The sequence below is a fragment of the Culex pipiens genome, chromosome 1, assembly GCF_016801865.2.
Source record: "Culex pipiens pallens isolate TS chromosome 1, TS_CPP_V2, whole genome shotgun sequence".
NCBI lineage: Eukaryota > Metazoa > Arthropoda > Insecta > Diptera > Culicidae > Culex > Culex pipiens.
The window spans coordinates 128,876,640-128,937,587 of record NC_068937.1 but is presented as its reverse complement, the minus strand read 5'-3'; the positions used below and the strand labels follow the sequence as shown (position 1 = coordinate 128,937,587).

At 38.7% G+C, this 60,948-nt stretch overlaps 2 protein-coding genes across 4 annotated transcripts; one reads left to right on the top strand and one right to left on the bottom strand.

Moving 5' to 3' along the window:
- Positions 1-498: 498 nt before the first annotated feature.
- On the top strand, positions 499-32,103 carry LOC120425364 (proline-rich protein 36-like). Of its 3 annotated transcripts, none has more exons than XM_039589869.2 (6): positions 499-650; positions 21,458-23,974; positions 28,008-28,900; positions 28,967-29,928; positions 29,992-30,075; positions 31,324-32,103. In XM_039589869.2, the coding sequence occupies exons 2-6, from the start codon at positions 21,563-21,565 to the stop codon at positions 31,581-31,583; spliced, it is 4,611 nt and encodes a 1,536-aa protein (XP_039445803.1). In that variant the 5' UTR covers positions 499-650; positions 21,458-21,562; the 3' UTR covers positions 31,584-32,103. The 3 variants fall into 3 exon arrangements, with proteins under 3 accessions (XP_039445803.1, XP_039445804.1, XP_039445802.1); XM_039589870.2 differs by lacking the exon at positions 499-650 and adding an exon at positions 5,247-5,649 and having other exon boundaries at positions 28,011-28,900; XM_039589868.2 differs by lacking the exon at positions 499-650 and adding an exon at positions 5,247-5,649.
- A 7,794-nt stretch (positions 32,104-39,897) lies between these two features.
- LOC120425386 (cellular tumor antigen p53-like) lies at positions 39,898-59,577 on the bottom strand. The gene is made up of 5 exons (XM_039589903.2): positions 59,274-59,577; positions 53,963-54,124; positions 46,083-46,119; positions 44,809-46,015; positions 39,898-40,227 (listed from the first exon to the last, which is right to left on the bottom strand). The coding sequence occupies exons 2-5, from the start codon at positions 54,031-54,033 to the stop codon at positions 40,166-40,168; spliced, it is 1,377 nt and encodes a 458-aa protein (XP_039445837.1). The 5' UTR covers positions 54,034-54,124; positions 59,274-59,577; the 3' UTR covers positions 39,898-40,165.
- Positions 59,578-60,948: the final 1,371 nt, after the last annotated feature.

Sequence of the window (60,948 nt, the reverse complement as noted above, 5' to 3'; positions counted from 1 at the left end):
TCACTCATTGCACTGTCAAAATAACTGATTGAGAAAGGGCTATTATTTACTGTTTTTAAGCGCGGTATATGAACGCACTTCGGAAGAAACGGGTCAAGAAAAAATTCAAATCCCGAGCTTTTTTTTAAAAAAAAGAACCATTAAACTATTGTCTTTCATATGTTTATAGGACCTAATAAAAAAAACTCTAGAAATGGGCAGCAGCGGCAACGAAAGGAAGCCAGAGAGGGTGAAGAAAAGCCCCAAGAAATCGGTCTCCCTCTGTCTCCCTCCTCTTGCAGTCCTCTTATAAAATAAACATATCTGTGGGTTTTAAAAAAAGGTCCAATTTGCCAAGTTTTAATTTCTTGCTGTTTTGTGTTTTTGAAACCGCTTTTAAAAAGCCCAAACTCCAAAAAGCAAAAAAAAAAAAATTCATGATAATAATATTGTATTTTACCCAATTCGGTATAGTTTTATGCGAATCGTGCATAACCTTCACTCACCTAGCTGTCAAAAAAGAGTGCCCCGTGTTGGTGCTGTGCGGCAGCTGCTGTTGAACCGAAAGTTTTTTCGCGAAATTTGGTGCAAAATCGTCTGGATTTTCCGGGAACAGAACACATTTGGCGGCCGGAACCAAATCTCCAGCGGGACCGCACGTGGAAGTTCATGTACGTATCGATAAATAGCGATGAAAGCACTTGTTTTTCCCGTTCTGAAGAGCTGCGCGAGTGACCGATTTTGCCATGTGAGTGGTTCGTTTGTTGAGTGAGTGACTTTGTTGACAAAGGCACCGAAAAAAAAAGTTGTTATGAAAAATTTTAATTAAAAAAAAAAAATGATAATTTTCATTTCAAAGATTTAGTATCGTTTTGAACTTGACAGAACATACAGTGTAATCCTGTAATTCAATGATATTTTGTACTGTGCCAACTGAGTGCCGCGTGCAAATTCGCGTCCATCGTCGCGTGTATACTTTTACGACCTCGGTCGCGTAAGCCGATTTTATGTTCTTACACCACGGTTTCGGCGATTTCCATGATCTCGCTCCGAGCGGCAGTAAATGTTCGCTTTTCTAGCCTGGCCGAATGGAGGCAGCAAGCAAAAAAAAAACCCTCGTGGCATAGGTGAATGGCCATCAAGCTGAAAAGAAACTTATTTTACAGTGTGATGAGATTCTTGCGCTGTTTGGGGGGAGATTGTCTACCAGACTGGATAAATTCTAACTGGTAGTGGATAATATTATGAAGGCTCGTGATTTCTCATATGTATTCAGATCGGATTTGTCTCTAGATATGACAACGCGACCTTCCTCAATGACATGCTTGCGTGCGTGCGTTTTGGAAAATCTTGTTCTCATAATTACCATAAATGAGTAGTTTCCTTTAGTATAATGACTTAAAATGGTAAACATTTATTTACACACTACATCAAACTCAGGCCGACCGGGTGAGAGGCAACCACGCTTACCCCTACACCACGGGTCCCGGCATATCTCATAAATGCTGTTGACTAATAGAGAGCATTTCAATTCTGCCAAACGAAGTATGACTCAATCTCTTCAGTGTTCTGTTTCTGCGATAGCTTAAAAAAATATACAAATATACGGACCATCTTCCAGATTTCCTATTTTGTTCTTAACGAAAGTCTTTCTGATATCAAAATTCTAAAATCAATCGTGAGCGTCAGTATTTTCTTTCCTGTTGAGAACACTTTTCAGATCATCGTAAAGATCAAAAATAAAGACCGCAAGAAAAACTTATATTTCTCAACATTTACACAATCAACCAAACAAAAAAAAAGCTGTAGAAGGTTTGCTTGTAAAATCGTTTTCAATTGCAATCTCGATTTTGCATCTTAGGGCCAATACGCACCTCCCAAGAAAAGGGGTCAAGAAATGGCTTTACGAACAACAGAACAATGGAAAGGAAACGATTTCTTGGGGGTTTACTTTACCCTCTCTGGATTGCTTTTGCTACTGCAGCTGTCCATTTGAATTTTGGCCGGTTCCTTACCAAGTGCGTATACCGCATTAAACTTAACTTGTTTTTATTTTTTCGCCATATCTTTGATGTACATGCCTGTGTAAAGAAGAAAAATTGCTGATTTTAGTGATTTTGCAACAAATCGCAAAAAGCTTTCAACAAAGTGCACACCTCAAACTATAGCAGAAAAAAACTATCTAAGACACATTCCCTAGTTTGCAACTCTGGAGTTTTTTTTTTGGTTTTTTTGGTGGTTTATAGGTCCTTTTTTTTAAAATAAAAACTCCAGAACTGTTCTAAAGTGTTCGAAAGCACCAAAGCGCAGTCGAGACATGAACTACTCTAGACTAGCGGGGTGAGGAGGGGTATGATCTTCAGTGTACAAATTTTTAGTGTGCTGTTATTATTTGCATTGGCGGAGAATTTCAAAGTTTAAAATATATTTTTTATAAAACATATACTAAAAAAAACTTATCTGACCGAAGCTATTTTCTGGCATGATAAAAGGCATTAAATGGAGAGGAGTGTTTTTAATCTTCTTCTTTCGTTGTCGCGTCATCCAAGAAATGGCCGTCATCCAACCAATTTGTACACTTCAAGGAGGTTTGTTTTTAAATTTGTGGAAATCTCGGATGAGTTTTCAAAAAGCCGTAAGAGCCATCGTGACCTCTGACACTATTTTTTGTTTTTCTCGAATATGAAACAAAATTTCATTTATTTTAAGTTTGGGGCACTTGAAGGACGTGTAGATGAACAATCTCGAGCATTTTTGATATTAGTTTTTCGTAAGTAGGTCGAATACCGATGCAAAAAGGACTCTGTTTACCAATGGCTCTTACGGCTTTTTGAAAACTAATCCGAGTAAATGTGCAGAAGATCATAAGTGCGTTATAAGATTATTTTGGTTTGCTTTTAAAATGGCCAGTTTTACGATTTTCATTTCACTGTCTAATGGAGTGGAGAGCGGTACAATATTGCCCTTACAGAGATAAATGTCTCAAGCCAACCTTTGATTTCTTAGCAGAGTGCGTACATTTTTCGTTGAATCGGTTATATTGTTCAATCTACATGACAAATTTCTACAAATCATTTTTTTTCCTTGGTGGTTTACTACTCAATTGTGCCGCTACAGCCAAAAAGCGAAAAAACTTTTTTTCCTGAAAAAAAAAAACACCGGTGACCGATTTATCTCTGGCCCCAGATTTTGCACCATCTAAAGTGTTATAGCTGTTGGTCACTATCGCTAGTAGCAACCACTCACTAATGTCTTATTTTAACTATAATCTATTTCAAAGGTTATGTTACAACTTATTCCCTTCTCCTATGTACCAGTAAACTCTTACCCCGTTTGAGTTAGTTAGCTGTTTAAAGGTTTTTTTTTTCAAAATTTGCCCCCAGTGCGCAGCAGGCTTAGCCGAATGGTTAAGCAGTCCGCTTTGTAAGCGGATGATCATGGGTTCAATTCCCATCTGCTCCAACCTTCCATCGGATGGGGAAGTAAAACGTCGGCACCGGCCTTGGTTGTTGTTAGGCCGTTAGGTGTGGAATAGGTGTGGGAATCGTCTCCCTGCCCGAACCCTAGGGTGAAAGGTTCCTTGGAGTAGAAAGAGCTTTAGTTGCCCTACCCGTTAAAGCCTTCGGGCCCAGAGCAAAATCGAGATTTTTACGTGTTTAGGCCAGTATGGAGATCGGAAGGAAAGGGGTCAAGAAACAGCTTCACGAACAGCAGAACAAAAAAGAGGGAGCGTTTTCTTGGGGCTTTTCTTCACCCTCTCTGGATTGCTTCCACTGCCGCTGCTGCCCATTTGAAATTTTTCTTGACCGATTCCTTCCGAATTTTGAATCCAAAAATTAGTGGTGCTCTGGAGTAATCATGGGCGTTAGAGGGTGAAGGCCTTCGGGCTCCTAGGTTCGAGCAGAAACTTACAATAAGACCACAAAAGACCTGGGGATCGTTAATGTGGATAGCTTGATTGTTTTTAACCACCTTCTATAATTATTATTTGCCTTTTTAGTTGAAACGATTGTGAAAAATACAGCCAAATTTAATTCTAGAAAGAATGATTTTTTTTTCAAAACGTTGGAATAAGCACATAAAACAAGTAAAATTTCTAAAGTTTTACTCTACAATTCTCTAAAATTTAATAGAGCATAATTGGCAAAGGGAGCGCGTGGTCGTAAAAAATAATCGGAGTGAAAAGTGATTTTTTTTGTGTGAGCCTTTTGTTTCGCATTTTTGTCGTGAATTGTGTGCTGCGAGGAGAAGATAACCCTCTGAAAATGCAGCATCATCAGTGCATAATTGGAATAGGGAGCGCGTGGTCGTAAAAAATATTCGGAGTGAAAAGTGATTTTTTGTGATTTTCAAAGCCCTTCCTATATCATCTTTGATCGGAAGGCACAGCGTCGGGTGGATTGTGTTTAAATTTTTCGTATAAGGTTTTATTTTTTGCGGTGAAAAGCCATTTCTATATAATGATCGAAAGACGCACTGACAATTTGGATCGTTGAGTTAATAGTGGAGCAAAATAACTGTGTGTGAGTAATTTTGTGTGTTAACTAGAAAGACCTTCCCATAGCATCGTTGCTCGGAAGGCTTGCCGACGGGTCTGTTATGAAAGTCCTCCCCATAGCGTCGTAGCTCGGGAGGCATCGAAAAGCCAATACCTTATCCTACTAACCCAAAAAAAATATTAATCACGTGATGCTTGAAGGAGATGCTGTGGATTCAACGGTCTCAAGCGGTATCAACAAGTATATAGCGAAAAACTATGTGCTTGATGAGTATGCAATTTCAACTATCGGACTAATATTCCTCCCTTTCGTTGAACTGCAGGCTTCTTGGGAGGGCGCCGGTATTGACTAATAAAGTAGAGATCTTCAGAGGTTAAACAGTGAACGGATGTTTAGAACGGATCATTTTTGATTCATTGTTTAACTTCAGCTGATCTGTCAATAACAGAGTAGCAGCTCTTGGCAGTCAACCATGCTCATGCTACAATTCTCTAAAATATAAAGAGTCCTTCTTTTCAGTGTTTTTTTAATGATTAAAAATTAGTAGAAAAATTATTTTTGGAGAATTTTTCAATTCAAAATACAAAGAAAATTTAACTGCGAAAACGTTTAAAAAAAATCTCAACAACTGGTTTGAGACGTTCAACGCAAAACCATTTCTTACCGTGCCAGCGCTGTCACGCGCGTGAGCACCCTCGAGCTGTCAAAAGGAACGCGCCCGCGTGAGTGACCTCTGGCGCGCCGTCCGTCACCCGCGTCACTCACGTCACACACAGCCACAAAAGTTTTGACAGCTCGCGGAGGAGGAAAATTTTCCAAAATCGAACGTCGTCAACATTTTTGGCAAAATTTGCCCCCACGCGCGTCCCAAAATGGAGTGAATTCGCGACCGCCCGGTGCAGTACAGGTCCGCGCAGCGTTCTACAGTGGATTCCGGCCGCGTCGTGACCGCGCCCGTCCGTCGCGAGCGATTCTTGTTTGGCCCGAGCTAGCGCGGTGCTGGTGGAGTAGAGGGGGTGTGAAGAGGGGGGAAGGGAGTGGAAAGCAGGCAGGCAGGAGTGGTCCAGGGACGGAATCGTAACAGTGCCCGACAACAGACGGGGTTTGGCTGGGCGATAACAATCGGAACCGATCCGTGGTTGGTCTGGCCGTTGTCGACGGAACAGTTTTGGTGAGAATTCTTGGAATGCTGGTTTTGGCATTTGCATTTTATCGATTGTTTTTGTTTCGTGTGTTTGAGAAAGGGAAGTTTCTTCCAGGAGAGGGATTACGACTAGTCACTGTTACTTGGGTAATTGTTTCAATTACTCAATACCTTTGTTGTTGTTGCTGCAATTTTTGTAACATTCAAAGTTGTTGCGTTTGTACTCAAATTTTAACAATTGAATATAAAGGCAGCTTGTTACACCTATTTAAAAACTAAACTTCTCCGGTTACAACAAGTTACAACCTTTGTTCGGTACCACACAAACAAGCTTCAAAGAACAGAGCCTCAAATTGCGCTGATAATTGCACAGATTCATTGTTTTTTGCCCTTTACCTCACTGCTGTAGTACGTACAAGCCCACATTTTTGCTGACAATTCAGCTCGTTCTGGTGTGCTCACCAGGCCGTGATTGCGCGATTCTCCAGTTGCCGCTTGCCACTGGGAACTCTTGCGCGTAGAGCGCACTGCTGAATCAAGAGTAGCGTGTTTTTTTGCATTTATTTAAGTAGCTATTTCTGCTGTGCGCGTCGTCGTCCACACTCTCTAGGGTTTGTGTGGTCGGCGTTTGCTCGCACTCGCTGTTGATTCTGGGAAGGAAAAAGTTCTTTTAGATGATGTGGGAAAGGAGAAATTATAGTTACGCTCGATTGGGTGTTTGTAAGAGTGGTTCAATGTGGCTCAAACAATTAAAAACTCATGACCCTAGAGATCGTGTTCTAGAGAATAACTTAGCCAAAGAGCAAGAAGATATTTGTCCACTCTAAAGAATGGCACATGGTTTTTGATTTTTAGACTTAATTCCGTTGATTAAGTGATCTTGTGAAACTTTCTAAAGTTTCGTTTTACGAAAAACTGTGAATTCGAGAAAAACGGGATGTCCACATATCCTACCTTCGCTCTTGATTCTGTGAAATGTGATCCGTTCACAGAAACATTGTCTCTGCGGTTAAGGCAACGCAGTAGGCCTGGCCGCTTTATTGATTGTGTTACATTTTAAGGGATTCTTGGATGTACAGTTATTCCGAAAATTCATCGATTTTGTATTTTCCTTTGTCAAAAGAAGCAATTTTGCACTATTCGAAAATTTGTTTCTTCTGCTCGAATCGGCATTGGCAATGGTATGTCCACTCACATTTCCTCCCCTGTAGATTCTGTGAAATGTGATTCGTCCGCAGAGAGGAGTAAATGCAACGCAGCAGGTCTGGCCGCATTAAGGAGTGTAATACAGCTCGGGGATGCTCGAATGTACTGCAAACATTAATATTGACAAGAAAGAACATGGCGCGTAATCTAACCATATCTTCTTCCAGGATCCTTTGTTCGGACTGACTGTTCGAATTTTGGCTGATTTTAGCGTGACGTACTTTATGGATGAAGTCTTATGGATTTAAGCTCTCTTGGGCGCATTTGAAAGGGGATTTGCTGAACCTGAACCAGTTCCATACCAAATTTCAATTTATCCATTTTTTAGGGGACTCGGAATATGTTTTCACCTGATCAGGTTGTTTTCAAATAAAAATTCGGTGGAGAATTGAAATGTTAAATTCGTTAATTTATCCAAAAAAAAAATACATTTTTCGCCAAATTCCAAAACTATTTCTTTGGCATTTTATTTAGTTTTTTTTTTCTCCATATCATAATCCAGACCATAATCAAGCTTCTGAAAAAAATTTGACCTCAATTGGATTTACCGTTCAGGTTTTAGAACTAGGGCGTCCAATTTTCCCGGGTTTCGAAATTCCCGGGAAACGGGAAAAATATTTTCGGAATCCCGGGAAATGTTTGGACCAGTCATAAAATCTATGTTTTTACCATTTTGGTTATGTTCTTCAAGCTTAAAATCATAGAATTAACTCAATATTATTAATTGATGATAGTGTACAATTCAATCTCAACAAGGGCGAAAATTTTTAGATAGTTTACAAGAAATTAAACATTTTTTTCCGTGTTATGGTTTGATTTTTATATGAACCACAATTTTCAATTCAATGTGATTAAAATAAATATTTTATTTCTTTATGTATTTTAATTTCTTTTATGTATTTTTTATATAGAAAAGCTTATTTTCTTTAAATGTCCAAAAATAACAAGAAGCGACAACATTATTTGTGATACCAGTCAATGTATAATTTTAGATAAGTTTTAAATTATGTTTTATCATCTTTACGTTACTAGCACCAACTGGGGCAAATCGGGACTACAGTATGAAAAGGCACAAGAGATATTTGAGCAATAAATTTGGAAATCAGTGTACATACTGATTGTTCTGTTCTGTTCCTGTTTTAACCAAAGTCAATATGCAAAAATGGCTAAAATAGCTGTCTTAACTCGATACATGTGTCCTAATTTGCACCAAATGCCGGTGTTTGATAAAAAAAATATTTAATATGATATTTTTTTTTTAATTTAAAATCATACATTTACGTACATATAACACCCAGTCTTTGGAAAATAAATAAAATTAAATAGAAAATATTTCAAGCGCTAGGCATTTTGCGGATCTATAAATTCAATTTTAAAAAATTTCCCTAGCAGGCCAAGTGCGAATGATGCTGATGATACCTCTTCAGTTGACGCTCAGGCGAGGAACATCCTGGAAGGAGCGTCACTGACTACGTCCGTAGTCCTGTTAGATCATACTTGATCAAGACAGTATAGCTCTGGTTCCTTGCAAGTGTCCTATTTTCTTACCTCCACGTTGGCTTGGTTTTCATGATGACCTAGCTGGTGGCCTGTGGAAACGGATCGTAAACCTTTGACCACAGTGGGTCAAAGTCGAGACGGCTAAAAGAAAGGGGCGCGACAATGTGGGAAAGGGAAGTAATTTGTGATTGTAGACGGTATTGTTTTGATTCGCAGTATGTTGAGTCAACTGCTGTGGATGTACCTGAAACATCGCACAACGGGGTTTCTCTTCTCTTCATTCTCAGCTACCACCTATCTTCTGTTTATTTTGTTTCACTGATTTTCTAACGCGGCTCTGTTTACTATCCTCCATTTCGATTTTACTCATTTGATTCTCTTATTTCTCAACGCTTTTTCACTCTATTTTACCAATTGATGCTGCTGTAACATACTTTCTGCTTTCCCTGCTTTCCCCCTTCCCAACCAATCAATCAATCAATCAATCAATCAATCCTTAATTTGGCAGTAAATTTTGTTTATCATGTGCCTTTTCTTTATTTGTCTATTTGAATAATTCAATATTCATTTTGGGCCAATATTCAAATTTGGGCCTATAAATTGCCCTCAATACAATCTAAGCTTGTTTTTTTACCTCTATTTATTAATTATTGTTAATTTCTTTATCTACTTTATAAATTACTATCTTTCTTTTACTATTGATTCTTCAAATAGTATATTTCTTTCACTGTCCATTGTTTTCAATCTTTACCCTTTTCTTCAAACAAATGAGGTTCGAGCCCTTACTCATTTTTTGGAGTGATCAAAGAATTAACACAAATATTACTATTGTACTTTTGAAAAACTTTTATAAAATGCTTAGGACCAAAATTGTAACAAAACACCGCGACAAAAGAAATAGCAACAGATTAACACGACTCAACACTAGGAAAGATTTCAGGAGAAAACAAAACACAGTAAATAACAACTAGTTTTTGAATTCAAACTAAAAATAAAACAGTTTTTGCTTTAATGAAAGTTGTTAGGCACACTATAAATGGTTAGGCGCTTATACTTACATCAAACCCTACGTAATGTACCACCCCCGGCCGAGTTAAAATGCGTAACCGGAAAAGAAGGTGTGCATGCCTGGCACGAACACTCAAAGCGTGTTCTAGCGTGCTGCTCGTACTGACTCAGAGCAAGGGTGAGATGTAGGTGTAAGGGCAGTGCGTGTTCGTCGGGAACCTAGTGCATAAGATCGGTCAAGGCCCGTTCTTACACTGAAAATTGCGAATTGCGAATTGCGAATTTTAAAAAATTTCCCTTATAAGCCAAATTAATGCTGATATATGCCGAATACAAATTTTAATGCTTTAAAATTCTTATCGTACTCTGGTTCCTTGCGAGTGTCCTATTTTCTTACCTCCACGTTGGCTTGGTTTTCATGATGACCTAGCTGGTGGCCTGTGGAAACGGATCGTAAACCTTTGACCACCGCGGGTGAGAGTCGAGACGGCTAAAAGAAAGGGGCGCGACAATGTGGGAAAGGGAAGTAATTTGTGATTGTAGACGGTATTGTTTTGATTCGCAGTATGTTGAGTCAACTGCTGTGGATGTACCTGAAACATCGCACAACGGGGTTTCTCTTCTCTTCATTCACAGCTACCACCTATCTCCTATTTTTATTTTTGCTCTACTGATTCCCACTTTTTCACTGATTCTTCTATTTAATATCCAACATTTGATTTAAATTTTACTAACTTTTGATTCTCTTATCTCTCAAAGCTTTTCCACCCTTTTTTTACCAATTGATACTGCTGTAACAAACTGTTTTGTTTGTTTTTTTCCCCTAAAAATATACTTTTCCTTAATGTACTAGTAATATCAAGTCTATTTATCATTCGCCTAATCTTTTTTGATTTTATTGCGAATTTATTTATTTGAATAATTCTTTATCTGTGCTATAAATTATCATTACTTTAATCTAAGCTTGTTTTGTATCTCTATTTATTAACTATTGTCTAATTTTACATCTAATACATCTAGCTTCTCATTTTTATTCTTCAAAATACGCTTATCATTCTCTTACTATTGATACTTGATTTTTATAAAACAAATTCTCTTTTACTGTCAATTGTTTTCAATCTACACCCTTTTTTCAAACAAGTTAGGTTTGAGCCCACACTCAATTTATGGAATGGTTAAAGGATTAACACAAATATTACTATTGTATTTATTGGTAAACTTTTATAACATGCTTAGGACCAAAAATTGTAACAAAACACCGCGACAAAAGGAATAGCAACAGATAAACACGATTCAACATTAGGGAATATTTCAGGAGAAAACAATACACAGTAAATAACAATAAGTTTTTGAATTCAAACTAAAAATAAAACAGTTTTTGCTTTAATGAAAGTTGATAGGCACACTATAAATGGTTAGGCGCTTATACTTACATCAAACCCTACGTAATGTACCACCCCCGGCCGAGTTAAAATGCGTAACCGGAAAAGAAGGTGTGCATGCCTGGCATGAACACTCAAAGCGTGTTCTAGCGTGCTGCTCGTACTGACTCAGAGCAAGGGTGAGATGTAGGTGTAAGGGCAGTGCGTGTTCGTCGGGAACCTGGTGCATAAGATCGGTCAAGGCCCGTTCTTACACTGAAAATTGCGAATTGCGAATTGCGATTATCTCCGGACTGGCTGAACCGTTTTGGATCGCTTTGGTCTCATTCGATCCGTCTTGGGGTCCCACGTAATTCAAAAGTTATGCCAAAAAACGATTTTTGCTAAACTTCGGAAGATTGTAAAAAGGGTGGTTTTTGTAAGAAAACGTGTCATGCTGTAAATTGTTAGAAAGGTAATTAAAAGACCTTTCCAACGCGTTTAAAAAATTTAAAAGTTATGAACACTTAAGTGATATTTATACACTTTTTTGAGGCCGGATCTCAAATATTTTGATGAAAAAGTTGTCCAGGTCTATCATGCGTCCCATCGTTGGATATGTAATCAAAATACCTTTTCAACAAGCCCAAAAGAGTGAAGATCCGACAACCCTATCATAAGTTATAAGTACTTTAGTGTTTCTAATACACTTTTTTGAGGCCGGATCTCAGATATTTTGATAAAAAATAAGTGTTATTTATACTATTATACACTTTTTGAGGCTGTGTAGTGTGTTCACTGTATGAATGCGAGGAAGGCACCAAGACATGCGTCGGCTCGTCGGCTCGGTTTCGTGTCTGGCATGAACCCAACGTATGAGCCACGTTTGCGTTTGTCGTAGTGAAGACGCACCGAGCGCTCAGTATCAGTATGCTTCCCAATCCCAAAAACTCCCAAATGCATACTACATAATTTTCTGGCTTGCTTATCAAAAGCTCTCAATTTTGCCTAACGCCTAAATTTCTCTTCAGTGAAGCTTTCAAGAACTTTTAAGCTGCTTTCCCTTTACATCGTTACATTTTGAAACCACTTTAACGCTCTGGAGCAAGACGGAATTATTTTGTTTTCTCGTTAATTGTTGTTATTTTGAAAAGTGATAAAACACTCAGAGAATACGAACAATTTATCGACTGGCAGAAAACATTACGAACTTCGCAAATTGTGAGCGAATTCTCTGCCTCAAAAATAAGTTGTTCTGATTTTGAGAATCGAAAATGTGCTTGTGTGCGACTACAGCAAAAAACGATACTTAATCCACCTATAAGGTGGTTGGAGCCTTCCTCACACTGTTACTTGTGTTCTATGTTTATGCGTGCTACAATTTTTAGATATGCATTAGAATGTAACAAAATGAGTCAAATTAGCAGGCATTTGAGGACATGATCCCCTAGGTGTTCTGAGTCTGAATCCCAAATATGTGCTTGATTGGTTGCGACAGGACCTTGTGCTTTGACTTTGAAGTTTAAATGGAATTTAACCCGTAAAGTCGATGCGTTTTGTTTTTTACCAATTTTGAGCCCCTTAACAGTTTTTGCATTTTTCAAAAACCTTACGATTTCATAGTTCGTGTTCCAGGGAACATCTAAAAATGAACCTATAAACATATAAAAGACAACAGCTTATAGGACCTTTAAAAAAGAAGTCTGGAACTTTGCCGGAGAGTGCGAAACGATTTGTACACTATTAAGAATGTTTCAGAATTTATAACACCGCCGTTGAACAAGGTTCAGAGAAGGCGTCGCGACGCTCATGCAACCAAGAAAGCTGATGGTTGCCAGAATGGTTGGCTGATGGTTGATTGTGATAAATGTCTTATACACAGCTGAAAGAATCCCACAAAACTCTGTACTGCACTTACAAAACTACTGTTGGTCCATAAACTAAAGAAAAAACTGAATTGAATTGAAATTTTCTTACTCTTCGACAAAGGTGTACAACCTCCGTTAGATTAGTCCGTGCCCACCGGCAATTTAACCAGGTTGAGGTCGTTGTAGGCAAGCTTGGCGTTGGTGGCGGCCGCATCAGCAGCTTTGGCCTGCTCCTCCGTCCACTTTCGCTTCTCGGATTCCGCTTTTTGCGTTTGATTTACACTTCTTCCTCCCGCGCGCTTGGGCTTTTCCGCTTCGGCCGCCTCGTTGTGTTTTTGTCGTGGTTCTCCAGCAGAAGGGCGTTTACGTTGAGGTTGATCAGCTTCACGCCGTCGTACATGTAGGGCTTGCTCTCAAACAGTTTGGCGGACCTCAAGTCTTGCAGGTGCTTGATCAACAGTCCAGAATTTTTTTGCGGTCATCGAGTAGACCGGTAGGTTGCGGATGAAACCTGTGGCACCTGTGTTGTGCTTTTGTCCTGGTAAGCTGGCACTTTCCTTCGACGTCCTTGAGGGTGGCCTTTATGGTGCGAACCTGCTGATCGCAAGGAATCACTTAACCGGTTTGCCGGTCGCGCTAAACTGCTGTTTGATGTTGTTCACCAAACTCGGCAATTGCTTCCGGACGCTTACCTCCGCGACCGTCTTGAAGCTCGCGTAAACCGTATTTACCGCGGTCTGATTTTCGTCGTGCATCCGAGTCCGAGCGACCTCCGCGTTCCGCCAGCAGCCACCAGATTGACCTGCATCCGGCTGAGCTCTCCAATCAAAGCCAATCGGAGAAGTCCGTCTGCACTCACGCTGGAACCAGACCAGATAAATAAAAAGTTCAATTTTAAACAAAACCTTGGCGAGTTGGACCAACCAAAGGAAAAAACCCACTTTGTTTATTTTTGTCTGAAAAACACAGGGTGATTCTGAAAAAAATAAAGTTCAATGACAGACGTTGGTCGACCAATAGAGCTGTGCCCTGCTACACCATTCTGTTTTATCCCAGTCACGGCGTTCTGGCAGAATTCGGGCAAAATTCTAACCAAGTGAATGATGTACCGCAGTACCAGTACAGAACGGACTCGTTAATTGGGTCCTAAAATGAAGCTTAGATTGCTGATATTATTGTTTACAGCGATAAAGCTAATTTTTCTGAGTACAATGACCCTTTGTACGACCACAAAGAGTTTAAAATGGATTTTTAAATCAATTTTGAAAAATTAACCTCGCGGTCCTTCTTGACAGAAAAGCTCCTACTTGAATGCTCGTTCCAAGGGGACCATAGTTGATCCATCGAAAAAATGTTGTCTTGTTAAAAAAAATGCATTAGAATGAAAAAAAGTGATCAGAAATGGTTTTTTTTTCATAAAATTATTTTTATTAGGTCCTTTTCGGTACTTGGACCTGGTTAGGACCGAGTCGGCTTTTGTAATTACATTTGACTTAATAATTACAGAGGATCTTGTGTGTAAATGTTAGTGGGAGGGGAGCCGATTACCCGCGGCCTACTCGGGGTTAGTAGGGAAGGGATTGATGTTAACGACAAGGCGTGGGAAGGGAAGGGGGATTGTGTAGGGGTCTTGGTTGGCTCTGCTGGCCTTTGCGTTTTGTCCTCAGCCGCAACTCGGTGTCCAGCTGCTGGGGCGTTCTTGCTTTGCTTCCGGTGCAACCAGAAACGACGGCTTTGTGTGAAGGCGAGTTATACTAACTGAAGGAAAACTAACTGAAGGAAAACTAACTGGAAGAAAAACTAAATAGATATATTGGAATCTTAGGGGAACTGATAATCAGAAATGGTTATTAATCGTGTTTTTTTACCGTTGTACATAAAAATTTACATAGGGCTTTAGTACCCAATTGGGTCCTAAAATTAAGTTTAGATTGCTGATATTATTGTTCACAACGATAAAGCTTATTTTTTTGAGTACAATGACCCTTTGTACGACCACAAAGAGTTTAAAATGGATTTTTAAATCAATTTTGAAAAATTAACCTCGCGGTCCTTCTTGACAGAAAAGGTCCTACTTAACAGCTTGTTCCAAGAGGACCATAGTTGATCCAACGAAAAAATGTTGTCTAGTCAACAACTTTTTTTTTTGCATAAAAATAAAAAAAAGTGATCGGAAATCGTTTTTAATTCTCGATTAAATTTTCAAAAGGCCCTATCTGCATAGGAAACCCATGAGGGATAGTTTGTTTTGAAAATTTAATCTAGAATTGTGTTTTTTACCGTTGTACATAAAAATTTACACAGGGCTTTAATACCCAATTCGCCGCTTTCGGCAGGCATGTCAGATTTTGAAGATTTTCGGGCACATCACAAAAACGCAAATGAGTTTAACTTGATGGCAAAATAATATTTTACAAATCAGTTTTTGGCAAAAGAAGCAAAACATCTTTTTCAAAACATCTTTTTAGTGAGTAATTCATTTGATTGAAAATCATCGAATAACAATACAACAATACGAAACAATACGTTTGAGCATTGAGCCTGTGCTAGAAAATCTTCAAATGTGGCATCCCTGGCTTTCGGCCGACTCATCGGCCAACGAGTCGGCTGACCGGGCAATAGACTTCTGTGGAAACTTTACATAAAAATAGGAATTGTATTGTTAATTTGGTTTTGGTTAACCTTGGTGGATTTTCTTCAAATGATTCGAACTGTCAAAAATCCACCAAAGCATCTGCCACATTGATTACACAAAAAAACTGTGGTAGAAAAGTATCCACCGCGATCTACCACGATCAATGTTTGACTGCGGTAACCAAAATCAAATAAACAATAAAACTCGGTTGCCGAAATCAGTCGACGAAATCTGATGGAATCGGTTATTGAAACAATCGGTTCTTAACCAATTTAGTCTGTGAGCAAAAAAAAAAAATCTTACTCAACTCGATTTGATCGAGATTTAAAAATCTTCAGAATTTTGGAAAATTTTCGATGTTTAATATCGCAAAAAGTTTTTTTTTTTCGCTTAAATTTTTGTTTTTGTCAAATCTTACATTTTTTGAAAACTAATGGTTGCAAAACAACTAAACTACTGTAAAATGCATTTTAAAACACTTTTTGCGTCCAAATGTTGAGGCTATAACTTGTTATTTAAATTTTAATATTTTTATTTTTTTAAAAAACATGGGAAAACAGCTGCCTAAACCCCTACATACATTTTAATTTACAACGGTAATTCGCAATTCGCAATTTTCAGTGTAAGAACGGGCCTTGACCGATCTTATGCACTAGGTTCCCGACGAACACGCACTGCCCTTACACCTACATCTCACCCTTGCTCTGAGTCAATACGAGCAACACGCTAGAACACGCTTTGAGTGTTCGTGCCAGGCATGCACACCTTCTTTTCCGGTTACGCATTTTAACTCGGCCGGGGGTGGTACATTACGTAGGGTTTGATGTAAGTATAAGCGCCTAACCATCTATAGTGTGCCTATCAACTTTCATTAAAGCAAAAACTGTTTTATTTTTAGTTTTAATTCAAAAACAAGTTGTTATTTTACTGTGTATTGTTTTCTCCTGAAATCTTTCCTAGTGTTGTGTCGTGTTTATATGTTGCTATTTCTTTTGTCGCGATGTTTTGTTACAATTTTTGGTCCTAAGCATGTTATAAAAGTTTACCAAAAGTACAATTGTAATATTTGTGTTAATCCTTTAACCATTCCTTAAATTGAATAAGGGCTCAAACCTCACTTGTTTGAAAAAAGGGTGAAGATTGAAAACAATAGACAGTAAAAGAGAATTTATTTTATAAAAATCAAGAATCAATAGTAAGAGAATGATGATCGTATTTTAAAGAATAAAAATGAGAAGCTAGATGTATTAGATGTATAATTAGACAATAGGTAATAAATAGAGATACAAAAAAAGCTTAGATTACAGTAATGATAATTTATAGGACAGATAAAGAATTATTTAAATAAATAAATTCGAAATAAAATCAAATTAGGCAAATGATAAATAGACTTGATATTACTAGTACATTAAGGAAAAGTAAATTTTTAAGGAAAAAAAAACAAAACAAAGTTCGTTACAGCAGTATCAGTTGGTAAAAAGGAGTGGAAAAGCTTTGAGAGATAAGAGAATCAAAAGTTAGTAAAATCAAAATCAAATGATGGATATTAAATAGAACAATCAGTGAAGAATTGAGAATCAGTAGAGCAAAATAAAAATAGGAGATAGGTGGTAGCTGAGAATGAAGAGACGAGAAACCCCGTTGTGCGATGTTTCAGGTACATCCACAGCAGTTGACTCAACATACTGCGAATCAAAACAATACCGTCTACAATCACAAATTACTTTCCTTTCCCACATTGTCGCGCCCCTTTCTTTTAGCCGTCTCGACTCTGACCCGCGGTGGTCAAAGGTTTACGATCCGTTTCCACAGGCCACCAGCTAGGTCATCATGAAAACCAAGCCAACGTGGAGGTAAGAAAATAGGACACTCGCAAGGAACCAGAGCTATACTGTTCTGATCAAGATAATTCGGATGATCAAACAGAACTACGGATGTAGTTAGTTGCGCTCCTTCCAGGATGTTCCTTACGCCCACTGAGAATTTTGGCTCGAGCCTCGAGTCGATCTGGCTCGAGATCGAGCCTGAATCGAGTCGAGGCTCGAGCCAAAATTCTCAGTGGGCGTGGACGTCAACCGAAGAGCACGCAACAAGGTCAGTGCCATTGCATGCTCTTAGGTATCAATCCTTGGCCTGCAATTTACAACGGTAATAAAAACAAAATTTAAACCTATTTCTTATAACTTTTTGTCATTTCAAAACAAACAAATAAATTGAAAAGACAACATTATTTTGATGGATAAACTATGGTCCCCTTGCAACGAGCTGTCAAGTAGAACCTTTTCTGCCAAGAAGAGCCGCGAAGTAAATTTTTCAAAATTGATTTCAAAATCCTTTACAAAACCATTGTGGTCGTGCAAAGTGTCATTGTATTGTCCGTTTCTTTCAAAGGTACACGATGCGCAGCATTTCAGAATATGCCATAGGCATTGTTGCCAGCGATTTTCTGTACTTTTGATGCAATTAAAAACATACCTGCCAACAATGCCAGGCGATTCGAAGAAGAAGATCAACAAGAACAAAACGTGCAGTATGGGATTTGACAGCGCGCATTTGCCGAAAGTGCGGCACGTCGTTCCGAGGCTGGTTTGCCGCGTGTCTTTTTCGGGAATACGCGCAATACTCAGAAAAACAAGCTTTATCGTTGTGTACAGTAATATTACAAATTTGAGCTTAATTTTAGGACCCAATTCGCTCGCTGACGTAAGTTTGATTTACTCAGCATTTGTTTTTGATTAAAAACCAGTTTTCTTTGAGTTATCCTATGTTGAATCACAGACAAACAGACGTGACTCTTCATACAAATTATTTTTGAAATCCATCGTCCTTCATCAAACCACCATATAACGACGACGCCAGCGCTGCCTAGTGGGCTGATGCCGAAGCGCTGCCCAAACATACCAATACAAACCCATTACTGTCCTGTGTCATGTCAGTGTATGCTTGAGACAATCAAGCCTTGACGATTGTAAACATCAACAGCTGATTGAAATAATTTTGTTGTTGCTGATCGTCAGTACTCAATGAAATAAAAATTAAAATTAATACCGACGGCCGAATATGACGGTGGGTCGATTCCGTTTTCAATGGCAGAACCTCATGAGCCAAATCATGCGGCAGCACCAGCAACGACGCACCACAACCGCAACGGCAGAAACCAAACCACTGGCCCTCCCCGTTACTTCCAAGTTCTGTCCAACATCCCTTCTCCACCAAAACCTCGAACCATTACACCTGACACCATCATCAACCAGATACAAGAGGTCACGAAAACACCAGTAGAAAAAAACGTTACTTAATCCACCTTAAGGTGGTTGCTGCAGCCGGACCCTAAGATGACAGTTTTCGTGAGATGCGCGTATTCACCGGCACCTTAGGGAGGCGACCTATGGAAAGTTAACATTAACCTTAACATGTTAACATAAAGTTGAGAATGAAATTGCCCCAGATTTCTGTAGTTGTTTTAATTAGCATTTGATTTTGATTAAAAAGTAGTCTTCTTTGGGTTATCCAATTTTGAATACTACGGCACAGCTCTATTCGTCGATCATCGACTTCCATTTCACAAGTATTTTTTTTTTTTTGGATCACCCTGTGCATTTGAATTTGAAAACAAAAACAAATTAAGAAAGAAAAAACAGTGAGGTTAGAAAAATCAGCTGAATTCTTAAGTGCTCGTAACTTTGGATAGGTAAGTCCGATCACTTTTTTTTTTAATCCACCTAAAAGGTCTTCTCACATGCTTTCTAAAAATATATAACATGTGAGGGTTTCATGAAAAAAACACCCTTTTTACCATAATTTTAATTTAGTATGAAACAGTTTTTTTAGCATAACTTTTTAAATACATGATAACACTGTATGAATTTAAATAGCAAGGTAGGGGACGTAAAGACGGATCTATTAAAACCTTTCCGGCCAAAATCGGTTGAGCCTGTGACGAGATATTCCAGTGACATTGATTTGGTACACATGTCTACATACAGCCAAACACACAGACATTTGCTCAGCTGGTGATTCTGAGTCGATATGTACAAATGAAGGTAGGTCTAGGAGGTCTAATTAAAAAGTTCATTTTCCGAGTGATTTTATAGCCTTTCCTCAGTAAAGTGAGGAAGGCAAAACAGCGCTTTTCAGTTATGTGAAAAAATCGGGTTGGTTTTTGAATTGGTTCAATTTTTTGAAAAAAAAAAAAAAAGATCAGCCGCCGTTATCTTCATTTTGTAAGAAAGGCTCTATCTCACCCCTGGTGGGATTAAATCGGGTTTTAGCTTAAATGTGCAGTGTCGTTTGAATAGCCCAGCAAATTTTGCAGATTTTCGAATACTCAAATGTCCATTTTGTATTACCAGCCCGCAAAATTATATTAACGTGGTGATTATTGCATTCGATCGTAATATTACGATCGTAATTTCTCGACTCACGATCGAGATTTCTCGATAGTAAGATTACAACTTACCATCGACAAATCTCGACCTACCATCGACAAATTACGACTTACCATCGAGAAATTACGATCGTAATTTTACTATTGAGAAATCCTGATCGTGGATCGAGAAATTACGATCGTTATTTGTAATACCATTTTTATGAATATTTTTTTTTATTTGAACGAAAAATTTTAAAATTTCAAAAATTTAAAATTGTCAAAAATTTTAAAAAATTCAAAAAATTTCAAAAATTTTAAAAATTTAAAATTATAAAAAACTTTAAATAAAATCCAATCCAATCATATAACTTTTCAAAATTTCAAAAAAGTATCAATGGCGAAAGAAGATCTGCTATACTTAGGACGTGGTTTTCAAACTTGGTAAGGGCGTTTATAAAACATTAGCAAAAGAAACAGAACACTTAAAATAAAGATAGGTACAGTCCACACTCGATTATCCGAAGGCCTCGCAAAAATTTCACTTCGGATAATCGAAACTTCGGATAATCGAATCACGAAAAAACATTTTTTTTTCGTTGTTCAATTTTTGATTGTCGAGCTAAAATGATTTAAATTTTTGCAATGCAAGATGGTGGTAACGTAATATTGAAAAAATGCGATTTATTATTTAATAGGCTATTACTATTCAATTTTGATTAAAACCGGGGTCGGAGAACTCGAATTTAAAATTTAAAACAAGAAAGAGAAAAAACAAAAAAAAAGAGAAAAAAAAACAAAAAAAATCTATTATCCGAATTCCCTTACAAACCTTCGGATAGTCGAACTTCGGATAATCCAAATTTCTGTTTTTTTATATTTTTTTATTTTTCTGATTTTTTTTTATATTTTGAATTTTTGAATTTTTTTTATTATTTAAAAGTTCAAATTTTTTTGAACTTTTTAAATTTTGAAAAAAATTAAATTTAATTTTTTGAAATTTTTTTTTTTAGTTTTTAAAACTTTTAAAATTTTAATTTTTTTTGAAATTTTCAATTTTTTTAAAATTTTAAATATTTTTTAAATTTTTGGAGTTTTTGAAATTTTTAAAATTTAAAATTTTTGAAATTTTAAAAAAATTTCATATTTTATATTTTTGGAAATTTTTGAAACTTTTGAAATTTTTGAAGGCGGGTTTCGAACTCATATCAAATTTTTTCGATCGTCATTCGTAATTTGTCGATGTTAGATCGAAAAATTACGATCGAATGATCTCAATCTACTATCGACAAATTACGACTTATCATCGACAAGTTACGATCGTAATATATGGAAAAATATAGGTTAAGGACGTATTAGACTATGACAGTTGCCTGCTTTGTTTGTTTGCAGAAACGTCAGTCTGCATACATTTGGCTTTGTTTGCGAGTTTGGCAAACTGCCAAACACAAAAAAGTGCGATTTTGTTTGCCATAGTCTAATAGCTCCTTAATGATGGAAAATGGCTTCTTTGAGTGTTTTTTTTGTTTGGATTTTTTTGGGCAAGAAAAATAGAAAACATGAAAAATATTTGGGTAATATTTGTTGGAACATTATAGATCCAATTTTCAAAAAAATGTCCACGTGGTTTGTGGACGGTCCCCTAGAATGCATGCCATTGTAATTTTGGTAGTTTGGTTGCAAAACAGATGGGATTGATAAGAGGTTTTAGCTTAAATATGGTATTTTTTTGGTTTTGATGAATACATTTAGAGCTCGTGCTGAAAAAATAATAATTTTACAACTCATTTCATATAACACTATTTCGAGAATATAACAATGAAATTTACAGTTTTTTAGTCTACGTTCTAGAAATCAATAACATTTCTGTTTTGTTTTTGTTACTTAACAGGGCTTCAGTTTGCGGCAAGGCATTGTCCCGCGCACCACCAGCAGCAACAACTAAAGCCAACTTTATTCAAACCCCAGAGGCTAGACACAGTTTGCCACAAACGCCATGTCGGTGCCGGCCCGATCCCAGGAAGATCCATACGCATTTACGGAGACGGCACCACTTCCGGCCAACACTTCCCTGTTCAAGCAGCAGCAGCAGCAGCAACCGGCGGCAACGGTGTCCGCCGCCAGCAGTCCCGTTGTGGCCACCACACCAACGTCGGTTCCGGTCATCCAGGCGGGGACGAGTTTGCTGGCGAACAACAGTGTCAACCGGTTGAACCATGTCGTGCAGCAGCAGCAGCAACAGCAACGGACGCTTCTGGGGACGACCGCGGCCAAGTTGGCACCGATCAAGGTCACGCTGGTGCAGTCACCGACGGGTGGAATTCTTGGAAAGGCACGCCTGAACGGGACCACGATCACGTCCAGCCCGCAGGGGACGGTGTTCCGGACGGTGACGGTCCCGCAGGCCACGACGATCGTGCAGCGGCCAATGGCGGCGAGTAGTTCGGGGGCGACACCAACAGTATTCACGAAACCCTTGCAGGTTCAAATATCGCCTCAACAGGCGGCGGCCGTCGCAGCGGCAGGCGGGAAGTTTACGGCTCGAAGGATTTTGGCCAGCAAATCACCGAACGTTTCACCGGTGACGGCTACGGCAGTGAGTGGGTCGGCACACCCGACTGGCGGAATTCAGACGGTTCGTATCGTGAAGACCAGCCCGGCCAATGTGCTGCAGACGGTGGGCGCTGGAAGGACGACGGCCATCACTGCGGCGGATGGGACTCGCAGATTCATCAGTCATTCCGGGGCTGCCAGCTTGCTCGGTTCGCCCGTCGTGGTCACGACGTCCGGTGCACCTGGGACGACCACTTCTCAACAACAACAACAACAACAACTACCCCAGAGTCAGCAGCAGTCGTCGCCGCAGCAACTGCCCACCATTTCTCCGACCAAGATCCGGCTCATTCAGCCGCAACCTCAGGGCAAGATATTCCTGCACACTCCGAACAGCAGCAACTCGCTGGCTGCGGCCACCCACATCTCAAACCCAATCAGCATCGCCGCCCTGCGTAACAGTCTAGCCAAGCAGAACCCGTCGTTGCTGAACAAGATCGTCGTCCAGCAAAATCAACAACAACAGTCACCGCAACAGGTCCAGATTGCCGTATCCGGTGGGAGCGCTGGTTCGCCGTCCACCAGCAATGGTCTTCCCACGGTGCGAATGATTCCGACCTCGACGGCGGTGACCGCAATCAACATCCGGCGGGCCGTGTCGGCAGCAACGACGGCCACATCAACAGTCGCCGCCCAACCGAAACGCCAAATGAGTCTCGAAACGGGCACCACAACCGTGATGGTCCCAACCATGGCCAGGCCGGTAACGTCGTCATCGGCGTCGCCCGCACCCGTCGTGGTCAAACAAGTCAAGGTCATTCCTGCCTCATCCCCGCAGCAAACGTCTCCGGCCACCAATCGCCCACCAACGATTCAAATCCCGCAAACCTTGCTCCAACAGCGCGCCAAAACCCCGACTCAGTCGATCCTGAAACCGCAGCCACCTCGCCCACAACTTCAGCCCACGGCCGTGGCCACGGTCAAAGCGCCCCAAAAGCTTGTGATCGCAGCCCCGAAAACGGCCCAACAGCAACACCAACAACAACAGCTCCACCCTCAGCAGGTCATGGTGCTGGCTTCGCCGAAATCCCTCGGCGGAACAGGTCAACAGCAGCAGCAAGTCATGGTCGTAACGGCGCCCAAGGGACTCGGCGGCCACCAACAGCATCAGGTCGTAGTTCTTGCACCCTTCAAACCAGGTCAACTCACGGCGGTCAATCGTCAACCGCAGCAGCTGGTGGCCACATCGTTGATGAAGCAGATTCAGCAGCAACAACAGCAGCAGATCTTGACCAATTCCGTCGTGAAAACGATTCAGAAGGTACAGCCGCAGCAAATCGTAACGTCACCAAAACCACTCCAACAGCCACAGGTTGTGACCACCTCCCCGGTTGTCAAACAAGTCGTGCAGAACCAGGTCGTGACGAAGCCCACTCCACTGCAGCAGCAGCAGCAGCAAGTCTTGGCGAGTTCCGTCGCGAAAACGCTTCAGCAGCGTCAGTTTGTCGCTACTTCGGTCGCTAAACCGATCCAACAGCAGCAGCAGCAGCAGCCGGTCGTGGTCACTTCCGTAGCCAAACCGACCCAGCAACCGCAACAGGTCGTGAAGCAGCCCGTGCAGCAGGTCGTGATAAACGCTGCCCCGAAACCATCACCACCACCACCACCACCTCAACATCAACCACTGGCGACAAAGCCTCAGCAACAGTTTGTGGTTGTTCCGCCGCCCAAACCGGTTCCACAACCAACGTCCCCGCCGCAGCAGCAGCAGCAGCAGCAACCCCAAACGCCTCAGTCGAGCCCGGTGGCAATCGCTTCGACTCCGCCTCCTCCAGCGGCCACACCTCCGGTTACGGTTAGTAGAAACGTTTTTTTGTTTTGCCTTAGAAAAATTATATTCAACTGAACCTAGCTTGATGGCGCTTGATAGTTCCTTAAGTGGCCACTCAATTACTGAGCTGTAACTCAATCAACTACTACCATTTTAAAATTTCTAATTGTTTGAATATTAAATTGTTGAATTTAAAAAAATACTATTTAAAATGTTGAACAATTTAGGCTTAGTGATTTTTCACGCTCGAAAATAGCAAATTTCACGCAAATTTCGCGGAACGTGGAAAATTTTAAAATAACTCTGAAAATCTTAAGTTTAAATCACAGAAACTACTCTTTAAGCTTCATTATACATTATTCTTCACTAAACTAAAAAAATCTTCACTAAATTTGAACGTGACTCAAAAAAAATCTCCCAATTTTCAAAAAAGTTCTCAACTAGTTTATGGCTCTTTATATATTTTGAAACATAATGTAGGGCATGCGTAACTATTCTCATTTATTGAACTGCTTTTTTAATATTCGACGAATAAAGCTAAAAAGTTTTAGCTGATTTTCTTCTGTTTTATCAGTTTACATTTTTTTGAATTTCATATCAAAGCAAGATTTGACAATCTTGTCCAGCCAAAATGAATAAAATAGTTTGAATTTTCTGCGACATTTAACCCAATCAAAATAATTTTTAAGGAATTCATCTCATTTCAAAAAGTTAATTTAAAATCAATAGACAAAAATACAATAATTTGTAACGAAATCGAAATTTGTAATCAGAATGAGAACAGAAAACAAAAAAGGTGGAATTTTTTAACTTTCACGGGAATCATCCACCCAAATAATCAAATAACGTTAAAATTAAACAGGACTCTGAAAAAAATCTGAAATGTTTTTCAAATGTGATTTTGAAGATAAAAAATACTCTTCATTTTATTTTGATTTGAACAAATCTTGAATCTTTAAATCTCTTTTGAAATTATTTTTCTGCTATTCATAACTTGTTTTTATTAGGTCCTTTTAGGTGCTGTGGATTTTGAAATTATACTTTTCAAATAAAATAGTAGAAACTTTTTTAATACAGCGAATGAAAATAATACTAAATTTAGTTGGTTTCTAAAAAACTGAAAAATCTGAATAATTCTTCAAATGGTTCAAACTTAGCTTATCAATTGAAATTACTTAGAAATATTTATTACGTGTGTGGTAGAAATATTTATTACGATCTCATAAAAAAATTAGGCTGAAAATTGATAAATTTCAAGAATTTGACACCATCCGCGAAATCGACAAAATTCAATAACCCTATATTAGTAATTGAACAAGGGTATCCACTTGCTTAATTCTACTCTAGTTCTTAAGATTATTTTCATTCCTATTTGAGTTTTATAAAATATTTTGAGAAAAATCGTTGCAGTTTCACACAAACATAAAATTTCACGGAATTTCGCGGAAAAAGCCAAATTTCGCGGATTTCACGCTGTCCGCGAAATCGTGAAATTTCACTAACCCTATTGAACATATTTAAAATGAATGTTAAAAATAACAAACATAATAATTATAGAAACATAAAATTCAACAATGCGTAAGCAATATAAAATTTAAATATTAAAAACAGATTAAAATAAAATAAAAACCTTACTTAATCCACCCTTAGGTGCTGGGTGCTGAATAGTGGTTCGCAAAACGGCCTCAATTTTGAACTGTCAAAGTGGAACCAATTTACTGTTCGCTAGAAGTAGAGAGTATTGTTATCGATCATTTAAAAAAAAAGTTTTTTTGTTCAAGAATGATTTTTTGTTGGCTTTTGAGGACCTGAAATTGAAGTTAAGAAATCTTTACAAAGTTGAAGGCGAGATCGTCATTTTTTAAAATTGTGAATTGAAATTGTTTATGGAGTCGATGCGGTTATATCCATCCAGAAGCTGTCTTAATCTTGATTTGAGTCACATACACACCATTTTCCAGCAAAAAAAAATCAAAAACTAAACAAAATGAAACACAAACAACTAAACATAAACAGCTCATTTATCAGTAAGAAAAAAGTCATGCTTGTGCTTGAACAGCTTCCTAATTTGTAGATGTAAACAAAGTGGGATCATTCGGAAATCACGTTACGAATTCGCTCTATTCATCACCCAGCTTAGGTGGTTGTTGCCTTCCTCACATTTAGAGGGTAATTCTATCCAAAATAGATACTCAAGGGCGGACCTTTCAGTGTTCTATCAACTTGCTTCATTATTCATACCATCAGATTGGGTAGTCAGATCTTCATAATTCGGGGCACTTATGTGCTTATAACTTTTGATAGGGTTGTCAGTTCTTCAATCTTTTTAACTTGTTGGAGAGGTCTTTTGATCACCTATCCATCGACAGGTTGCATGATAAATCCGGACAACGTTTTCATCGAAAAATATGAGATCCGGTCTCTAAAAAGTTCATAAATAACACTTAAGTGCGCATAACTTTTGATAGGGTTGTCAGATCTTCAATTTTTTGAACTCGTTGGAAAGGTCTTTCGAATACCTTTCTAAAAATATATAACATGACTGGGTTTCTTACAAAAACCACCCTTTTTACAATCTTCCGGACTTTTGTTAGAATCGTTTTTTTAGTATAACTTTTGAAGTACTTTACTAAAGTTTATAATTTTCAAAAGCGACTTATGGGACCCCGAGGCGGATCGAATGAGACCAATACGGTCCAAATCGGTTCAGCCAGTGCCGAGATAATCCAGTGCAAATTTTTTGATCAACATCCCACCACACACACAGTCGATAAGTATACATGAAGGTGGGTCTAGGAGGTCAAATTAAGAATTTCGTTTTTTCGAGTGATTTTATAGCCTTTCCTCAGTAAGGTGAGGAAAACAAAACACATAAAATATATTCAATTATGGGAAAAAGATTAAAATTTCTGAACAAAACATAAAAATATTTTAAAAAAATTTAAACATCATGAAATAAAAAAAATTAAACATCATAAAATAAAATTAATTAAAAACTCAATATTTCGAAATTAATAAACAAAAATACAAAATGTTAGGATATGAAAAATTTCAAATTAAAAAATATATATTTCGTAACATATTAAAAGCATAACAAAAAGAAATTTATCAAAACAAATCTAGAGATTTTTTTAAAGGACCAATAAACTATTTTTTTATTTTTGAATGTTTTCGAACCCGCCTTATTCAAAAACACCAAAAAAGCAAAACATGAAAAAAATTAGGTCGTTGCAAATATTTTTTAATGTTAACGTTTCGAAAAAAAATAATTGAAATTTCTGAACTATAATCTAAAAGCTAAATCAAATTTAAATTGTAATAAATAAACATTTAAAACAAAACTTAAGAATTTAGAAATTTAATAATTTAAATTTTTGCTCTCTTGAATGTTTTTAAAAATGGATTTTTAAATTTGGACTCTTCAAATTTAAAATTCTTGAATACTGACATTTTTGGTGTTTTTTTTTTTAAATTTCAGGTTTTTCATTTATCTTAATTTAAGAAATTTAGATTTTTTTTTAATTTTTTAATTGGATTTATGGATTTAAAAAAGTATAAAAATCAGAAAAGTTAAAACAAAATCTGAAACTTCGAATTATGAATGCTGGATTTCAGAATTTTTGAATTGTTTAGTTTATTGAGATTTGAATTTCAGATTTTTTTATGTTAAGAAATTTAGTTTTTTTAGTTTTTGAATTTCTGAAACTTAGAATTTTGAATGCGTGTGATTTTTAAATGTTTTGATCATTTTATGCTTTCCTAAGAATGTTTAAATTTAGAAAAATGTCTTTCTCCGCGTTAAACCGCGTAAAAAAAAATTTCACTGTAGTAATCTTTTCTTGAAAATTGTTGGAGAAAATTACAAACAAAAGTTTTCGGACGAAAATTCCATTTTGTTTCAGCAACAACTTTTAAAAATTCGATTTTTTTTTCTTTCAACGAAAGAAAAAACAATTTATCCTAATTCGCAGGGTTGTTACGCCATCCGCACGATTCGCGCCGTCCGTAACAACCTTGCGTTTATATTTAACTCTAATAGTTATGTTGTACTTTACAGCAGGATGACTTCACCATTCCGTCGTTCATCATCCCGAAGCAGAAGGAAGCGAAGAAGCAGGTCGTTCCGGAAAAGGTCATCGTACAGCAGCAGCAGCAACCGGTGAAACCGCAAACTCCGGTTCCTGTGGCGGCCAAGCCGACCCCAATGGCCGTGACACAACCTCCGCCGACGCCACCTCCTCCTTCACCAGTAGTTCCAGTAGCGCCTCAAGTTCTACAAGCACCTCCAGCAGCCGTGGTGGCTCCACCACCACCGCCTCCGATCGTCCCGGAACCCCAACTGCCCAGCACTTCGGCAATGCCGATCCCGTCTCCCAAGCCCAAACTCCCCAAGGAAAGCGGTGGCAAATCGGTGAAACGCGCTGCCAAGCGATCATACAGTCGATCCTCGCACCACGAAACCCTCGAGCGGATAGATGAACCCGTCGTGGCAGCCCCACCGATTCCCAAGGTCTACAAGTGGACACCCCCAGGGGCGATCTCGGTTCCGGTGAACCGCGAGTGGCACGCCCCAGACACGTGGATCTTCGACATTTGTCCGCCCGGAACGCGATCGTTCGAAGAGCTGGAGAACGCACCGCTCGCGATGGATTGCTGGTTCGAGGAGCAGTACGCGAGTTCCGAGTTTGACGCGGATTTGATACGACCACGCAAGGTTGGCGGCCGGAAGGGCGGTGCGGTTGAGGCGCCCATGGACGACGGTGAACTCGTGGAGCTGTCGCTGGAAGAACGCTCGGTGCAAAGGAAGGCGTTGATGCGACGCCGAGCCGTCCAGTTCTGGAAGGCCCAGCGGTTGCGCGATCCGGAACCGGCCCGCAAGCGGCTGAAAGCGGTCGCACGCGTGCTGCACAAGCTGGAGAAGCATCGCGAGACGATGCTGAGCAGAAACGGGTAAGCAATAAACAACTAGGTCTTTCAAAATTCCTGGAAACGTAATTTTGGTATTTTTGTTTACAGCGGCACCGATCTGCCCAAGTGTCAACGCGCCGGGTGCGAGCGGGATGCCATGGTGGCCACGACCCACTGCCGGCAGCACATTGCGGACAACACCGAGCAGCGGCTGTTCCAGCGGTGCACGGCCAAGTTCTCCGACAACAGTCAGTGCCAGGTGCCGGTGTTTGACATCCGGCACGAGCTGGTTCTGTGCCGCGAGCACGCCTGGAAGCATGACAATCACGACAAGATGTCCGCCGAAGTGAGGCTGCTGAAGAAGCCAACGGCTCCTGCGGCCATCGCCGTACCAGCCGTCACTTCTGCCGCCATTGCCCTGAAGAAGAAACCTCCCAAAATGCCACTGGTCAAGGTCGTCCAACCGGTGTCCGTCGTAACTCCCGCCGCCGCCGCCGCCAACACCAACAAAAGCAGCAAACCCAGCAGCAAGAAAAAGAAGAAGCTCACTCCGTTCCAGCAGCAGATGGCCCTGCACCAGCAACAGTACAAGCAGCAGTACGCGGTCAAGCCGACGTTGCCCCCACCACCTTATCCAGCCCAGCAGCAACAGGCTCACCCCGTCAAGCAGCAACCGGCTGCTCTGTACCGTCAGCAAAAGTACCAGCCGCCAACGCCGGTACAAAATCTGCCGGTACGCAATCTGCACATTCCGCTGAACCAGCCCCAACGACCCCAGCAGCAAATCCTCATCGGCGGCCATCAGCAACAACACATGATCAGCCGCAGCGAAGATTTGATGCTCAACTACCAGGGTCAAGCGCAGCAGCAGCAGCAGCAGCAACAGCAGTACAGTCACCAGCAGGTGCAGCAGATTCTGGCGGCTGCCGGGGGTGGGGGAGGCGTCACCGTGGGTGCCACCCAGGACTTGCTGAACATTTGCGAAAACAGCTCGGCGTACGCCAGCTCCGAGGATACCGGCGTCGGTGGGTTGTCCGAGTCGGAGCTGATGGCCGCGCAGGATGTGATTGGTAAGAGTGGAGTGCAACTTTGCTGTTGGTGTTTTGACGAGGTTTTTTTTTTGCTTTTTGCAGAGGAGATTCCGTTCGAGATTGGCAACCTGAACAACGTGCTGAGTCAGCTGCCGCCGGACGCTTTCAACGAGCTGCTGTTTAGTGGTAGGTGTTGTTGAGTGAATGAGGGTTTTGGTTTCGTTTTAGGTCTCGTGAACAAAAGCGAGGTGGTGGACAGGTGGAAGCAGTTCTTCAACGAGCACCTCAACGGCGATGAAGCTGATGAACAGTTCCCAGTGGCTGATCTTGAGACGGTAAAGAGGGAGATCAGGAAGCTGAAGAACAACAGAGCTGCCGGCGAGGATCGGTTACCCGGTGACCTCTTTAAATACGGAGGAGAGAAACTGGCGAGGGCGCTTTAATGTGTGATTTCCAAGATCTAAGAGGAGGAGAAGCTACCAGAGAAGTGAATGGATAAGTTGGACTGCGGCAACTACCGCCGCATTACGCTTATCAACGCGTCCTACAAAATACTTTCCCAAAACTTCTCCATGCAAGAAGGTTAGTGGGGCTTTACCAAGTAGGCTTCCAAGGGCGCGTGCGCTACATCGGACCAAATATGTTGTCCTCGACACATCACATCTTCGTCAATAACAAGGCAGCTTACGATACAGTCCACCGCGAACAGCTATGGCAGATTATGCACGAGAACGGATTTCTGGATACACTGAGTCGGCTGAGGGCTGCGGCAAGGTGATGGCTTATCCTGTGCACTGTTCAACATCGTCCTTAAGGGCATTATTCGAAGGGCGGGCATCGCGAAACGAGTGGCACGATTATGAACAAGTTCTACCAGCTGCTAGCTTTTGCCGAAGACATCGACATTGTGGCAAGAAACCTGGAGACGGCGAGCAGAGCAAGACGCGCAGGACTTGGCACGAATACGACGGAAACGAAGTACATGAGACGAAGGAGTTTGAATGACCCTTCTAGTCTCACCCCTCTTGCTGCGGATGATGTTGAGTTGGAGGAGGTGAGCGAGTTCGTGTACTTGCGATCGCTGATAGTCGCCGACAGCGAATCGTACGTCCTTCGGATTACGGAAGACTCTCTCTTGGGAACGAGTGCAACGTCGCACGAAGCTGACGATGTATAACACACTGATTAGACCGGTAGTCCTCTATGGCCACAAGACCTGAACTCAAATTTTTAAGGAGAGCAGTTGGCAAATTGCACTCGCCCCTTGCAAGAGAAACTCAACATCCAGGAGAAGCTGAGCAAGCCGGGATCAACGACAAAGAACTCGTCAACGACAGCAGCAGATCATCAACGAACCTCTGTCCAAATTTCCAAGCTCAATTTTCAGCAAAAACCCCACTAACGGGCTTCCCTCTTCTTCATAACCCCTTGCAGAGCAAGAGCAAAACGGGCCCCCGTTCGAGTCGACCCGCGAGGAGGAGGAGGACCTGGAGCGGGCACTGGAGGCCGTCGGCGAGCACGTCAAGTCGCTCGAGGACATGGCCGTCGAGTCGGCGAACCTGTTCGGGGACTTTCTGGACAACGTGGACGACGAGATGCTGGACGGGCCGGACATGTGTGCGGCGGCGGAACAGATGCTGGTCGTGCAGTCGCCCGGAGGTCCGAACGACATCCGCGGCCTGGTGCACACGTGAATTGGTGGTGGTGGTCACTCGATCGAATTTGTCTGAAGGAAATAAGTTTTTTCTCCTTCTTTTACGCGGTAAGGTTATGTAATCTTATTTATTCAGAAGGAGAAGGGATCAACCCAAGGGTTAACCCGGGTTAAGTTCTGTAATCGTATAACGCTTAAGGCTTTAATTTCGCGCGCTTTTGCTGCGGGGAACCCCCGCAAAAGGTGAGTGCAAAACAGTAAAAAAAAAAAAAGGTAAACATAAATGGAAGGACTTTATTCGATACTAAATACGCTTCTTTACGAAACAAAACAATACAAAAAAAAAACTAAAAATCTACAAAATGAATTCTGTGAATTTGTTTAATGCTAAATATTACTACACTTTTGTAAGCAACGGTATAATTTTGCTCTTAGTTTGTAGTTCCTAAGTTCAACTTTGTTTCAGTGCAGAAACCAAGAGATACATGTAAAGTTAACTCCTAAGTTGTATAGAAAAAAAAAAATACACCGATAGACACACCCTTGTACACACAAACACACGCTAAACAAAACAAGAAAAAAAAGATCCGATTACTATAAAAATGCTAATCAAGAAAATATTTCGTTTTCTGTGCTTTTAGTGGCAATGCATCATTTTTGTGTTTTGTTCTGTTCTACTCGTCCGAACTTCATTTGTCCTTTTTTCTGATTCCACATATCTGTTCTTTCATATCACCTTTTTCGATTTTTTGCTGCTGCTTGTTTAAAAAAAATCAAAGGTTTGCCACCCCTCCCTGATGGCGTGTACAATGCCACCATCTGTCAAATTGCACGGTAACAATAATCTAACATTTATTTTAGCCTGTGGTATTACAGGCACATTCAAAATCACTCAGTTTTCGTAAAACCCGAAACTATAAAACAAATAGAAAGGGAGGCAAATGTGGTATTTGGATGGACTTCACCTTTAAAAAAGTCTCAACAATTTTTTTTGGAATGTATAAATTGAAAATTTTAAGATAAATCGAACAATTTTGAAATCTGCGTACTTGAAAAAATATAATTCTAGATTAAATTTTCAAAAGGTCCTATCTGCATAGGAAACCCATGACTAAAAGCCACCTTGAAAATTTACTCTAGAAATTAGAAAAAAAAGTATCGCATCGCGTGAAATGAGGTTTATCTGTAATTATTGAATTGAAAAATACATATATTTTAAAATAAAAACGGAAAATTGATCCCCAAAATTCGGATATTGAATATAGACCAATTCTGTCATTGTCAGTCGATCGGGCGTCGAAAATCGATCGTCCATGATTTTTTGTAGATTTTTCCAATGAATATTTCTTAAGAAATGATTGAATAACGAAGCTTGATCTTGAGTCGGAGCCAAAAGCAAATCCTATACCTCTCTTAAGGGGTTACATACATGTAGAAAATCACAAAATTTTATATTACAGAATATTTGTTAAATCCACTCAAAAGATGATTATTAATCACTCCAGAAAGTTTCATGAAGATATTTCATGATTTAACTGAGTAAGAGACGATTTAAGCTCAAAATTTTGCCATGCGCAAAGTGGGCTGTCAAACTTTGTTGGCCTTTTTCTCTAAACCCCGAGTTGATTTACGGGTGCCACGATATCTCGGAATGGGATGAATCAAATTGCCTGAAATTTGATGTGAAGACTCTCAAGGTGTATCCCGTGTGCATGACGAAGCCCAATTTTCAAAATTTGCTTTTTTAAAAAATACAAAAATCAAAAACTAACGGTTTTTTATATGAAAAACACAAACATATTTTTATCTTTTTTTAAAATAAGATTTTTGAAAATCGGGCTTCGTCATGCACACGGAACCGGTTTAACGAGTCTTCATCAAAATTTTGAGCCGATTTGGTCAAGACAGTGTTGAGATATCGTGGCACCCGTTTTTTGAAACTGCTAACTTGAATTTGCTATATCTCGGCAACGATGCAACCAAATATCTTCAAATTTGTTTTGTTATTAGGTGAAAATGTATATTTTAAAGCCCTGAACAAAGAATTAAACAAAAGTTGAAGTGTGTGCTCATACTAACCTCTGACTTTTTTGCCGATATACAGTATTTAACCCCTTAAGTAAGAAAGGCAAAAAGGAATTTTAAGAATTCCAAAACTAAACAAGTAAAATCTAAAAATATATAAAAAATATCTCAAATTGATTCTTAAAATTCGAAAACAGATGGAGCAATATTCATATTGAGAAGGTCGGCAGCCAGAGAGTCGACTGTACATGAATTTAAAAAAATATTTTTTTTAAAGAATTTCCAAATTAAATAATAAACAAAAACTCTTTAGATTTAGAAAATCTTAAAAAAAATATATAATTTCAAAGATTTCATAAATTTAAAAATTTCAAAATAATCAAAAATTTCAAAAAAAATTAAAATTCAAATTTAATTTAAGAAATTTCTGAAATTCTTAAAATTATTAGGTATTTCAAAATCTTTAAAAAAAATCTAAATTTTAAAAATCTTTTGAAATTTGAAATCTTGATCGTAAATCGTAATCGTAATCACGATCGAATGATCTCAATCTACTATCGACAGATTACGACTTACCATTGACAAATTACGTTCGTAATATTTCGATCGAGATATCTCGATCGTGAAGGATGCCAGATGCATAGATTTGTCTGTGATTCACAGACATTTGTGTGGGTTTGTGCCAGACATTTTTTGAGGTACACAGACTTTTAAAAAACTTTATTAAATTAATATTTTGAAAAATATTAACCGAAACTTAATTCGTTAGTCTTCAAATGCTTAAAAACGAATTTCAGACAAATGCACTGACTTTTTTACGGACATTTAAAAAAAAAACAAGTTAGTCGAGAAATTACTTTCGATTGCAATAATCTCCACTTATAGCTTTTAAAAATCATGAAAATTCAAAGTTCTAAATCTGAAATAAAAAAAGGGAATTTTAAAATGCATTAAATAAAAAAAATAAAATATAAGATTTAAAAAAGAGAAAAATCATGATCGAAGATTGAATGTTGAAATTCTGAAAACTTAAAAAATATATAATTTAAAACCAATAAACCATGAAATTTCTATTCTTAAATTATAAAGCAACAATTTAAAAGGGCGAATAATCATTTCAATAATTGGTTTAAAAATATCCAAAGGTTTTTTGATAAAAAAGAGATTTTTAACTTTGTATTTTTTTTTCTGTGTAAATTAAATTTTTAGCACACCTGCAAAAAATATTTAGTTGATCAGACTGTGGATTACTGAGATAACGCCACTTTAAATTTAAATTTTGTGAAAAATTAGTTTTTCTCGGTGTCATCCTTGCGATATCTTGGAAAATATTGGTTCGATTTTCGATTTTTATATCTGAAGCTTTTGGGAAACATTCTGCTCTTTTCAATTTTCAAGAAATTTTAGAATCAAATCTAGAGTTTTTTTTTTAAAGGTCCTATAACAAATGAAACACAATAGCTTTAGGGAGCGTTCTTTTATTAGGCTGGTATGCTGATCGGAAGGAACGCAAAACTCCATATAAAAAAACGCCCAAGAAACGGTCAAGGAAAGGGTCACGAAAAGATTTTTCTTAAGCGGTACGCAGCTGAAAAGTAACAGAAACGGAAAGATTGCGTTTGACGTTTCTTCACGCGGTGCTTGTTTATAATATGTTTTAATGAAAAAATCAAAGAATTGTAATTTTCCTTTTTGATTGCGACTGATAATTACAAACGTTTTAATAATTTTGTATTGGATGTAATAATATTTAAAATTCCCGCCGAATCTCAAAATGCAGAATATTAAAATTAAAAGGACAGATTTAGTTTTTTTGGTCGGAATGGAGTAAAAAAAAAGAAGTTGGCTTTATAGATGTCGGCCATCGTGCCACCAACTATTTATTGCTAGTACCAACCAGTACTCTGTATTACGAGTCCCCTGCGTTGTCCTATTGATCCACACTCGCGGGACCAAAATGTAGTAAATCAGACTGAAATTAAACTTGACAATAATCATACAAATATCTATGTTCATACTGAAAATACAATAATAATCTGAAATTTTGAAATCCAACCAAACAACAAATTAAAAAATATGAAATAACAAACTTTACAGAATTTTCTAATAACATTTTTTTTAATAATAAAGAAAATTTCAACAAAAATCTAAAATTTGGAAAATCAAAATTAAAAATATGCAGAATTGATTAAAAAATTTAATATTAAAGTTTTTATAAATTCAATAGCTCAAAAATGTTAAAATTCGGAACGAATGTACAAGTCGAAATTTCAAAAGTTTTAAAAATCGGAAATATAGAACTTCGAAAATACAATTTTACGAAAACCTCGAAATTATAACAATCAAAAACTCTATTTATTCCAATATTTATAAAATCTAGCCTGAAAAAATAAGAATTTAAGAATTTAAGAATTTAAAAAATTAAGAATTAAAGAATTTTAGAATTCAAGAAAAAAAAAACATTAGTACTAATTTCCCAATTCTCTACCTTCCTAACTTCCTCACTTCCTAATAAAATAATTTCCTAACTTCCTTACTTCCTAATTTCCTAGTTTCCTAATTTAAATTTTTCATAATTTCCTTGTTTCCTTATTTCATAATTTCCTAATTTTCTTTATTTTACTAATTTGCTAATAGCATAATTTCCAAATTTCCTATTTCCCTGATTTCATAATTACCTTATTTTTTAATTTCCTTATTTCATAATTACTGGAGCAACATTTGAAAAGGGCGCATAAGCATTTTGACAGCTAGAACTATTTTGCAAATTCCGAAACAACAGGTAACTATTTAACAAAACTCGCTACGTTAGATGGTAGCTGAGAAGGCCAGCTGTTGTTTAACACATCGAGTTTTGTGAAAAAGTTACCTGTTGGCTCGGAATTTGCAAAATAGTTTTAGATGTCAAAATGCTTATCCGCCCTTTTCTCGTGTTGCTCCAGATTACATAATTTTTTAATTTCCTTATTTCATAATAACATAATTTTTAAAATATAGTTTTTCTAGTTATTTTTCTTTTTTTTTTTAAAGAAATGTTCTATTATTGATTTCTTAATTTTGGTTATAATTGTTGTTAAAAGTTTTTGAATAAACATTTTTAATCTACTAAATTTTAACTTTTGAATATTTTTAATCTTTTTATTTTTTCCTCGACAGAACCTCAAGCGCGCACACCGTCAATCGCGTTCATACCGAACTGTCAACTTTTCTTGGGGGGGTCACGAAAAGAACACGCAACATTTCTTGACCGCGTTCCTTCCGATCAGCATACCGTACAATTACGTAACGCAAAATTTGGGATTTTTGACCCCCCCTCCCCCCCCCTTTGTAACAAATCGTAACAGATGAGCCATCCCCCCTACCCCCCCCCCCTGTAACGCGTAACGCAAGGTCTTTTTGCAAATTTTTATGAGTGCTTATATGAAAATTTTGCGTTACGTAACAGAATTTTTCAGCACACCCCCCCTCCCCCAATTTTCGTAACATTTCGTAACAGACACCGACACCCCCTCCCCCCCCCCCCTAACTGCGTTACGTAATAAAAGAACGCTTCCATTATAGGACCTTTAAAAAAAAAAACTCTGGAAATGTAACCTTTTGAAAGTGCTTATAATACTAATTTTGGGCATTTTAAAATGTTGGGCTTGATTTTTAAGTTTCCAAATTTTCTGATAAACTCTAAAACTACCTTTAGGGTGAAATTCATCCAAGTTTGCCTCACTTCAAAATTCTAGAATGGATTCGATTTTAACGAAAATTTGTGATTTGGATTTGCGTTTATGATTTAAAAAAAATGAAAGCTTCCTGTCAAATTACACGTTTTCAGAATTTTAATGTTTTTTTTTTTTTGAATAAGATGAGGACACTTTTTATTTAATATTTATGAAACCTTTTTTTCATCTCTTCAAAAGTTTGAAATTTGAAAATACTAACCAAAATCGTAACAACCTGACCCAAAATTAATCGAAATCTGTATGTACTCCTAAAATGTGTAAAAAGTAAAATGATTAGAATCATGTATTCCGGTACCCTCCGAGTTTGAACTATAAACACAAAAAGTATTCGCAACAATACTGCTAACAAAATAAAACAATTCGATAGTGAAACAAATTGCTGTATAGAGAAAAAAAAAATGTAAATCTTCGTCAGTACTAGTGAAATTGAATCGAATTATAAGCGTGTAACGGTAACTCTGCCGTTCTACGCATAATTGTCCCATGTCAGTTTTGGACGATTTTGACTTTATAACATTTTTAAGTTTAGTCTGATGTGTACTTTAAGAAAAACACATAAAATCTGGTACTTTGTTCGGAAATTCATCAAAAACAACACCAAGTCTGTTTGTCCCATCGTTGAACTTCTACGCATAATTGTCCCACCAAGTATTTTCTTACACGGAATCATTAGTTTTACTAAGCATTATGTCTTGTTTACCTGTTGTATAGCAAGAGAATCACAAATAAGGGCGATAAACTGCTAACTGGGGCGATTAGGGACACATAGGGCGAATAGGAACCCACGGGACAATTATGCGTAGAAACACAGAAATCGGTCGAAAAATTTCAATCGTGTTTTTCTCATTTGCACTTTTTTGAACATGGGACAATTATGCGTAGAACGGCAGAACTGTAAAACGAAATTTAAATCGCTCTAGAAAACAACAACAAAAGAAGAGTGTAGAAGAGTGAGATGGAATCGTTCGATGGGTGTGGAAAATCGAAAACAGAAAAAAGCAAGCTTTATTAGATATTGTACGTAACCCCTCTTTAACCGAAAACAATAACACCTACAACATGTGTACCGAGTCTGCAGGTAAGATAATCTTGAAAATGTAGTGCGCCAATTTAGTTGAACAGTCAAGGCAAATTCACCCAAAAGTAGTGGAACAACAAGAGATACGTATACAAACGAGAGAGGAAGAGAGAAGGTGGAGCAGTTATTCTCATTCTCGCACACAGTCACTCACTCACACAGATACACACAAACACGTTCAAAGTCGATGCAAAGCAGTAGTTTGCAGGAGAGAACAATAGTGAAACTTTAAAAGCTATGGAAATTGCAAGTAAAACATAATCGAAGTTAATTTTTATAATAAAAGGTGGAAAATATCAAAAAAGCTGACTTTGTTTCCATGTGAGAAAGTCATGTATTGATTCAAAACTCAAAACTGGTTGAACGAACTTTAGTGTGTGGAAACGTCAAATGGAACTAAGGGAGCGTTTTTTTATTACGTAACACAACAATGGGATTTTCGACCCTACTATACCGACAAATTACGACCGATTATCGAGGAAATCCTGATATGTGTTTGAAACTAGTTTAAAAAAAAAATAGAAAACATTTGAAAATTCAAATTCAAAAGTTTAAAAAAAATACAAATAAAATTTAAGACATTTGGAAGCTAAAAGATTAATAAATAAGCTTCAAATTTTTTTACGGTTGCTCAATTTACTCATTTCTGAGTAGGTTTGGTTTTTTCGGTAATAATTATTAATTTGAAATTTTGTAATATGTTGTTTTATTGGTTACGATAGCCTGTTATTTTTGTGGCGACGTCAGAAAACTGAATTTCACGAATGTTTGAATGTGCCTTTACATGTTTTGAAATCACGCTCAAGGGATATTTCTTTCCACGGATATTTTAGGCAGGTTAACTTTTTCTTCTTCTTATGAAATGTTTTGTATTTCATCGATTGACTTCAATTGTTGTTTGTTATTTTTCTTGTTTCATTATTTTTTCTTATTTTTTTCTTCTTCAATAAAGTGTGACTTGGCACAATGTTAAATTTAACAACATTTGTTCTCTTTCTTTCATTGCTTCTTAAACATTAACATTAAAGTTTAGAAAGCGCTCAATGTGGCAGCTTTGCATCACGAGTGGTTTTTTTTAAAGTAAATTGATAATTATATGCGTTGCACGTTGCACGCTAAACTCTTAAGTATTTTTTTTTAATTAAACTTTTACTCTTACAAGGTACTTTTATAGAAACTTAAGGAGGTATTAGACTATGACAAACAAACAAAGCTGGCAAACTGTAAAAAAAACGATCATCTTGCTTTTTTTTTGCAAGTTTGTTTGTCATAATCTAATACCGCCTTAATTTTTTGTTCAAATCTTAAAACTAGGGGAAAAAAAGTTTGCAAAATTAACAAAGGTCAATCTCAAAATTGAGCTAAGAGTTGCACCGTTCGATCGACCGATTGAATTTATTTGTGGTTGAAAAACATTTAACGTGTTTGGCACAAGAAGATAAAAATAAAGGTGAACAATAATCATACGACAAGAGGGATTCAAAATTCGACTTTGAATTCGACAGTGGGTGGGAGGATTTATTTTTGTGGGTCAACAGTTTAAAATTTTGAAAATAAAAAACACTCAAAAAGGAAGACACTGGGAAATTTCGACAAATTTTGACTCGCACAATTCCGAAAAGTACAAACATTTTGCTTAAGATAAAACGAGTGGTTTCAAAGATTAGTAAACGGAAATGCACGTTGATAGCGCATGACGCTATCTTTCTTCACCTTAAACGTAATTTGTTAGTGGTCTCCTTAAACAAGTTAAACTAACTAAAACGAGGGATGTTTATCCGGCCGCTACTCCGAATCTGTGGTGCTGTTGGTATGGCCGGAACGTCCCACGCCGGTGGTCAGCGACTCTGCAAGGAGAAAGGCCGGGGAAGAACGAGTTTAGTTTGGGTGGTCTTTTGATTTCCAGAATGACACGGACTTTCGGATACTTCATTTTGAAAAGAAGCGTTCTTCTAGTTTTTTGCATATAGCCAACTTTATTAAAACTTACTTTGTTACATGTTTGCACGATGCTTTGCTGTGAAATTTGGATTACCTGAAACTTGAAAAAGTGAACCTTGCAGCCCATGCAGCAAATGAAGCTTCAACTCAAACTTGAGTTGTTCGTTTTGACGTGTGGGCTGACAGTTCGTCGCAGAGACTGCGGCATGGTCATCAATGTTTGCATGGGGAGAGCTGTTGTTTTTTTTTGTGTGTGGAAGAAAGTTGGATGAGTGTATGAGCAAAGTTTTTGTTTTTATTTCGGATATCAATTACAAACGCGTCACTTTTGTAAAACAGTTGTTATTCTTTATTTTTTAAGTTGTTGTTGATTATCACCGTGAACTGTCTATTTGATGAAATTTCCCTAAATCCTGCTTTGATAATACACTAAAATTTTATTTATTTGTAATATGGGTATCAAACGAAGTGAAATTTTACATATAATGTTACACATTAGTTTTTTTTTAATTTATAAATAACTTCAAATTGTCATGGTTATTAAAAGACGCTAAATTTTTTATGGAATTTTGACACATCCTAAGTATAAAGTTTAAAATATCTAAATGTTTACTAAAAAGCAAACAATGGATATTTAAGTATTTTAAAATAACTAATTTTATGAAGATAATAGTATTTTACACTAAAAACTCTAATGTGATGAGAAGCCGTACAAAAAATCAAATTAATAAAAATTAAAAAATTAAAGAAAAAAAGTATTTAATAAATATTATTGAGTTTAAACTAAAAGCTTGAAAAGTCTTTGAAAAAAATGTTTGGAAAAGTACATTTTATCGACGATAAAACCACGAAAAGGTTATTTTTAACAACCTTGATTTTTTTTTCTTGTGTTTTTTTGGTAGATGTCCATAGAAAAATTGTTTGAAAATATTTCTAATGTATTACTCGTGAGGGAATTCTGATGTTGTCTTTTTTAAAGTATTAAAAATTTAAAAACAATTAAAGTTTGAATTTCCTATAAATTTCTGTTTTTGGTTTTAAGTTTTTTGATTCGATTGTCAATTAAATTTGACCTAAAGAAACTCTGGAATATTTTTAAATGAAACCGCAAAAAAAAATCTATCCGTAGCTAAGACACATGAAACTATTTAAAAAAATCTGTTGTTGATAACTATAATTTTTTTTCTAAACTTTCCTAAGAAATAAAAAAAAACGAAGAATCGGTCTCTGACAGAAATTGCCTGTTATTTGACAGAGCTCGGGTCTGAATGTGACCGTCAGTATGGTGTTGTCACACACGAAGTGGACACGAAAGAATGCCGAGCGCAACAGCCGGGCGAAAACGCAACGCTTATTTTCTTTCTCTCTTTCGCCTTCTTTCTCTTGCTTGTGCGGGAGCGTGTGGTGACAGCAACCGTTTGAATGCAGTCATGTCGCGAGGAAGGTGTTCGGAATTTTGGTAGAATTCAAACGGGCGAGCTCTGCGCGGATGAGAGTTTGATTGGTTTGATCAAACTTTGTGTATACTGTTACTATGACCAAAGGAGTAGTTTTGCATAATTAGTTCGTCCATACAATTTTTTTTTAATGCATAGTTTTGGCAGCTGTCCATACAAAAAAAAGCTATTAAAATAATCAAAATCATTATCTGATTGATTTGGTGGTGAGTCGAAAAAAAAATTGCGAATTTTGTTTTGAGTACAACTAGGGTATATGGCCCTATTTTGGACCTACTATGCAAAGCGTCAACATATTTCGCATGGTTCTCAGGAACGGTCTAACTAATTTGGCTCGTTTCATGATTGTTTTGTGCCTTAATTTATGCTTAACAAAGTGTACTATTGAAAATTGAAAATAATTTAACCATTCCATTGTAATAAGCATTTCAAGTAAAACATTTTTTGGATGCTTTTTGGACTTATTGAATGTATTTTGGAGACATCGCTGAACCTATTTTGGACCCAATTGTTCAAGCATTAGAACATCAAAGACAACCCTAACTTAAAATTAAATGAATGACAGAGTTACATAACAAGTTACAATGAAAAAAGGTTCTAAAGTTTACGCAGAGCTTAAGTTCAAATATTATTAAACAATCAAGAAATTTTAACCCGTATAGGCCTGGGTGAAATTGGATTCACTAAAATGGCCATAACTCAGCAAAAACTCAACCAATTTGCATACTTCTTTATTAGTTGGACTCGTTAGAATGTCTATTTTCCGAAAATTACCCGCAGAACCCGGAAATATTCCGGTGGGTAACTGGGTCAAACAGGGTCAAAAATGGCCATTTTTGGGTCCCGCACTATTTTGTTAAAAGAAAACTTGGAAAAAACACAATTTTTCATGTTACGATCTTTGTTCTACCAACAAACAATACTGACCATGGATTTTGCACCACCGGGGATGTTCCGGATTGAGCGGACAGGTTCCCTACCCCGGGAAACCGGTCAAGGGACGGTCAGAAATAAAACTATTTCTATCATGGCAATATGGGTCTCAAAGTTTATCATTTTCAAAAAAGCTCATATATGATCCCCAAAACCAATTTCGGATCGATCTGGCCACTTTGGGACCGGTTCCCGGTACTCCGGTGGAACCCGGAATATGGCAATTTACGGGATTATTTCTGAATAATTTTTGACAGGGCAATATGGGTGTCATGACACTTTGAGAAGATTAAAATAATGCTATTTATCAACATTTTCTTAATTATAGTTAACTAACTTTTTAAACTTTTCAAAATTTCATGTCTCAAATCATAAAATTCATAAAGTTAACATCGCATTAACCTCTTACGCTAATTTTTTTCGAAGATTTTTATTTTTCTGGCTGGTTCAATTGTGTTTCTAACACGCGATGTTGACAGCTTCTGTCACAGTGACAGCTGACGATTTAATGAACTAGACCCTTTAGGTTTTTCAATCGTTTCCCCTTTAATTCCAACAGGGTAGCCAGTTTGCATTTTTTGAAGCAAAAATTAAAAATATATGCAGCTAAATTGGTGATAATGATGTTAAGACAAAGATAAATCAACATCAGTTTTAATTTTGGGATACTTTGCGATCGGTCCTAAAAATCATCTATTGCATTTTGCATTTTTATCGTTAAAAAAACATATTTTCATTGTTTCTTTCAATCATTTGCTTTATAAAGCTTAGATTTCTTTCAAATAATTACAGTAAAGAAATGCAATCCAAAATATTAAATTAAAAATATTCAATTAATTTCAATGAAATATCGAAATAAATTGATAAACAAAACTGGCAACATCTTGTTATACATGTGTTGGTGATAGCCTTGAACCGACGGCAAAGTAGCTCCAAAAACTGATCCAACGCGGCTGATTTGAAAAAATATTTTGAATTGAGTTTTTTTCGATAATAGAATAGTTATTTCAATGGTTTAGTGACGAAAAACATAAAAGAATTAAATAAACAACAGTTACATTGCTCGGAAACCGGACGAAATTGCTTGGTGTCAGTGTAAAACAGAAAAAATCATCGAGGTGTCGCGAGCCAAATATGATAAGCAACGAGGCCGGAATTTTTGGACCTAATCGAAGTGCTAGGAAAATGGTAGGAAATACGAATGGCTTGGAAAAAGTGGCTGAAAAAGCGGAAATAATCAAAAATGTTAACATTTTTGGAAGAGGTAAGCTACAAAACGATCCTGCTTACACTTTCTGTTGGTGGGATTCAGTGAATTCGTACTTTAAAAGCCTGAACTACCTCGATTAATAAAAATAGGTCCAAAATAGGTACTAGGTCCAAAATAGGGTCATATACCCTATGCCGAAGACACCAAATTGATCCGTTCACAATCACAAGATACAGATTTTCTAGTATTTTCAAACCATTTTGAGAAATTAGCAGCTGGCTAATTTGTACCGTTAATTGAGGCGAATTGGGACTACAGTCGGAATATGTACAGCTGTTTTAGTTGATTTGTATCTGTTCTAACCTAATTCAATGAAAAATATATATAAAAAAGTGCAAGAACCTGGCTAAAACAACTGTCCCAATTCGTTTGGGTTTTAGTGAAGGCCCGATGATTCACGATTCACCTTTTTAAGGGGACAAGGGAAATTCTCCAAATAAGTTTCGCTTGGAGTTGGACGGTTAACGCTCAATAATTTCGGTAAATCGATTGAAAATAGCATGCCAAACTTAAACCCAGTTTTCTGTCATCTTACCTTCCAAAAATCGGCTTTAAATGTTAAAATTAAAGTTGATTTGATATTATTCTTTCGTAAAATCAACAAGTTTTGTCTTTTTCCAACAAGTCTTAGCGTAGAAACGGGCACTTTTTTTTATTAGTCGACAGCGGCGAATAAATCTTATAAATAACAGCATTTATACATCATCTCAGTCTCGTTTTAGCATTCGACAGTGCAAAGTTCTTTGAAACCTAGCCATAAATATCTCCAATGATACAAACATAAAACCTCCCCGCCGAGTTAACTCAGACATACTGCTCGTACTTACTCTGCAGCCGCCGGATCTGGGTGAGAAAGGCCGCCAAACTCTTGCGCTGGTCATCGTCGACGCACCGCACCAAATCACCGGCCACGACCTGGAACGCGTACTCCGCCACCTTGACGGCGGCCTCGACGCTCGGCATCGGAACGGCAATCGTGGTCGCGGTCTGCTCCACCAACTCGGCGCTGTTGAGCGGGGTGAGGGCACGGGCGCCGCCACCGCTGGCACTACGGGACAGCGGAACGGGGGATGGTTCCTTCTTGATGAAGGCGAGCTTGCCGGCCGGGGGTTGTTGTTGGTGGTGGGACGGGGAGTTTTCGCTGGCGCCGCTCGGGCTGCGGTGGGACGAGGACAGTTTGGCGACCTTTTTGCCCGGTGGGGCAACCGGACCGACGTCGCTCTTCCGCTTGGAGGCCGGCGCGAGCGTTTCCTCTTCCTTCTGCTTGTCGCGCTTCGGACAGCTGCAAACCTTGAGGTGGAGCGACTTCTTGCCGAGGATCTGGCCGTGGCCGTCCTCCAGCGTGAAGATGATGGCCGTTGGACGCCGGTTGATGATCCGGCACGAGTTTTGGCACACAAACTCCAGCGACACGTTCGACGTGACGACCTGCTCCTGGGCGCTCGAGTCCAGCGGAACTACCACCGCCAGACGGTCCTTGAACGCCACACCCTGCTCGCCCCCAACGTAACGCACCGACGGATTAAAGCACCGCATGACGTGCGCAATCACCGACGGCGACAGGTTCGGATTGCTCCGGTCGTTCCCACGGTGATTCTCGCACCTGTAGATCGGCGTGTACAAATCCTCGAGCGCCGAACACACCAACATGGCCCGGACCTGCAGCTGCGGCGGTAAGCTCACGCCACTCTGGTACGACACGTTGAACGTGCACGGTTGGCCCATCTTGACAAAGACCTTGTTCAGCCGCGAGGAAAACATCCAGCTCGACTTGCCGCTCGATTCGCCGTTCAGGTCGACGTTGAAGTTGAACGCCGGATCGTGCACCTCGTCCAGCGTCGGCGCCCGGTTCAGATGGTCGAGGGCGAGTTGGGCCGGAGTGCTGGGGGGTTCCGGGTGCTGAAGCTGCTGCTGCTGCTGCTGCTGGTGGTCCATCGACGGGAACGATTCCAGCTTGATGGCGTCGATTCCACCCGACGGGTACTGGTCGAGACCCATGAAAATGTCCGAATCCAGGTCCATCAGGTCGGCCGTCTTGAAAGAGAGAAGGGGGAAGAATTAGATATGTTGTAGTGTGTTGATTTGGCAGGGAATCGCTTACCTCAATTGAAGACAGCAGGGCAGCTTCGCATTCCTCGCTGAAATTACAAAAAAAAAAGGAAACCATAAATCAGCAAAAGTTTTCTTCTTGATTATCAAGTCGAAGCATTTGATTTAGATTTACAAAAAAAAAAAATGATTAAATCCAGTGATTTTGTCAAAACCAATAAGCAAAATCATTTAGCACCTTATTTCGATTGAATGTCTCAAAAAATGACCCATGGAGGATCGCTTCATACAAAATTATAATAAAAAGAATGAACAGAATAAGCGAAAACAATAAAAAAAAACAAATCAAACTTATGTTCCTTTTCAGCCAGTGTTCCCAGAATGCTAGCAAGCCTTTCAAATACATAAAAAACTCAAATGTAAATGGGTTGAAAGACTGACAAAAAAAACAAAAAGCGCAAAATAAACCACAAATTTAGATACATAAAAGCGTTTGGTACGGTATGTCCACGCATCATCCCTCCTCTGTAGATTCTGTAAAATAGTGAAAGTTCTTGCATCGAACACTTTTTTTTAAACAATCCATTTTTCAACCAATCTTTCATCTTTAAAAAGCATTGAAAAGAAGAACTCTTAAAACTTTAGAAAATTTATGGGTTGGAAGTTTTGCTTGTTTTATGTGACTTTGCCAATGTTTTTTAAAATGTTATTTTTTTACTTTAGCAGTGTTTTTTTCTAACATTTCTTGTATTTTTTTTCAGTTCGTTGACAGCTACCAACCAGTCAACATCGTTGAGTAATCGCTCTCGGGCTTGTTTACTTTCAAAATCGTCGATCGTAAATCGCGGGTCGTAATCTCGCGCGGTTTCCCTACCGAATATGGGAAAAAAGAAACCAAAGCCCCCACCGGATGGTGTTCCGGGTGTGAAAAAGACGACTCAGCATACGTTCGATCGGCGGGACTACGGTCCGAAGCTGAAAACTAACCCAACTTTGGACACCGAAGTGAAAAAACTCGCAGCAGCTGGTCACAGCTATTCACTCCGGCGAAGGGCGTCTTACTCGGATTTGACCACCACGCAAAACGAAAATACATGGGCCGGCGCGTCCACCCAGCCAATCCCACTTTCCAACGGGTTTGACCATCTCCAGTCGATGGAAGACGATGAGTTCAGCAGCATCAGTGGTGACAGCATCCCGGGAGTTGTTAACATCCGCGTCACGAAAACTGCTAAAACCCGATGCCCCCCAATAACGGTGCGGAATAAGTCGGCGATCGAAATCAACAAGCTGATTTCACGTCTTGGAGGTGGCGGAGGCAGCTACAGCCTACGCAATTTTGAGAAAGCTGTCCAGATCAAGGTAAAGTGCGCGGAACTCCACCAGAAAATTACCACCGAACTGAAGCAGAGCAATGCGGAGTTTTTCACCCACGCTAGGCCGGAGGACGCGATGGTGAAAATTGTCCTCTCGGGTCTTCCCTTATTCGAAGTCGATGATCTGATCGAAGAACTGGAAAAGAACGACATCTTCCCGCGGGATGTCAAAGTGCTTTTCAAATCGGATGATGGAAATCGAGCGCTTTACCTTCTCAACTTTGCGAAGGGTTCGGTAAAGCTGACTCAACTGCGCGAAGTGAAGTGCATCATGAACGTTGTGGTCTGGTGGCGATTCTACACCCGGAAAACGGAAGTGATGCAATGTTTCCGCTGCCAAGGGTTCGGCCATGGCAGCCGTTACTGCAACATGGCGCCACGCTGTGTTAAGTGTGGAGACAAACATGGATCAAACGAATGCCAGCTCCCAACGAAGGCCGAACTAGAGAAGGCTCCGGAGGACGTCCGCCAGAAGATCAGATGTGCCAACTGTAAACTCAACCACACGGCCAACTTCAAGGACTGCTCCGCTCGCAAAGACTATCTCAAGCACCAGGAGAAGAAAAAACCTCGCAAAGCACCCCCGCAGGCTGAGAAAGTATCACCTTCGCCACGAAAGTTCACCTCGAACGTGGTGGCACCTGGACTGTCTTTCGCAAACATCGCTGCTGGTCCGAGCACTGGAGCTCGCGGATCGGCTGAACAAAAAGAGGGCTCTCAGGATGATTTGTTTACAGTAACCGAGTTTTTGGGCTTGGCGAGGGAAATGTACGCTCGGCTCAGCAAGTGTACGACAAGAGAGGAACAGTTCTTCGCTCTACACGAGCTTATGGTGAAGTACATTTACGTTCACTAGCTTGAACAAACTAAAAGTTTTGAACTGGAACGGACGATCCGTTCCGAAGAAGGCACTTGAACTCTCTGAGTTCATTGTGTCGCAGAAAATTGATGTTGCCGTTATTACTGAAACGTGGCTCCAGGAAAACGTTTCGTTCTTCATCGATGGCTACTCAGTTGTACGACTGGATCGATCATCGGAAATTGCCGAAAGAGGAGGCGGAGTTGCTGTTCTGGTCAAAAGGGGAATTGACTTCAAGCCGATGGACGATCTACGGACGAAGGTGATTGAAGCTGTTGGCGTTCGGGTTCAAACAATGGGCGTTCCAATCAACATAATTGCTGCTTACTTCCCGGGAGGACGCAGCAAAGCAGATCGAATCAACTTCAAACGAGACATCGGGTCCCTGACGAGGCAAAGTGAAGCTTACTTCATCGTGGGGGATCTCAACTCACGCCATAGGATGTGGAACTGCTCGCGGGCGAACCAGACTGGAAACATTCTGATGAACCTGTTTCGCACATCTGACTTCTTCATCCATGCACCCACAACGCCGACGTACATCCCGCGTGGTCGTGCACGCCCATCGATCATCGATCTGGTTCTGTCCAATAATCGGGTCAACATGTCAGTTCCAAAAACTCACCAAGAGCTTTCGTCAGATCACTTGCCCGTGACATTTGAGATCGACTGCAACATCCAGGTGGAGTCACAAGCAAAACGAATTCGCTGCTACGACCGAGCAAACTGGGTCCGATTCCAGCGGGAAGTTGGCGGAAAGCTGGACGGAACGGCTGAGGCGCTAAACAGCATCCAGTCAACAGCCGAAATTGACGCCTCTATTCGCCTATTCACGACTGCTGTGCTGGAAGCTGAAGACGTTGCAGTCCCCTGGGTGGAGCACAATCCGCAGAAAGTGGTCCTACCGGATGGGATTAAGCTATTGATTACACTGCGGAACACCCGCCGAAGGCAGTTCATCCGTTCGCGAGATCCTGTTCTGGGCCTGATCGTCGAAACGCTGAACCAACGGATCCAAAAAGAGTGCAGCGAACTGAAGTACAAAAATTTCGGCGATACGGTCCGCGATATCGCCAATGGCCACAAAAAGTTCTGGAAAATCTCCAAGCTCGTACGGAACAAAGTTAAACACAATCCTCCTTTTCGTATTGATGATGGCCTGGTCATCTCCCCCGCGGAGAAAGCCAGAGTGCTTGCTGAATGTTTCGCAAGGGCACACGACAACACCCTGCCGGGAGACCCTTCCGTGCACGATGAGGTAGCGCGTTCGATGTCGCTGGTGACAGAGGCGAACGAAAGCAACGACGACTGGTCCACATACACAAAGCCAAGTGAGATTAAAGCTATCTTCCGGAAGCTGAAAAACAGGAAAGCACCAGGTCAAGACGGTCTGCGGAACATAACGCTGAAGCACCTTCCACGAAAAGGACTAATCTACCTCACAAAAATCTACAATGCCTGCCTGAAGCTGACCTACTTTCCTGCTGCGTGGAAACACGCGTTGGTGGTAGCTGTACCAAAGCCGAATAAGGACATCACGCAACCCGGAAACTATCGTCCCATAAGCCTGCTGAGTACGCTCAGTAAGGTCCTGGAACGGATAATACTCGCACGAATGAACCGACACTTGGACAACAACCGCATCGTCCCCGACGAGCAATTCGGATTCAGGCGAGCGCATTCGACGAACCACCAGCTCGTGAGGATCGCGCAAGCAGTCAAGAAAGGATTTGCCTCGAAGAAATCTACGGGCATGCTGATGCTGGACGTAGAGAAAGCTTATGACACGGTGTGGCAGGAAGCTATTGTCCACAAGCTGATAGTAGCCAACTTCCCACTGTATCTTGTCAAAATGTTGCACTCCTTCCTGAAGGGCAGAAGTTTTCAAGTGAACGTCAACGGTGCAATGTCGACCATCCACGGAATACCTTGTGGCGTGCCCCAAGGCTCGGTTCTAAGCCCAACGCTGTACAACATCTTCACTGCTGATGTACTGATGATTGACGGAGTGTCGTATGCGTTCTTTGCTGACGATACTGGCTTCTTTGCAACAGACAACGATCCGAAAATCGTCACAATCAAACTTCAAGCTGCTCAGAACCGTCTGGAGGAGTTTCAAAAAAAGTGGAGGATTAAAATCAACCCTTCCAAGACGCAAGCCATCTACTTTACGCGCCGAAGAGCGCCCAAGTACCTCCCGAGTTCCAAGGTTAAAGTCTGTGGATTGGAGGTGGACTGGTCCAAAGAGGCCAAGTATCTAGGCTTTGTCCTAGACACCGGGCTTCGCTACGACAAGCACATCGACCAGACGCTCAAAAAGTGCAAAAACCTGACGAAGGCTCTCTACTCGCTGGTGAACCGCCGCTCTCGATTACAACTCCACAACAAGCTGTTGCTCTACAAGTGCGTTTTCCGTGCAGTCCTGACGTACGGATCTCCAATGTGGAAAACTTGCGCAGCTACCCACCGCAAAAAGCTTCAAAGGATGCAGAACAAATTGCTGAAGATGATCCACAACCTCAATCCGTGGCACCCCACCGATGATCTCCACCAGCTTGCCGAACTGGAGACGATCGACCAGTTTATCGATCGCCTGTTCCAGAAGTTCCGGACCAGCTGCCAGATGTCGGACAACCCACTGATAGAAGCCATCCTTCCCCTGTAATGGAGCAGAACTCGACCCCACCACTCTTCTGTGATATTAGTTTTAAGGAACCCCAAGTTACGATCTCACTAGGTTTTTTTGGCCAAATTTTCCCTAGTTTTTGACTATTTGCATTTAAAGAACCTTCTGTTACCAAGCGGTAAATGAAAAAGAAATAGTTGCAAGGAACACCATATCTCTATGAACCAGCCAATCACACAAGATGTAAAATTGTTATTTCGGTAAATAAAATGAATTGAATTGAATTGAAATTCTTGTATTTTAAGTAAAAAGAAGTATGCAGTAATTTTTCTAGTGCCCCATACTGTGCCTCTACGCATTTATTTACAATTTAAATGATAATGGTGCCATTTTATAGCAGAAAATGTGAAAAACATGCAAAAATTGAAAAAGTTACTGTAAAAACATAAAAAATAGATAGGCAAAATGTAATTATAGGAGGTGGTAGAGTAGGCCAAATACTACCAAAAACAAACAAACAAAGCAAGATAAATCTCGACTTTTTTTTTATTAGGTCCTATACTGCCGTTCTACGCATAATTGTCCCATGTTCAAAAATGTGCATCTGAGAAAAACGCGATTGAAATTTTTCTTCCGATTTCTGTGATTCTACGCTTAATTGTCCCGTGGGTCCCTATTCATCCTTTAAGTCCCGAATCATCCCAGTTAGCAGTTTATCACTCTTATTAGTAATCCTCTTGCTAACCAACAGGTAAACAAGACACAATACTTCGTAAAAGTAATGATTCCGTTAAAGAAAATACTTGGTGGGACAATTATGCGTAGAAGTGTAACGATGGGACAAACAGACTTGGTGTTGTTTTTGATGAGTTTCCGAACAAAGTACTAGATTTTATGTGTTTTTCTTAAAGTTTATATCAAACTAAACTTAAAAATGTCAAAAAGTCAAAATCGTCCAAAAATGACATGGGACAATTATGCGTAGAACGGCAGTATAAACATATGAAAGGCAATAGCTTATAGGACCTTTTCAAAAAAATCTGGAAATGCAGATTTAAATACTAAAAATTAAAAACCAAAAACATAAAACAAGAGAAGTAAAGTTTTTCGTAGAACAAAAGTTGCTCGAAATGACCTCCTGAACACGGGAAAAATAAAAATTGTCGAAAAAAAAATTTGGGCAGTAGAGGGTTAATTTTTTTTCTGTTAAATGTATAAAGCATTTTGTGTGTAAATCTTTCGATCATTTTTTTTAATTCAGCTTGAAATTGGAAATTTAGTTTTAAAAAAGTAGTTTATTTAGTTCCGCGACCTAAACGAGAGCCCAAGGACAACCCTTTTTTTTAATTATACCAAAAATAAAAATTCAACAATTTTAAATCGTTATTATGTTACATTTTGACTATTTCTTATTTGTCAAAATAACGTAAACCAATTGAATTCAACAAAAATAGGCCATTGCAAATTTGATTTCATGTTTTGCACTTTTCTTTGGGATCACATATCATTGAAGCTTTATTTTTTGTTAAGCTAGACACTTTTTTATAAATTGGGTACTAAAGCCCTATGTCAATTTTTATGCACAACGGTAAAAAACACGATTAAAAACCATTTCTGATCACTTTTTTTCATTTTAATGCAGAAAAAAAATTGACAAGATAACATTTTTTCGATGGATCAACTATGGTCCCCTTGGAACGAGCTGTCAAGTAGGAACTTTTCTGTCAAGGAGGACCGCGAGGTTAATTTTTCCTAATTGATTTAAAAATCCATTTTAAACTCTTTGTGGTCGTACAAAGGGTCATTGTACTCAGAAAAATAAGCTTTATCGCTGTAAACAATAATATCTGCAATCTAAGTTTCTTTTTGGGACCCAATTGTTGACGTCGAAACGTCCCGCGTCCAAAATCCAGAGCAACATTTGAAAGGGGCGGTACGACATTGCTCTTACGGCCTTTCATTACACGCGTTTAAATGGGACGAAAGGCCGTAAGAGCAATGTCGTACCGCCCCTTTCAAATGTTGCTCCAGAAATGTAAGTCGATTACAAGTCGTCGCCATCGTGCTAACTTGTCGTACGTGCATTTTGGGCCAAATTGAGTTAAGAACGCCATTTTGTGCAGCTCACAATGCCTCACCTTTTGACCTTCACAGATCCCCAAAATTTGATTTCAATCTTGAGATATTCAACAAAAACCGAAAAAACTCCGTGCATTTTTGTCACTTTACATATGAAAGTAGTTTCAATCTTGTCGTGCTATCTTGTCACTCCATGAAAATTGATGAAAGTGCGACAAAAGGCCAAAGGGATTTCAGGCTAAAAAAGTCAGGATGCGTTTGTCGCACGTACAAGCTAGACTACCGTAAACATTTGTAATTATAACTCGGGACTCCAGCAACCAACTTCAACCAAACTTTGGGACAATGCACAGAATGGTCAGCCAAACAAAACGTGTTTGTTATTGTTTACATTGCGTGCTTTCGTTTTTGTTTATTCAAGGTCAAACATTAAAACGCGTTTTTCTCGGAACGTCAAAATGGCGGGTGCGACAAGATAGCACGATGACGTCGAAGTGTCAAACCCCTTGGTAGGAAAACTTTGGTTTAAACACTGATAAAAATCGTATGTGCTTTTCATTACATTTATCGCTTGAAAACAAAAAAATGCACCTTTTTTAACACAAAAAATGCACATTGATATCATGTGTTTAGATACTTTCTACATTATAAGGTGTTATGTACGTCGATTCCGTTTCCGAGATACTTTCTAGCATATTTATCTGTGAAAGTAGAAATTCTCCAAAGCAAATACGTTTTGAAGCTAGATAACGTTAACTAATCCAACTCAGAACAGGCTGACGTGGAGGTTTTACACCTGGTGTTGCCAGAGGAACCGTGTTCCGTTTTTTTTCATTTCCACACAATTCCTCCACACTGCAACCGGGACACACCTCCACAAAAAATAATTGGTTACGTTCCCATAAGTTTGTTAGGTAGATAATTTGAAAACGTTTATAAGCGTAAATCTAAAACGTTAATCTTTCTACATTTTTGAAATAATCAAAACTCACGCCTGTTGCTGCTGGTGATGCTCGTCACCGCCGCCGTACGCCTGGTGGTTCATGTCCTGCGAGTCGACCATCTCGAACGTCTTCCGGACCGTCAACAACGGGGCACGACACCCGGCGGAGGAGTCCTGGCGGCAGTTGGACGATTCTGGGTTAGCTGGGTGGCTAAAAATAAAAATAAAGAAGCGGTTAAGGTAGAGTTTTAAGCACACGCGTGTTTCTTTCTAGTTGGTGAATGATGCAATCACTATCACTACTGGCTTAACTGGCTAACTGTTCTAGATTTGATGTTAGTACCTTCCACTAGAAATACAACTATCGTTCGCACTATTTTCAGGGGAAATCATCTTTTCAAATATTTAAAATTCACAATAATCGTAAAACACATGTTCCGTCGCGAAAGCATAGAGAGTAATTAAGTTTTCGATTCGATCCGTACGAGCCTCCGACGATGACTAATTCCTGCACTGAAACTGAAACAACAACGATCGCTCTAAAGTGTGGTCCGCCGCGACTTAAAGGAGAACCGCGGAGGGACAAGATTGGCCCGAGTGTCTGGGTTGAAACGTTGAAAGCGAACAAACACATGATTTTTGGAACGACTGCGACGACTGCGACGAAGGTGAAAAGAAGAGGAGTGTTTAGCAACTTCAACGCGGGGAGGAGGAGGCTCGACTCGGGTCGAAAAATTATATCTTCTTCTCCTCTACCTGCTCTCTGCTACTACTTGTTATGCTGGTTGGTAGAAGGATGGAGAAAAAGGAACGATCCTTCGTTTTTTAAACATTTCAAGAGCATCGTCGTGTTCGACTCGTGCCTTTCATTGTGAGCGTTTTTCTTTTTGCAGTTTATGCTTTTTAGTTCGGTTCGAAATTTAGGATCTGCTAACAGCGCAGATCAGTGGTGTTTGGATATTGTTAAAATGGTAGTTTATGTAACAAGTTGCAAAATGATGACTTTGTAACGCGAGTCGTAGGGGAAAGTGGGGCAAGTGTAACAAGCTAAGGAAATGCTCGTTATAACCCATTAAAAAGTTAAAAAATCTGTCTGATTTTATTATAATCATCTTATTCTAGGTCTTGACTAAGACTTTGTTAGAACAAGTTTTTGAAAAATCCTATTTTTTAATGTAAAAAATTGATTTTAAAATTTTTGATTTTCCGTACGTTCTACTCACCTAGTGGGGCAAGACGAGCAACCCGTTGGGGCAAGAGGAACAATGCATGAATAAACATGTTAATTTGCTAACAATCGAACTGTTATCACTTAGATACATCAGATTAGAATGTATTTCAAAGGTTTCTTCCATTTATAGATTAAATAATAATATTTTACTAAACATTTTATCGTTTTTACGAAAAAAATATTACTTAGATGATAAATAGTAAATTTTCATAGTATCACTATATTTTGCATGGACAATTTTTTTAAACAATTGTTTATCAGTACTTTCATGTATTTATTTCCCAGTAAAATATTTTGTTGCAGCAATTCGTAACTTTTTCCATGCTAAAAATCCATATGGTACACTTGCCCCACCTGAACAAGATTTTTTAAAAGCTCTCAACAAAAATAACCAAAAGTTAAATCATACTTTGTAATAGGTGCATGTCATTGGTAGCGACACTACTGATCTAGGAAAAATAGCGTTTTGATAAAATGAGCCTTAAAACGAACCCTAAGCTTTATTTTGTACTTTCCAAATATTATACAACAAGGGTTTTGAAAAAAAAACTTCATTAAATCTTATGCCCCGTGGCGTTTACGTCGTTTTGGCGGTTATGTGGTGGTAAAATCAGCTAATTGCATTGCTAGCAACAATTCCTCATACTGGAAATAATCAAAATTGTAAAAATTACAGCCGTACGAGTGATTGTTCCTGTTGCCCCATATGGTCGTCTCGCCCCACCTTCCCCTACATTTATCTATCAACTCGTCAACAATAAAATGTTGAAATTCTGACTTGTTATTCCAATATTTAAATTTGTGTTAATAAGGCAAATTTTATTTAAAGTTTTTGCCCCCCCTCCCTTTAAAGTTATCTGAAAAATCAAAGGGCAATTTTTTTTCAAAAAACTTAAAAATTTTCATAGAAATTTCAGTGCAATAAGCTGAAATTGATTTAAAATGCATTACCCTGCGTTCAAAATCATTTTAAGTATGTTTAGGTTGATTGAAACATTTTTTAAATTTTTGAGAATTTTCAGTGTTTAGTATCGCAAAAAGTTTTTTTAGCTAATTTTTTTTTTGTTTTCGTCAAATGTTACTTTTTTGAAAACCAATGATTGCAAAACGACTGAACTAGTGTAAAATGCATTTAAAAAGAGTTTTTGCATTCAAATGTTGAGACTATGACTTGTTATTTCAATTTTTAAATTTTTTATATTTTTTTATCCAGCTTTTTAAGCGAAAATGGCGTTCGAATGGTGAACGCCCGAAATGTCAAAATCACGCAGTGGTACCAACATTACGAAAAAAGTGTGCCATGGCATGACAGCCGCATTTTTTTTCTAATGTTGGTGCTACTGCGCGATTTTGACATTTCGGACGTTCAACATTCGAACGCCATCTTCGCTTAAAAACCTGGATAAATTTAACAATTTGCAAAAAAGAGTGGTTTTTGCATGGAAACCTGCCATATTATGTATTTTTTGAAAGGTTCTGAAATGACCTTTCTTGTGGATTAAGAATTTTCAAGGTCTGACTTACCTATCTAAAATTACTAGCAGTTTAAAAAATGCTCTAGATTTACATAACCTCAATCTGTTTCCCCATGGCGGTGTATGTACAATCTAGACAAAAAGTCTGTAGGCAGTCTGTTTTTTTTTACTCATCACTTATTTTTATTAGGACCCCTTTGGTACTACGATCACGTTAGGGGCGATCCATAAACCATGTAGATTTTAGGGGGGTTGGAATCACTCTATAAATGAGAGGAAGGCACCAACCACCTAAAGGTGTATTAAGTAACGTTTTTATATCGAAAATACTAATTTTTTTATAATTCGCAATATGTGCAGAAACGATGCGAAATTTTGTATGCATTTTCACACCCTTAAATATTTTTTTTGTAAAATACAAAAAAAATCACAGGGTATCATTTAAAAAAAATACTCAGATTATTATAATTTGCAATATGGGTATCAAAAGACCCAGTGAGAATTTTGGGGAAGCTGGGGAAGCCTTTTTACTGTTATTTGTAAAAAAATAGTCTTGTAAAAAAAAACACTGTAAATTATTCAAAATTTTGCTTAATTTGATACCCATTTTGTGAAAAAAGTGATCTAAAGTGATTTAGAATTTTTAAATCAGAGATGGCGGGCAATATTGCGGCCACTTTGGGGCCGCATAACTCGAATTTGATGTTAAATGAAAATAAAAATAAAAAATCGAGTCTGGACTGTATAATAAATTTCAAAATAATTCTATTTTTTCAAACTTAACACGTAGCCTTACGTGTGGGATAGACTTCACTTACCATTTTCCCAGCTTGCTGTTTTTGCATATGAGATATTTATGCGAACATGGACATTGTAAACGAGAAAAAAAAACTTTTCACAAAATACATTTTTTTATCGAAAATACTCATTTTTTTCATAATTCGGAACATGGGTAAAAACGAAACAAAATATTGTTTTAATTTTCACATTCTTTGTAAAATATAAAAAATTTCACAGAGTATCATATTTTTTAAAAAATACTCAGATTGTTATAATTTGCAATATGGGTATCGAAAAACCCCAGTGAGAATTTTGGGGAAGCTGGGGAAGCAAAACTACGCATGCCTTTTTACGGTTACTTGTAAAAAAAAATTGTAAAAAAAAACACCGTAATAAATTCAAAATTGCATTAAAAATTTCGCTTCATTTGGTACCCAGTTTGTGAATTATGAAAATTTGAGTATTTTAAAAAATACGGTATTTTGTGAAAATTTGATTAAAAAAAACTTTAATAATGTTAAAATGCTACAACATGATTTAGTTGGATTAAGTCAATTTAAGAAATATATTAAAAATGAGTTTTTGCACAACACTTAGAAAATTATTTGCAACAAACAGCCTTATTTAGGGGAACAGCATCTAATTCCAGCGTGCCTCTAATGTTGGCAGGTCAGAACTTTGACATTCAATTAAAGCTAATTAAAAGCGTTTTCAACTGAAATCGAGTGATAAATAGCTCAAAAAGAAGTGAGCAAGTAAGTTTCTATCATAAGTTTTGCAAAATTAGTTGTTTAAATAGTGAAAATCAGTAAATTGGATGGAGTTAGGAGCGAGAGCTTAACCTGCCAAACATACGAGAATTTACCCTAATCTGCTTTCATAAAAAAAATGAAAAAGTTATCCAAAATCCTAAGAAAATTGAGATTGATTTTGTTTTCAACAGTATTGTGATGTTTTTAATAAATATTGTTTATAGCAGGAAAAATGATTCGATTTACAGCAAGACATATGCGTTGAATTCACAAAATAATATTTTCTAATCGAATAAATTTATGAAGTTTACCATTACTAAAATACCTATCTCTATGCTAAATTATTTTATAATTTCGTCTTTTCAGGTAGCATTAAAAATCTAAAAATGTAATAATATGTTTTTGCATTCAACAAAAGGCAAAACAAATATTATTCTAAACTCTTTTTCCCTGCACCGTGAGATTCATTCATTGAGTGAATGTGTGCGTAAACTTTAAATCAAATTGTAGACATTATGTAGCTTCCCTTGGTCGTCAAGTGTGTGTTGTTGTTCCATGTTCCAAGGTTCGTGGGAGAAACGGACATCTTCTTCTACCTAATCTTCCCAATTTTAGTTTATCCTTATTTTGTATGCTTCGCGTTTGCTTGCCTAACAAAGATTTGGTTTCAAATTTAAAAGCATAAAATGATGGATGAAAGAGGAGGTGGCGATAATTTCTAGTTGTTTTTTCTTTTTTTTTAGTAGAATAAATGCAAGAAGAAGAGTTTTGTAACTGATTTATGAGGTGAAAAATGTATGAACTTTCTTCAATTTCTCACAGCTTAATTTTCTTGCACAAATAAACAATTTCTCACTGAAGAAGGGACAGCAATGCGGATCATTTCCGTTCTTCTGTGGGACCGAAAAACCGGTTCTCGGAGGAACGATCCTCCCGCAAACCCACTTTCCGTGCATCCCTTTCGATGGAGAAGTGGGGAGCTTTTTCTTCAGTGTTGCCTTTTTTTTGCTGACATAACCCCACTTTTTTTTTTGTTAGCTATATTTCACTCAAAAATAAACTAATTTACCAACTTTTCTACATGTTTTAACCAATTTAAAGCAATCTTCCTGCTCTACTCACCAATTTGTTGTAATTTTCCCGTGGAAAACTGCAAAAATCAGCCCGTAAAGTTCCTCGTTTGCTACCTTCTAACTTTGGCACGGCGAAAGCGCAGAAAGAGTCGCCCCGCAAAAATGGTGTTCCGCGCCGGAAATACCGCAAACATTCAACTACACGCAACCGGTTCCGTGTGCGGGACCACAGCCGGAAGATTCCTACACGCCACAAACGCACAACAAATCCGATCGGAGGAAAAAACGGTCCTTTAGGTACCGAGGGCTCGACACAACTCGCGACGCGCCGACGACGAAACAAATTTGGTGGACTGACAGTTGAAACTCGAGTTTTTCTTTTTCATCGACACGTGTTGCGATGCGACACATATTGTCGCGTCGCGCGAGCCATTTTGTAGCATCGCGGTGTGCACTGCTAAAAATACACAATATGTATTAAGAGCGAGTCCACGAGCAAAGCATACCCACTGACGAACTGACGTGCCACCCCGAATCCAAACTTGACCGCACTTTCCTATCTTCCTTCTCACTCACCCTCAGTGATCAGCGATTGTCAAACAGACGATTTGACAGATGCTCGGCTGCACTTGCTGAGAAACTTTCAGGAACAACAAATGAAAATGGGGGAAAACTTATTGAAGCCTGAAAACTTTTGCAAATTCTGAACTAAAAGATGAATATTTTACAAATCTTGCATTATTTAATGTGAAATGAGGCAAGAAATTTCGTTAAACTTCCAAATTAGGCTATCTTTTAGACTTTTCGTAACATTTCCATTCCAACTCTTATCCGCCATTTACACATGTTGTTCCAGAATTCTTCACAGCAAGGAAACAGCTGATCTGACAAAACGTCAAACTCGAATTCTGACAATCGCCGAAGAAGAGAACAGTAGAAAGAAAAAGAAACAGTGTGCGGTCAAAAATGATCGACCAATTTGTTCCTGGTGGCACGTCAGTTCGTCAGTGGCATACCCATCTCGCATCGACCTCACCAATCTGCCTGAAATTTTCAGGGGTTGTTTGTACATATATAACTAGCATCTGGCCAAAATATGAGCACTCTAGGTCAACGGGAAGTGGGGCAAATCGGGACACAAAGTTTGAAGGTTCAAAAACGTCAAAAATCTTAAAAAGGCTATAACTTAGGCAAAATTCAATTTAATTTCAAAATTCAAAATGCATCTGAAAGGGCTTAAAAAATGCAACAAAATGCAGGGTAGAGCATCTCAATTGGTTATTTCTAAAGGGAGTTATTGCACGAGTTATTGGCATTTTAGTGAAAAAATAGCATAATTTTCAAACTCAAATAAAAAAGTGTTCCATCCAGATATCAACTCGGTTCGACCTGCAGCTTGTAGGGGACATCTGGGACTAAAATCTGAGACTGAGAACGCTTTGGGTAAGGCAGTTTAATATATTAAATAGACACTTTTACTTTTAGTGATTTTTTTGGTTGTAAATTTTTGCTCGGGGGACCCCTTAGATCCCATTTCTTGGTGATAATTTTATCGTATTCGTGTTTCTGAGACAATTTCACAATAGAAACATGTATAAAAATGTTTATTTTCATCCATTTTAACCCTTCAAAAAATGAAAGTTAAAAAAAATTGAGAAGCGGCTTTTTTCTGGTGTCATCTAGTATTCTTGGAAACGAAGTTGATTTTCAATAAATGTGAATCG

Excerpts from the sequence above, each read along its gene's own strand:
- LOC120425364 (XM_039589869.2), top strand. The coding sequence starts at position 21,563 with ATGTCGGTGCCGGCCCGATCCCAGGAAGATCCATACGCATTTACGGAG. Across the intron at positions 28,901-28,966 it reads ACGATGCTGAGCAGAAACGG|CGGCACCGATCTGCCCAAGT; the intron begins GTAAGCAATAAA and ends TTTTGTTTACAG. Across the intron at positions 30,076-31,323 it reads CAACGAGCTGCTGTTTAGTG|AGCAAGAGCAAAACGGGCCC; the intron begins GTAGGTGTTGTT and ends AACCCCTTGCAG.
- LOC120425386 (XM_039589903.2), bottom strand. The coding sequence starts at position 54,033 with ATGGTCGACTCGCAGGACATGAACCACCAGGCGTACGGCGGCGGTGAC. Across the intron at positions 46,120-53,962 it reads CATCACCAGCAGCAACAGGC|CGAGGAATGCGAAGCTGCCC; the intron begins GTGAGTTTTGAT and ends TTGTAATTTCAG. Across the intron at positions 40,228-44,808 it reads CCAGATCCGGCGGCTGCAGA|AGTCGCTGACCACCGGCGTG; the intron begins GTAAGTACGAGC and ends TTCTCCTTGCAG.